This window comes from Triturus cristatus, chromosome 12, assembly GCF_964204655.1.
Source record: "Triturus cristatus chromosome 12, aTriCri1.1, whole genome shotgun sequence".
NCBI classification, from domain to species: Eukaryota; Metazoa; Chordata; class Amphibia; order Caudata; family Salamandridae; genus Triturus; species Triturus cristatus.
The window spans coordinates 211,924,734-211,996,822 of NC_140595.1; the positions used below are offsets into that span (position 1 = coordinate 211,924,734).

A 72,089-nucleotide genomic window follows, 5' to 3' on the forward strand; every position below is an offset into this window, starting at 1 on the left:
GATAAGGTGAGGTCCAGCATTAAGGCTGAAGTGTCCAAAATGCTGGAGTTGGTGGTGATAGAACCCTTCAGTAGTCCCTGGTCCAGTTTTGTGGTTATGGTACCAAAAGCTGCCCCATCGGGTACCACACTTGAGCTGAAGTTCTGTGTGGATTACAGAGGGATACATTCTGTGACTAAGATGGATGCTCACTCCTCCCAGGCTGATGAGCAGATTGATCGGTTAGGGGCTGCCCAGTATCTCAGTACCTTTGATCTCACATCAGGGTACTGGCCAATCGCCCTAACAGAAGAAGCTAAGGAGAGGTCTGCTTTCTCCACTCCAGAGGTCACTGCCAGTTTAGAGGGATGCCCTTTGGATTAAAGAACGCCCCTGCCTCCTTCCAAAGTCTGGTGAACCAGGTCTTTGCTGATATGGAGGCCTTCTCTGCTGCTTACATGGATGACATAGCTGTCATCAGTAGCAGCTGGAAGGACCACCTCTTTAACCTCCAGTAAGTGCTGCAGGCTCTGAATATCAAGGCAAGTTAGTGCCAGATAGGGCAGGGGTCTGTGGAGTACTTGGGACATCTGGTGGGCAGGGGGAAGGTACAACCCCTTCAGGCCAAGATAGAAACCATCATGGCCAGGCTGCCATGCTGTGTTACTGAGTGTTGCACAAATGCTTTACACATTTCCTTTTTAGATAAGCCTGACTGCTCTGTGCCAAGCTACCAGAGGGTGAGCACAGGTTATCTTTCAGTGTTTATCAAGCTTACCCTGACTAGAGAGGTGGTTCCATCCTGGCCTGGGTGCATACCTCAGCCAACCAGAAATCCCATTTCTAACACCTGGTCTAGAAACTTCCTCACATTCAACAAAGAAGCTAGAGACCCACCACAGTTCTAAATATCAACCAAATGGCAGTTCACATAGGTAACTAATCAGCAGCCCATTGCTAACATAGCCACTATGCAATTTCTAAAAAAGAGCCCTGTCTCAGTTCTCCTCATGTCATTGTCTGTGTCTTAAACCTCCCGCCACAGGATTTCAGGCAACACACTTTCACTATCTGGGAAGCTGTCCTCATCCTCCATCGTATGCCATGGTAAACTAAGGGCATCCAAAATAAATTCTAGTTTGCCCATATAATAATAATATAAGCCAACCTCTGAAGGACGACATTAGAAGACATCCATTCCAGCATTAGCAAAATCTCCTTTTCAATGTTTGCATTATTTACCCCTGTATATTTGCTCTCATTGCTATGATCACTAAGTTACTGTTTCCTTTGAGTGCAGCTTAAAGCTCCTGCATGCCAGTATATCCTCTGGAAAAGAAGCTACATTTAAGTAAGAGACAACATGAACTGTGTGAATGGTCTTCACAGCACCATATGAATTTTCCTATTGTATGTTGTTCACAGTGCCCATTTCACACCATTTCAAAATGTCAATAAAAAAGAACCACAAATATTTTCATGATCATTATTTGATTTCGAAGACTTAATGATTTTATTGGTACACTGGTGTAGCATAATATTTCATTATAAGGAGTTAAGAAGTGATCTTAGGCGCATGACTTTCTGGATTCTTCAGGGGTCCTTTGCTTCAGTTGGATGCAACAGTCTCATCAATCCAGTTACGGGCATAGGTAACACGGGCATACACAGCAGGGTAGTTCACGTTGCAGGAGCTTGAGCCCCAGGAAACAATACCCACCAACATCCAAGCCACCCCAGCCTGGCACACCAGTGGTCCCCCTGAATCACCCTGCAGAAAGAGAGAGAGGTAGAGGTCAGGGCAAGGGAGAATACATTACTTTTTATTATACTTCAGAGTTTTTAGGCATAGTAGGTGACTTGAAGCTATAGCCATTTTGACAATCCCGACGTTTATGTATTTCATGCTATTTAGTCATGATACATGGATAATACATGGATACTGACCAGGCAGCTGTGACTTGAGTGATTGCCAAAAGGATGTGACTAGGAGCTAAAATCAATCCTGGAAAATATTTTAATAATAGATCTATATTGCATGGAGCGAGAAAATATTGATAACGAATCAAGCCCTTTCAGCCATGGTTTTGGTTGCTTATTCCACCTCACACAAAATTGTTGTTTGCAGGTCATGTCCCAAATATATTGGCTATAAAGCTATACATTCTAGATACAGTTACAATAACAAACTGATTGCATACCTAATGGTGTGGCAAAGTACTCACGAGCAATATTTGTCTGGAGCAGATTTTGTCTAGAAGATGATGGCGGGCTGCTCTGTTAGAGCTGCTTTCAGGGCTAAGAAGGCTGAGGATTCTTTACGACTTCCAACAGTGGCATGGAGCTCTGCCTCCCAGCCTACTAGGACTTTTCCTCAGTACCTTGTGGCCAGTGTCACCCTCTTTAATCTACTTCCACTGAGTTCTTTTGAGATAAAGAGCATGATCACAATTGCATGGTGGTCTAGCCCACCTCTTCTATTTATGGGTGGTGGAGAAAGTTACTTCACTCACCTTTGGTTCACCAGCTCCATTAGATAAAAATGTCAACAACTTCTTTCTCTTCAATTCATTAGCTCTCTTGTGCAGGAGACTTTACTGCTCATACTATTATGCTCTGGAATGAGAGGTGAGAATTCAGGACTGTCCAACATGGCCCAATGTGCTTTGGAAATTTGAGGTAGTTAACCTGTGAAGACCATGAGGCAGATTTCTGTGCGTATATATGATGCACTGAGACATCTATTCGGAATGTCCTCTCTTCTGAAGAGGGGACCCTTAGCTCCCCTGCAGTTCCTTTCTACTTGCTCCATGTGGAACACACATGCACAAACAGAGGAGACCTCCCTTGCTGCCACTTGACATGGTGGAGAGAATTGCTGTACTCTCCTGTGACATTCCAGTTACATTGCATGGAAGAATGCACCTTTCCCCCATCTAGGGTAGTGGACTGGGTGAGTAACCCAGATTATGGGAAGGCCCCACTTTAAGAGACATGGATAGACAAAATGGGACAAGGTGTGAAATCCTGATTGAAGTCAAGTGTCACCCATCATGGCGGACACTCTACCTAGTAAGCTTGGAAGCTTATTTGATCGAGCTGCCCTCTGACTCTTGAGATTAGTTGATGAACCTGGCAGTCACCACTGGGACACCAAGGTATATAGAGCCTGAGCTGTGAGCACATTCAGGGATCCTGTCAGAATGTGAGGCTTTTACTTCTGTAATTTTGGAGGTCTATAATGAGCTTCTACGTAAGGTTGACTAAGGAGGATGAGACGTCCCTGGGCCTGGGAGTGTGGTGGGCTTTCTGCCAAAATATATTTTTGGGAGGCCAATGATTACTCGATTTTGCTTCCAGCCTATACAGCCAGTGGTTGTTGCCTTGCCCATCAAGTTTGCACCCTATTGAAACTTTTCAGAAAGACTAGATCTCTCATTATCTAAACAAAAATATGGACCCAGAGAAACTATATTGCTCAACCACAGTGCGGCAGACCAACCACCATGCGCGTTGCCCATACCCCAGAAAATGTTTTGAACTGTGCTATTGTAACATAGATTTTTCAGACGATTGTTGCATTCTGACTGTCCTTGCTGTTTCTCATCTTTAGCACTGGTTACCAGCCATGCCAGGGTTCCAAAACACTGTGTCTCAGAAGAAACACTGTGGCTGCCAGCTGCCTCTTACCCCCATTCCTGTCCAATCACCATCCTAATTTGCAAGTTCACCCATGGTTGCCGTCTTAAGCTGCTGTACCACAAACGCCACAGTTTGCTTGTTCAGTGCAGGGGCATCAAGCCCTATGGCCCTTCCCACTGCACTCACCAACTACCTAGGAAAAACATCTCACCTACTGGGGCTCAAACTTTGCACATGCATGGGCCTTACTATAAAGGAATGGTGCAGACCTGGATTGGATTGAAACAGGGGATTGTCTTTACTCGGCCCCCCATAATGACATTACATATAGTTGTTGACTGCTCTTTAATGGGTTTTTGCCCAGTTGTCTGTAATAAAGCAGTGTTTATATTATATGCTCATATTAAGAGCAAGCCAGCCAGTATATTGTCCCATATACATCATGATGTACACTCACCTGCTTGATCCCGGTTGTGGTGGAGAACTCTGTACCATCTCTCTATTACTCAAGAGCTGGGAAGTGGGCACAACATCCTGCGATTCTGGGCAAATCACTTAGTCTCCCTGTGCCCATGGACAGTGCCTGGATACCCTCACAGGTGATAAGCTACGCCATATAAATCGACAAAACTAAAACTAAACTATCTATGCAGAAGAGGCAGCTTTTCGTCAAGTCTGAATAATTTATGCTATTTCAAATCCATCCTTCACGCATCCAGCCTCTATAGACCACCAACATTGATCACTGTTTCTTTAGCATCTGGACTAATACTGCTGATTATGAAAGTACTTCTCTAAACCTCAGAAGCTCATTGAGTGTCCACAAGATGTGGACACTTCCCTGATCACCTACAAAGTGTAAATATTCATGTAGCCGCCACTTACTTATCTTAGCTCTTGTCATGCTATAATCGATCCTCAACAATGACCTGTCTAGGATTGAACCTGAGATCCAATGTTCTCTTTTGGCAATCCTTGTCCTGAAAAGGCACTCAATTATGTTTTTACAACTAATGAAAATCAGACTGTTTTGAGCTATGCTTGACCTGATGAAGACCCCAAAAAAACAGCTAATTAGCAGAAACACATCTTGAAAAATGTAAGCTCTGAAAAGACCCCACTTCCACAAAATTGTTAGTATGTTCTCTTTCTCTTGATGTGCTCTTGAGGCATTCGTTTATGTGTAATTTATTATATTTTGCATTTGTATGAACTGCCAGTGTATTCTTTAAAACAAACCTCATTGTCTTTTGGCACACCATGCAGGAAAATAGCATACATTTTGGAATACTTGCTGGAATATTATTGTTTCATTTAAGATTATATGCTAATACATTATTCTGCATTTGAGTGGACATTTTATGCACTTGTCCTTTACATCGCTTCTTTTCCATGTGTTCTGGTAGTCTAATGTTTTAAATGATTTAGCGCTGTACAAAATCTCCTACTATGTAAGTGGCAAAATTAAATTGTCCAAAGAAATCAACAATTGTAACTGCTCAATCTCCATTGTACTGAGAAAATAGTTAGTGTTTTCTGAATCCAAAGCAGGACACCTACACTTTACTGTGTCAGTCATCTCTAGCAAGCACTGAAGGGAAGAACACCCTGACTCAACTGGGAAAGTTAACTCATCCTTTCTCTGTTTCACTTTTCCAATGCTGCCGTTCGATTTCCACAAGTGAACCCATTGGTCTGTGAGTCCACTGGAGGTGCTTCATGTTTTAACAATGTTCACCTGCTAAGGATAAGGCTGAGCTGATCAGGGGTACACCCAAAATGTATGTGCTCCATCTTTCTGAGAGAGGGTACAGTCTTGCCATGCCATGCTATGCAGAGCTTGCAGTTGGCAAAAGGCTGGTAGTGCTTGACCTTTGGTTGGACCAGTATTCCCATCCGAGGCCTCAAGCAGGATCAGTAGTGGCCATTGCCAGACAGCAACTGTGCTTCATCTGGAAGTAAGAAAGGAACAAAGTGTACTTGAGATGGACTCTAGTTGTTGCTGTGCCCAATCAAGGCTGGGACGAAACCCAGGTACTGTTGCTACACCTACCCCGGAAGAGGACCACCCCATGTGTGAAGAGTAGCATACCCATGCCCAGGCATAGGGGTTACGAGTAAGGCCTACTTGTACAAAGAGTTCAATGAGATCATCTACAGTGAGTGAGTTACCTATGAGTCAAGTAAACATTGAAGCCCAGTTGGCCAGAATCAACTAAACACATCTTCCCTGATCAGAGAAACTAAGATCTCCAGAAAACATTACAGGGCAATGATTTTGGTGAGCCTGCATCCTCTCACACTTTGCTGTAGTATTACTTACTTAGTGAGAAATCTTATCTCCCTGCTTCCCACCGGTGACCGACAGGGAGTATTTTCCTTTTTAACCTATGTCTCACAATAGCCTCTAATTACCCTCTTGTAGCACCACTGAAATCTGAAATTATCTGTTTACCTCTTATGGTTTTACAGATATCATTGTTTTCAAGTCATGGTTGGACCAAAACTATAAACCCTGTACCACAGTCCTAAATGGCTGATCCAGTGGGTCCAGTGGGCGCATCTGCCGCAATGGGTGTCTCTAGCAACTGAAAACCTTGACCTCAACCACCCAGTTGTGAGATAAGGGCCCTTATAATCTGGTAATTCTAGGATATGTACTTTGGGCATTAACCCAACACTAGCACAAGCAGTTCCTCTTCATTGAACTGTGACTTTGTAAGACCTTTGGATTATCACTGGTCTCGATGACTCCAAGGTCCATGGTTGCCACACTAATTGGGCGCAGACTGTGAATTGACCAGTTGGCATTCTAAAACAATGTTATTGACGCGGGTGATACCCATGTCGATTTTTGGCTGTGGATTCTTTTGTCTTACTCAGGTTTTTGGTATTGATTTGTCTTGAGCCTCATGCGTTCAAACCAACTGATTTGTCTAGTCAAGAACAGGGCTGCAGAACAACTACAGACTAGGGCAGCCTTATCAAAGGTAAAGTGATACATTCCAGCATCCTGTCTGGCTGCTTTACCTCCTAGACTGACCAGATTACACATAGTTCATAGTAAGACCGAGAGTTCACGAAGACTGAGAATTATGTCCAAATGATTCCCTGTAGGATAACATTAGCCAAAGGGCTACTTGCTATTTGTATTTTAGAGCCTTCTGGCATATGCATGACTGGGATTACATCTCAGATACAGAACTTGGTTTCCAATGTGGAGATAAATGAACTTTTATTCATAAAGACAGAGCTCTGGATGCAGTTTCTTTTCGTACGCACTGGTGTTATACTTCATCTAAGCTCACACATCTCCAGGAATGAACCTCGAATACTCACCATCATTGCCCTTGGTGAGTGGAGTGCAAAAAAGAATAACTTGGTTACCCGATTGCTATACAATAAGAGAGTATTTTAAATATATCACTTAATACTACTGTTCTCCCACTTCTAAGTGTTTTGAATAGCACGTGGTACTATTACCTAATGGAATGCCTCAATTTATTGAACTCAGAATGTGTGATTTTAAAATGTGGCCTTCAGATCACTGCAGATGTCAGCAACAAGCACTGAGCCATCTTGCTGTTTCAGGTACAATAATGCGTTAGGCCCTTGATGAGGTGAGGCCATGGTAACTGCCTGGGCCTAGAAATAGAGAAAAGGCGCATAATGTTGGAAAGGAGGACTCTCCTGGTCCTTCCCATATAGTGCCACCCTACTATTGGAATATAATGAGTGGAAGTTAATAGCGATTTCCGATGTTTATTAAACCCAGCCTCCACCTGATGATGAAAAAGGACCATCCCTCTCAGCGGTGTGGAGATCCTATTGCCTGGTTGGGGTCAAGGACAACAGGTCTTTATGTTTATTTGGCCCAATGAACAATTAGGTCCACCCCCCATGACATAAACCCTTTGGCTGCCAATTTACAGTACACCAGCATGGATCTGTGGTCGTGAAATAAGATTACCGGGGAGGAGCACAGGACACAGCTAGGTGATCCTGCGGAGAACGCACCTTGACGAAAGTTTGACTACAGGGGTTCTCTTTTACTTCCCCTCCCATGGAGTACATAGGGTTAAGGCTGTAGGGTACTTTTGACCCATATAAACAGCAGAGAGCGACAAAAGTCTCTCCACCGCTGATTTCCTCTAACCATAGTGTTGGTAAGAGTGGAGCCCTGTATTTGTTTAAGTACGAAGGTCCTGATGAATGCCGAGTACCTCTGTTGACATAAGGCAGAAACATGTCGACCCAATTTCAGACCAATTTTCATACGGCGAGGGGATAATAACTTTCTCAATTTCGCCCTGCACTTGTTTTTATATACCATATAGTCTCCTAGATCATTAAAAGAGGGAATGAGGTTACTATAATGGCTTTTAATTTCACTCACTTACTTTGGGCCCCACTTAGGTAGAAGTGCATCCCTGTCGTCAGGTGTATGCCCGCCCTCTATCAAACCGAGTTTTTAGAGGGCAAGGACTGGCCAATGATGAAGCATGACACCAGGTGGTGTGTGAGGCCAGTCCGTAACTTTTTGTTAGATGTCCACACTCACATTCACATAACACTACTCAGCATTTTTTAGGTCATTCCAATAGGAGCGGCCCTATTTGTGTGTAACAACGTGAAATAAGATTGCCTGCTACTAAGGAAAGATGTGTATTCATAGGTATTAGTTGTTCAAACCTGTATCGATGGATCATGAATACAAAAGCCATCACTGTTAGGAAGAGGCCCTAAGAGACTGCAGTGAGCTCTGAGCGCTGGTTGCAAAGCTGACAGGGTCCAGCAGAAAAACATCTACACTTGTTCTCAAAATGAAACAATTTGAAGCTACTTCTTATGCTCCCAGATTACAACCTAGCTGTATGCAAATATAAGCAGAAGCATGATAGCAAGATTGGTGCTTGTGGTCAAAGTAAAATGTGCACAAAAAAACTACAACTTGAAGACAAGTTTTGCTATCTATTGCAGAACTTTTAAAACATTTATCTAAGGCACAATTTAGTAAAACTTCCTTAATGTGTTTTTTCAAAAGAAGAAAGCTACCTAAATGCACCCGCGGGTACATAATCTTTCAGTGGTGCAGGTTTTCGCCTTTTAGGAATTTACTCTTTAGACTAAAGCTGCACTTACGTGGCAGGATGAGGCTCCAGCGGCGCCAGCGCAGATCATGGAGTCAGTCACCATGCTGCCCCACTGGTTCTTGCAGTCCACTTCACTCACAATGGGGAGCGCCACCTGCTGGAGGATGATTGCTCCTGCATTTGCTATAGAGACAAAACAAGTGACACAAAGTAAATTATTATTGCTGAGCCCAGGGACAAGCATCTTTCCATGAGCCTGATCATACCAGTGGCCTTAGTGTTTGAACAAAAAGCATGGGAGCTGTGATCCTGAGAGCTAGAGGCAGTGATCATTGGGTGTGAGGGCGCGGTCAGAGGCTTGGCTAAATAAAGGAAAGTATCCTGAAATTATTTTTGTGCCCTTTTACCTACAGATAAATTTTAAACAAAATCTCAAAATTAACAACCCAGAGTGGTAACCAGTGTAGTGGACTGTGAGCATAAAAAATACCATAAAGGGACCTGCAGAGCCAATCAGAGCTGCTCAAAGCTGCTAGTTTACTGAAACCATAAACTGTGTGCCTGTCTCAACCAATCTTCATCCATCACACTGCTAAACTCTGTGCAGCATAACACAATAATCGTACCCTGTGGTCATTATCCATGCATGACATGGAAACATTTCCAACATAGTTTCAAAACAAAAACAACACCCTTCTAACAACACACTCTACACAGAGTACCATGCTACCCATGTAGGCAAGCACCTCAGCACACCACACAGAGGGAGTAAGTGCTACATATGTTACAATACAGATAACTACATGTAAAATATTTGTTCCGCACAGGGTTTAATTTGTAAACAATTAGTGTGAGCTTCTTTGGACTAATATGTATTCCATTTACGTTATACCCTTAAAAAAGGACCACGGCGTATCACTCACACTAGAGGGAACGCTTCATCATAAGGGTCCCTTGGGCACCGTGGTGATGGTGGGCTCACTGTGAGCTGTTTTTGAGGTATGTTTATGTGACAGTTATTTCCCTGTAGTATTGACTGTGGTCACAGACTAGGTTTAAGATTGAGTATCGAGAAGGCTAAATATTCTTTATAGTTGTCTCCCATGCACAGGGGTAAAAAAAGAAGATGGCTATTAGAACCCTATGCACCCTGTCGATGTGGTCAACATGTCTCTGCCCCCTTGTTACAGCTCTCGGGTTCAGCGGCATTTGTCAACTCCTTGGTGACTCTTCAGCATTTGTTGTGTTGAATATTAACCTGTTGCTAGTGGTGTATATAGCAGTTAATGGTGCAGAGGGTAAGAAAAGTATAAGATATTTGCCAGTTAGAACAGATTAGATGTCAAACTTTTCTCCAAGTCTAGTCTTATAATGTGGCTTATCAAGACAAAAGCTGGACAGTGAATTGGTGGGAAGGAGACACATACAATTACACATGCAGATCTCAGCTATAGAATCTTTAACCCAATGACTGTTTTCTTTATGACTGAAACCTGTGACCAATATCTTTCACACATATCTCCACAATAGGAGCTTTCTCGCTGGGATAAGAGTCGCTGTCCTGCAGGGTACGTACGCATTTCTGCAATAGGTACAATGTTCCATTGACTTTTCTGACTTGGAGTAGAATCTGTGACCTGCAGTGTTTTATCTCCAGGATTTGAACCATTCACCTGCTGTTTACAGTTGTATGTATCTTAGTCACACAGCTCAGAAAGAGCCAACCCCTGCTCTCTGTTTCAGAGTTGTGCTGTCTGAAAATCAAGCTTTAACTCGGAGAACTCAATGTATACACTAAAGGTGCATAAAAGCAGGAGTTTGGTTCTGCACTGAGCCAGTGCAGCCATACATGATACAGCACCAGACCACTGCATGCGTGAGGAGCCGGAAAGCACAGACTGCGCCACACCCGCCTGTGCGGGGTTACTGGAACCATGCAATGGTCCAGAAGGAACTGCACAACGGAACCGCTTGCAAAGAGAATAGGAAGCCCGAGGTGGGACTCTGAATCCTTCCAGGCGTTTCCATAATGGATCTGCACCTCTCCCTCTTTACACCTGCAGGCAGGGCCACCAGGTACGATTAGAGGTGTGTCTCTGCATTTCTATTCCAGTTTGCACTTTACTATGTTTTGTACTGAGGGTAACTGACACTACTGAGTAATAACCCATCTTTCCCCAGGTCAGCACTCTCCTGTTTTTATCTCGGTGAACAGTGCCCTATTCGGCAGTGTTTAATTTGAGCCGGTGGTTGCTGATGGGGCCCACCAGCACTCGTTTTTGGGACCCGCACTTATTTTTCCTCAACAGACATTGACCGAGAGCAAAAGAGGGAAAAATAAAAAACAGGGGAAAGCGGAGGAAGTGAAAGGCAGAAAAAACGTCATAAAGGAGAGAGCAGGAACCTGCAGGAGAGCGAGATGAAGGGGCAGGGTGTGTCTGGTAGTAGATTAAAGAAGCCTGAAGTGGATTCAAGACTACACATTCCGCATGCCAACAGTTCATAGCACCAGTCGATGGCTTACAAATTAAGCATTGCCTTTGGGTAGGTATTTGACCTGCATGGAAACAACAAGGGGCATATATACAAGCCCCTATCCCCACAGGAACGTCACTTTTTGTGAAGTTTCCGTGGCCATAAGAGCTTGCTTTATGTATAAGGCAGCGTTAAGCCACTTAACGTAGCTTAACGCTGCCCTGTACATAAGACACTCTTTCACGCTATGGTTAGCGTGAAAGGGGCGTACAGTGGGTGTTGCGCTGGGCGTTCCACCGCAACACCCAGTGTATTTGACGCTGCCCCATATGTACAAGGGTGCGTACATAGGAGGCAGCGCCAAAATTAAGACCAGGAAGATCCTGGTCTTAAGTTGGCGAAACGAGGAAAAATGCATTATTTCTCCTTGTTTTTTGTTTTTTCCATGTGTGCTGCCTTGTGCAGCACACATGGAAAAAGCAAAATGCCATGGTTTGTTTATGTACAGGAAGGTATCCCTTCCTGTACAGAAACAAACCTTTAAAAAAATCAATTTTGTAACTGTCATGTGTGCTGCATGAAGCAGCACGCATGAAAGTGACAGAAAGGCATTTTAGGGTTGTTTATGTGCAGGAAGGGGCGCCTCCCTACACATACACAATCCTCCCCTGCACGCAGACAGCCTTGCACTCTGGTGCAAGGGTGTTGGAGAGAGCTAAAACAATCAATGTCCTAAAACACCAGCAGTTCAATCTTCAAAACAATTAGTTCTGAAAACATAATAACATATGACATCAAAAACAAGAAAAAAATATTGAGCAAGTTGTATAGCACAACATTGTATCTCAGGAAGAAAATCTCATGTTATTAAATTTGCAGTTATGTGTCCTAACCACGTCGTTAGGTCAATCACTGAGTGACCCATCTTAGATTATGTGTGGTTCACATTGTGTTTGTAAAATAAAACCTGTTTTGCACTGGAGCCCAGGATCCAGTTTGGATAGGTACACACTGTTAATCTTTGAAATCTTAAAAATAGCCTCAGAAGAATGTGGACACACTTTTAGAGCAACATTCACTTTTGCAAGTATTTCTACTGCCCCGCGCGAGTTTAGTGAAATAAGTAGGTCCTGCTACTGTTCTGTTCAACGTTTAGCAGACCTGGTGAGTTCTAATGCTGTTCCATTCACAGTATCACAGATCTGCTGGGTTCTAATGCTGTTCCATTCACAGTATCACAGATCTGCTGGGTTCTAATGCTATTCCATTCACAGTATCACAGATCTGCTGGGTTCTAATGCTGTTCCATTCACAGTATCACAGATCTGCTGGGTTCTAATGCTGTTCCCTTCACAGAATCACATATCTGCTGGGTTCTGGCTCTGTTCAGAGTATTCTGAGAAGTACACAGGAAGCAGCCTAGGAAGGCAGTTAGGAAATAACACCCTTTGTACGCAGATATCCCTAATCTGAGCATTAAACGATTGCTCTGGAGAAGGTATTCAAAAGGGCCATCATTCTAATCAAATCTGAGTACTCTAACTGATTAATGACACTCTGGGCACTAAAGACATGTTTAAAGTGCTGAAGTAACTAAAGCGATGATGTTTAGTCCGTCGACAGTGACTGAAGGCTCTTTCTTGATAATCTAATGTTCTACCAAGGTTGACCTAACCATCACAGGACACAACTAATGACATGATTGGTGGTCAGCAGTCAGAAGCTCCCGCATGCTGCGTGACTGGTTCTGTTCTAGAAAAGGGGTTTCCTTCATTCAGATTTAGGGGAATAGCTTCTAAATTCAGTGGGCCACGAGCAGAAACCTGCTTCAGCATAATTAAGAAGATGAGTGTAGAACTGACTTCTACCTTAACTAACGTTACCAGTGGGTGGGGAATAACATGCGGATTTTTATGTTTAACGCACCAAACTCTACATGATACGGTAAATACTGTATCATTTTCTTCCAGTAAATTTTGGCAGGTTTGACCTGCCAAAATTTAACCACCATTGAGGTATTTATTGCATCCGACAATTATCTGATGTGTTAAATACATAGCAACTCATAATTGCGACCCGTGCATAAACAGGGCTTCACGCACATGTCGGAATATACTGACCAACTCATAATCAGGGCTTTAGTCAAAATAACCACAACAGCTGCATCTAACAGGAGTTTGATGTTCATGGTAATCTCAGCCTTGAGTTGGAACATACGTTGGTATACCTCTTGAGAACAGCGTGTAGTCAATCATAGAATGTTGGCATCTTTCGTAGATGTTCTAGTATTTTATGTCTTAGAGTGAAATCAGTTTTTTTAATATTGCTCAGCGGATTACATAAAGGCATCTTATGCAGTAGTTGTTTTGCTGTGTGCGGCTCACTGGCACAGTCCACTGGTCTATGACCCTCATAACAAGTTAAGGGCTACATTCGAGTTGTGTGATAATCAAATACATTTGCAGTTTTCCCCTGATAAATTCTGGCAGGTCAAACCTATCAAATTTGAACCGGGGAAAGGCGGGGGGAAAAGACATAGGGCCTTATTTACAAGAAAGTGACGGAGTGCAGCACCACAAGCGATTTGACTGCGCCACGCTGCATCACTTTCAAAGCACAGGGCATATTCACAACAATATGTCGCATCCCAGTGCTTTCCCCTGCGCTGGCGCACAATTGGCTGCCATGCGCCAATGCACGCACCCTTGTGCCATGGCACAAGGGTCTCTGCATTTTTGGGGAGATTGTTTTTGTGGAGGAAGGGACACCTTCCTGCACCAAAACAATCATGTGAGGTGTTTTCCTATTTCCTATTTCTATGTGTGTTGCAGAATGCAGCACGCATAGAAAGAGGAAAACCAAGGACTCCTCGTTGTGCCTCGTTACGCCTCCCCTGGGGAAGCGTAGGATTCTGACGCATTCCCAGGTTTTAAATTTTGGAGTTCGGCACACCCACAGCAACACCCATGGCACGCCCTTTCTCGCAAAGTTCCGCGTGAAAAGGGGCCATATGTACAAGGCCACAAAAAGCCACGCAGGGTGGCTTTACGTGGCCTTGTAAATATGGAGCCCCACACTGCGCCGCCGGTGCGTCAAAAAAAGTGAGCAATGACGGCTCAAGGGGCTTGTAAATATGCCCCATAATATGCGGAATTCGGTGTGCTAAAAATGATCCTGCATGTTATGCTTAAGAACAGAAAGTATTTACCACAAATAATAAATACCTCACATTGGATTAATCCTAATTCTCCATGAAGTTGTGCTCTCTGTTCTATTATATGTCATTTTCTACTATGTCACTGTTTTGAATGATTTGATTTCAGTCTCACTTGTGGACTTTGTACACCATCGATCAATTATTTTTAAAATAATGGAAAAGGCGTATGGATGTGTTGGCTCACCCTTCACTTATTGGGGTTTTATGTTCATGGGGGACTATAAGCATCTTCCATGTCAGGATTTTCTCTTGGACTCTAGAGTACTTCAGAAGACTCTTGGTTTGACCAGGATGCAGGCATCTTATTAGCTCTGATTTCGACCTCTTTCTAATAAAGCTGCCTTTATACACATTCCATTGTTTTTATTTCCTTTGGCAAGTATTAGGGGCTGTGTGTGTGCACCAGTGTATGGTCTCTCATTGATGTCTATCATTTGTTGTTTCTTAATAATAATTATGTATTGCTATTGCCCATCAGGCTTCATGATCTCAGTTCTATTTTACATCATTTTATGCCGTGTCGCTGGTTTTGGATTTAGCCTTAATTGTGGACTTTGCATGCCTGCAGCCGGTTAGTTTCGAAATAATTGAAGAGCTGTTTCAAAGTGTTGCCAGTAAAATAATGTGAGGATTGGACCCCAAGTTCTAGCAACCCCAACTTCTCATACAGCACAGAAAGCTTCCCTCTGTCAGTCCATAGCTTCCCTGCTCCCTCGTGCTCTCTCCATCCTGTTCCTGCCGCAAACAGGCCCTGCTTCAATCTGCCAGGGGCGTATGACATAAAGTGCCCTCTGGGCGCAATGAGTGTTTGCGCCCGCTTTGCACGCTCCTATGGCACTTTGGTATTACAGAAGGGGCCGCAAATGCTTGTGTGGCCCCTTCTGCAATACCAATAGCGCTGGTGCACATAAAATGCCAGCGCTATCGTCAAGGAGGCATTCCCTCATTTGCATGGGAGCGTGCCCAGGCGCGCAACACCCATTGGGCTCACCGGGCTTCAGCCCCCCCGTCGTGTGTGACAGCCCGGCTGAGACAGCCTCGCGGGCTGGCGTCCGTCTAATTGCAGCCGCACCAGAGTACTTCACGGGTCTTTAAAAGACCATTTACTCGTTAATGAGGCTTTTGTTGTGTTTTCACCCCTTCTTACAGCCATTCTGCCTATGGCTGGAAGACATAGCCCCCCCCCCGAAATCTTTTTCAGCCCGCCCCCCGAAATTTGGCTCTAGTTGCCCGCCTGAGCGTGCCCCATGCAAATGATGGAATCCCTTTGTCTCTGCGCCTGCACCGTATTAACGACGTGGGTGCAGAGGGGATCTCTATTCCCTTTAAAAGTGCTGGCGGGTTGCCACCTGCACAGTGAAACACAGAGCAGCTTTAAAGCAGTTGCTCTGTATTTCACGTCAATGCACTGTCCCCAGGGCAGTGCGAGTTCATGACTGCCTTGGGGGCAGCACATTCCCCATAATGCGGCACATTTTCCTTCATTGCGCCGGGCGCCCCTTTTTAAAAGGGCGCTCGGCGCAATGAAGGAAAATGCGCCACACGTGTAGTACAGCCCTAGGTGCTCAGAGCTAGTAGAAAACGGGAGGTGATTTATTCCAAAAGCGGGACTTCGCATGCAGATTTTGCTTGGCAATTATGGGTCCTCATGTTCTTCTTCCATTCCGGGGACAACCATTTGGAGTAGTGTGGGATACCACCTCGAATTGTTACTTCCAGCCACGGTACCCGGGCACCTTAATTCCCCTGCTCATAATGGCGGCCTTACTTGGGATTTTGCAGCTCAGGGATGCCTAATACTGTATGTTGGTTGGGATGCATTAAGCTAATTAACAAGGAAGATAATGATCTAGGTTGATACCAGGATCCTTAGAATGTTCTATTATTTATCGAACAGTTACAAGTCATCCCTTCTGGGACTGGCACACTTAGCAGAATGTCTTGGTGCAGTGATCTGCACCCATACTGCCATGCAGTAGAACTGTCCCAGTAGAAGTTATTCTGTAGCTATATGTGTTGTGCCAAGTGGACAGCAGAATTCAGAAGATTAGTGGTTGAATAGCCATATGTTGATGCATTCACTGCACAGCTGGCATGGTAAGGAGGCCAGCCTCCTCTGATGTTTTTACAATTTATAGGATCAAAAGGGAGGGAAACTTTGAAGACAACCAGGTACGAGAGGGATATATTTGTGGAATTTTCTAAACAAGATGGGTATAGTCCCCGAAGTGTATTGGATACATATTTGTACTATTTTACATTGTATTTTAACTAAAATATTTTGAGCAAAGACTTATCGAATGTTCCTCTGCAGGATCCTTCGGTCCCACTGAAACATTAAGGATGCTGTTCATGTTAAGCCATATGTCCATTTGATCTTTATATATACACAATATTATTTTGTCTGTATGTGGCCTCTGACCTCTGGTCTCCACTGTTTCACCTGTGCCCTTTGGCACCCGATTGCTTTTACAGTATTGTAGGTATGTTACAATTATGTATGATGTGCCTTCATATCATACATACCCAAGTGTAATGTTTCATTAAGGCACATCATTGCTTTGCACATATACAGGAGTGTAATGTAGTGTGAATTCTCACAACAGGGTTCTCACGATATGTCAGCATTACAACCTTCTCACAATCCTGCTGCACAACCACTGAACACTACAATGTGCCAGGTATAACCTGTGAAACTTTCTAAAACTGAAGACCAGCCGGACTGCAGAATTCTGAACACTTTGCAGCCAGCAAATAGATGAACCTGAGGGCCCAGGTAGAAAGCTTTGGCAGACTGAAGTCAATAATTAGTGCCTATTCTAATTAAGTGCTTATATAAATAATTAGTGCCAATAGTAAATAATTGGTCACCTATGTGGTGAATGCACTAATTATCTGGAAATAATTAATGCATTCACAAAACAGGCTCTAAGGTAAGCAGGAAACAAAGGGACGACCGTCTTCATGATCCTCATCTGATGGTAACAAGAAGAGACTACCGATGTGATCTGACGGAGTAGTTTGAGTTCTTTGTCCAACCAAAAACCCAAGCTCATATGATTGCTAAGCGTGACATTGCTCAACTGTGGGGATCCCAGAGGCCCCCGGCGGTGTCGGCCTGGAAAGAACACATGGATTGGTGCATGTTCCGAGAAAAGGTGGTGTATGTGGCGAGGGGTAAGCCTGGGGCATGGGTGAAAGTGTGGGGCCCCTGGAACGCCTACCGCGGGGGTATCTGCGCTCCACCACTGCTGCCTGCTGCCTCACCAACCCCGTCCCCTTAGTTGACTCCTTTCCCCAGCCCCGGGCACAGAGTTCCCCCAGTCCTCGATCTGTTCCCCTTCCCCTCTTTAGACTCCTGTGGATGGCTGGGGTCCCCCATTCGGGGAGCACGTGCTGTTACTTTCGATTGCGGGTTGCCTTGCGGGTGTGATTTTTCGTGTTGTTTGTATAAAATGAAACCGTATTGTGGGGTCAGAGTGATGTGGCCCACGACGTTGATACCTCCTGATTCTGCTTCTCTGCAAGGCCAAGTGTTTTTGAACGTATGTCATATGCTCCTGTCATTCTAGCGGCCGGCCGGCCGGAAGGTTGTAGGCCCATACTTGTATATTCTTGAGATTGCAATAAACGGTTTCAAAAAAAAAAAAAAAAAAAAAAAAACCCAAGCTCTTTACCTTCTGAGAAAGTAATAGATCCCACAAGCAGGAAGGCCGCGGCGAGAAGGTATCAATGTTATACTCCGGGAACTACCTTACGATATATTCAGACAATTTACTTGGTCTTATAGTGGTATTGGTGCCAAGTGAGTGGCCTAAATATGTCTACCTTTCTTGGGAACTTTTCCACCAAAAAGTGTTTTGAAGATCATAACCTATCCATGTCAACGGTGCGGCCATTCCTTTGGAGACAAAGACAGATCGGTTTTATTAGCATTGTGCTAACAACATACTGCTGATATGGCATTTGGTAAAATAAAGAAGTACGGGAAGTTGGAGATTTAACTTAATGAAGTATTTGAGAACAAATACTTATGATGAAGACGAACATAGACCCTCGTTGAAGTGACAATTGCAGGTTGAAATAGATGTTAGACGGGATTATTAATATTGAAAGTTCCAAAGAAATTTGATTCCTTATTTGGGTTATGTGCTATCAATCCTTTAGTTTTGTCATGTGTTGATAAGGCTTTACCCCACGTGGTATTTAGGCCCCACATCAGGGGGAATACAGATGGTTGAGGAAATGCCAAAAAGTTGAACAGAAATGATGAACATTGCATTAGTGGACTAACATAGCAATGCTAAGAGCTGAACTAGGATTCATCTTAATTTACCATTCAGCCAAGACATTTTTCTGAATTCTGTAAGGCAATCACAAACTTACAATTAAGGTTTGGCCGTCCCCAGCCAGATGTGACGCACTTCATGTCTGCTGGAAAATCATCTCCAGAAGCGGGCAAGCATACAGGAGACACATGCGCGTTCAGCTGGGCGGGAGAGGCGAGCTTCAACAAAGCTACATCCGTTGATATGACTTGTGTATACTCCGGATTCATGATCGTCTGTGGAGAAAAGAGCAGATGGCAAACATTTATCATTCATCCAGTGAGCCTAGACCTGCACATCTTATCCACTCCTGCATCATGAGATTGATGCTTCTGCAGACAAACACTGAACAACATCCCAGGAAAGTGGAACATGTACCAGGCAACACGAAGGGGACACAAACGATAGATCACTGGTGCTCATGTGTTAAATAGTCCATGCTCCACACATGATCACCAGTAATGTATCCCTCATGTCCTTGTCACAATGAATGCTTGTTTTATGGACCCAGGGAAGAGCTGGTAACATTTTGTAAAGCTGCTGAGAATGAAGAGTTCACAGTCCTATTATTACCATCCAGAAGGGAGAATAGTGTGTGTGTGTGTGTGTGTGTGTGTGTGTGTGTGAGCAGTGGAGTGGCATGTTCACTTCACTCTTTAGTATGATTTGGACTAGCTGAGTGTTAATGGGGAGGGTCAGCCCATGTGACAGTCACAAGATACAATTATTAATGTATATGTAGTCCATATGAAGCACAAAGGTTGTCTTGCCACTAGTTTGTATGCAGTCTGACTATTGGTATTTTACACAGTTGAAGGTTTAAATTGCCTGATCTAGTTTTGTCAATGTAGCCCTTAGAAAAATGGTATCTTCTTAAAGAAACACATGCGATTCTATTAAGATAAGCCACTCTCATTCTGGTTCATTCAAAGCCTGCATTTCAAAGATGTAGAAGACAATTGACTTGTTTGCAAATATGATGTCATTTATTGCAGTCTGAGGAATGGTGTGTGTTCAGATACATGGTTTATGTAAAGAATTGGAAAATTACATTGTTCCTCTCCAAATACAGCAACTGAAAGCAACATCCCATTGTTGTTCTCTCAGTGATGGATTGGTTCAGTTAAGAGACTGATTTTTACTTTTTCTTGCTCACACTATACCCTGCGATGCGTTGGCTTGTTGTAGGAAATATAAAATATGAACACAGCAGAAAATATAAAACACGCAGAAAATACAAAAACATGCAGAAAATGTAAAATATTAGAAGATAGCGCAACACCAAAGACGAGTAGAAAACACACAACTGTAATTAGTTAAAAAAACAGTTTAGGCCCAGCTCTTGCGCTGACTTGAGTAAGGTGAAAAGTTAACTTGAGTACACAATGGGATAAGTAACTTGAAAGGGTTTCAGGTAAAGTCCAACTTGGGTTTAGCTAGCATGAAAATATTTATGGGTTTAGCAACCGAGATCTCTAGCAGGCACTCCGTGCTTCCAAACAAATTGTAACCTGATCCGACAATCAGTGCAGAAAAATTAAATTAGCTTTGAGCACACATTGGTACACAATGATGAAAGCACACACTCCATTTAAATGACATTTACCACGAACACGCATGCACAAGCAGAAGGATACTTGTTTTTATAAGTATTGTTCAGAGTGCAATAAAGAATGTGTGGAGAATTAGGTCAGAGTGTGGGGTTATGGGGTCACGGGTCTTTGAGTGTTTTTCCGTCTTCAATCTATTACCTGCAAGTCAATTATTACTTAATTTTTGTAATAAAGTATTTGTGAAAGATCTATATAAAAAGAGCTGCTCGTGAAGCAGCAGTTCGAGAGAGAGCTCAGCGGCCTGCCTGTGTGTAAGGACGGTCTTTCTCCCTGTCGCAACAGTTAGTAAAGAACTATCTTTGCATTGCCAAGAGGAGTCCATGTCGTTTTTTTATTTAGACGGTTTCAAGTCACCCTGCAACAGTCTGTATATTTACAGTAATGGCCTCAGGTGGAGGGGTCTTCTCTGCATTGGGTGATTGGAAGAGGGGCTGTTGAGTGACGAGGGCAATAATGCAGCAGCCCTGCGGGTTTTGTGCTGATGTCTTGACGCCAGCCTGTGTGGCAGGATTATTTTTCCCACTGCACATCAGAGGAGAGGATGCCACCCTGAGGCGCGTCATTCATGAGAGATTTGGAAGATGCCCTCGCTGTAATTCATGCGACTGTTGAGAAAATGAAAATGGAGCAGGCTGAAACCAGTAAGGAGAAGTAAGCTGGCCTTGACAGAGTGGTCAGGTTGCCATACATGTGGATTGTGGATTCATTAGTGGACATCTACTAAGAGGACCAAGCAAAAACATGGGAAAATGGATACATAGATATAGTGGCAGAAATTCAAGATGTAAGACGGGGTCTAAGGTTAAGTAGGGAGAGAGGGTGAGACATGCCAGGATGCCGACAAATATAGATACATCGATACTCGCACATTCTAAGTCAATATTACCTGTGAGAAGTCACACAAATCCAGTGTGGCACTTTCTAAATACCTGGATGTGATAAGGATGACCAGAATTAGTTTTGTAGGCTTGACGTGGCTCTGGTACGATGAAGAGTTCAGATCTCCAAGTAGCGAGAATCGTAAGAAATTGTGCGGTGATTTGGAGTAACAAACTGTGGTTGCAGTTTATGGCACCAATGTGACCCATGCCAATGGCATTTACAGTGACTGGCTTACTTTTGCCATATGTGCCTTTTCAGGAGCATCCCGCCCAGGAGGGGTGGCAGGGTCAGGGCGACAGAGCTAAATTAATGCATGGTGGAGTTTCAATAAGAACGGCAGCGGCGGCTCCTCCGTTAAGGCGCAGGAGCATCGCCCCACTGCTCTCTGAGCAGTGCCAAAAGGAAAAATACAATTAGAATAACACAATGTTATTATGATTTTATTCTTCAGTTCTGAGCCAGTCTAGGGCGGGGCAGAGCTGGGCTATTGTGATGGAGCAGAGGGGACGAGGGGTGAGCACCATAAGGGTGCCTGTCAGTTTGGCCGGCTGTCTTAGGACGGCCAAACCGACATGAGCACCAAGCAATTCTCCAGCCCATGCTGTGTTGCACAGCCGGGTGGAAAACAGTCCCAGGCTCCCAGGAACTGCCTGAGCGGCAAACCAGGCTCCTCAGACCCATTGTGGCACTACTCTCATGCTGGTAATACTATTACCAGCATGAGAGCAGCGTCTTGATTGGCTTATGGGAGTCTGGAAGCCTGTGTGCTGCTGTGAGTCGACAGGATCAGAAGGAAGTTCCCCCCCCCCCCCCATGCGGCTCACCACTTCTGTTGCGTAGCAGCCGCCACTGAAGAGCGGGTGTTATCATTACCAATGCAGAGTCTGGTGTGACTGTTATAAGTACTGGGCTAATCACCCTGTCATTCTGGGCTTCAGTGTGCAAGGGACATGGGAGGAGAAGGTAGAGGAGTGTTGAGAAAGGGCATTTAGGCTCATTAAAGTGGAAAGGATGGAGGGGTGGCTGTAAAAGTATCCAGATAGGAAGGGCTTAGGCAAGATTTCAGGGTTCCTTACTGGTGGGCTCCCATGCATGTGAGTATTGAGAGAATTTAAGTTCTTGCAAGAACATATCTGATACTATAGATGAGAAACGTTTGAAGGGGGTACAATGCAGACAAATGGCTGTCTCTTTCAAAAAACCCTCATCAAGGATTTCATCAGTTCTCATCTTGGTTCTGAAGAAAGCTGATTTTTGAATAATACATCTTCTCTCATGGCCAGAAGGCGGAATAGCGAATAACTATATGGAAAAGAGTGAATGTTCAACAGCACATGCAAATTGTTGACAGAGCAATCATACTGGTGAGGAAATATGGAAAGGGAGCAGAAATGGGAAAATCAGACATCAAATCACCTTTTCTGGTTACTGCATTTAGATGACTCTCAACTGGTGGGCCCTCAGTTTCAAAGTGAACAAAGCCATTCCGATGGTGTGCTGTGTGGCGGGCTGCATTCTTTAGATCAGCATATTTTCTGAATGGGGGATGAGGCAGGGGCCAAGGTCTGAGCAAATGCTGCAGTACCTTGACTATTTTTGATGGTCACCATGGGAAAGAATATGAGAGTTTTGTGCACATTTGAGGGGCCAGCCCATGACATTTATACAATGTTCGAACTGAAGCCCTGGTACTTGCCAGGCATTTCTAGTGACTGAAGTGGGCGCGGCGACTACGGTTTCAGGTTTGTCAGCAGTCAAATTGGCAAAACGAGGCGCACCAATCAGTGCTGAGCAAGAAGTGGGAACTCACATCGTAGGACACCTATATTTTGCCTAAAACTTGATGTGATAAGGTATGAGATCGGCAGGCAATTGGTGTTTACAATGAAGGGGTATCCTGGCCCTACTACCGGTTTATCATCACATATTGAGAGAGGGAAGACATGCAAATGTGGCTGGGATTTCTGGAGCATTACAGTGGTGTGACTTTATGTTTCAAGACAATACGGTGATGTGGGTGGTTGAGATTTCCTATGACGCGTCTGGTGCGTACCGTTTTAGAGTGTATCAAAACAAGTCAGTGGTGTGTGGAACAGTGGGTGGCTGTGTGTAAGGAAAGGTGTCATAGTACTGCCTTTTTGGAATTCTGTCCAGTAGTTCTGGCAGTGTGGCTGTGGAGAGAGGAACTGAGAGACAGGAAGTGACATTTGTATACTAGGGAACACAAAGCTGTGCTGCAAGGGATTAACACTATGCCGACAAAGAACTGAGAAAGAATTGGTATTACTGTGCTTGCATTGGAACATTATGACCTAGGTTTACTAAGTCTTTGCGTCGCCTTGAGTTGCACAAGGCGATGCAGGGCAACACAAAGACTTATTTGGAATTTGCAAAGCCACGGAAGGCTAGATTGCGTGGATTTGTAAAGAAATGTAACCCAACACAGCAGCTTGCACCGTGTTGCACTATGTTGCATTTCTTAGTGGTAAACATTCCATGGGTGGAGCATGGGTGTTCCTGTGTACCCACTTTATGGATTTCATGTGATTCCAGATTTACTAAGGTTTGTAAAACTGGTATTGTGTGAAATTGGTATGCCTACCACAAAGAGGCATAATGGAGAGAAAGCTTTTGTGACCTCGTTATTTCCTCTTTTATGTGTGATGCATGCTGCATCATGCTTAGAAAGAGGGAAATGTCTCTTTGGGTTGTTTTTGTGCAGGGAGGTAGCCCTTTCTGCAAGAAATCAATCCTGCCCACCCTTAAAACACACACCCTTGCAGCATGGTGAAAAGGTGTCTATGTTGGCACGAGGCAGCCTCCAGTGTGCCAGAGCAGGGAGAGAGCTGAAGAGTGCTGTGTCTTAGTAGATATGGTGCTTTTAAACCCTCTCCCACTCACGCAACGCAGCGCAGTGCAGCAACTTTGCTTGCTGCCCTGCGTTGCGTGAACGCTTGATAAATATGTCCCTACATTTCTAGAAAGACATTCCTGAACTTGCAAAGAAGAGGCTAAATCATGATATCATTCCCAGTGGATGAAGTTCTGTGGTTTTGCTCCAGGGGGGACTCACTGGTGACACTAGGGCAGCAGGACATGTGGAAGATCAGATTGCAAGGACTATGCAACTGGCCGAGAAGTCCCTAGCTGCATCAACAAGAAAGGCTTATCATCGGGCTTGGAAAGTTAGTGTAATTGTGTATTAAGTGGCAGAACAGACTGGGGCAGGGGCAGGAAGAATGGAGACATGGCCTGCTTAACTTTCTAATGGGGCAAATAGAGAGGGTTCTTGCACAGGTCACCGTGTCAAGAAAAACTGTTAGGGATTGCTTCCTATGAGAAAGTTTTTCTGCAAGTATGTGTCTTGAGGGGAGAGAGGAGAATTCTAGAGAACCGGACCAGGAACAAAGGGAAGCGGGTGGATTTTGTGAGGCCAATTGTTGTGGACTTTTTTTAAAAAGGAATCACTGAAGAATATTTCCTCTTGTGGAGCACAAGTGCTAACCTAAAAGGGTATCCTGGTGCAGGAAATTATCATTGGCCAAGCGAGATTTGCATGCATTTCTGGTTGTAGGTCTTCTTGTTTAGTACGATTTTGTAAGTCTTGTTTTTCTGGGCCTTTTTGATGCCTGAGGTGATAGGGCTGAAACTCAGGGGGCTTTGCTATGATAGGACATGGTGGTCCAGGGTGACGGGAGAGTGCATGAGTAGTTTAGTCTCTGAGGTGTAGCTGAAGGATGTAAATGTGATCGCGACCTGCTCCAGATAAAGCAGCCTTATACACATGAGACGACAAGCGTGCAGGTGTTTATTCCTCTCACAGTAGTTAGATACGACCTAACTCCCAGATAAAATGCCCTTCAGCTTCTCAGACATGCTTTTGATCTGCAAGTGCACCATGTACACAAGTTTTTTTTATTGTGCGTAAGAAAATAAGGTTTAAGGGAACTTTGTATCGTGTCCGTCGTCACCTGCTGAAGGAGTCTGCTTTGTAGCATCATTGAAAGTTATTTTTAGTTCTAATAAAAGGTATAAAACCCTGAACTATTGAAATAACCAGTGCATAGAGGGTACTGGTGCTAGAACTTCAGAATCACACAAGATGGACAATGGTAGCCTGTGGTCACTAATAATGTTAATAATGGTATCTTCTGGCACACGGGTGACATATCGCCTACTTTCGTGTTATTTACCATCAGGAACACCTACATCTGCGAACAAAAATGGCTGAAATAGCATGTATGTGCTTTTTCCATCGTCTTTACGTTGTTGCCTTTTTATGTGTGTTTTACAAGTTCGCTGTGTATCCAACCGATAGTGTTTTGTTTTTAGTATTTTTCTCAGGCTAACATGAAGGGAGCTGTGTCTTCTATAGACTCCAGAGGTCAGGTCGTGCAGCTCACGGTCTGTTGAGTATACAAACAATGGCACGGGTATGCCCAGACGTGGGTCCCGTGCTTTCCATGCCTCTGGAATCAAGCTATCCTGGCTGAAGAGGGGTGAAACCCCGAAACCGGTCCTAGGATGCTTGTTTCCGGTCCAGGGAGGACCTGGCCTGGCAGTTTGGGCTGGACTGATCCCATTGGGCACAGGGTCAAGACTGATTTGCATATGGCTGGGTCCAAACTGGAATGGCATGGTGAGCAAAAAAACGATGGATTTAGGCCCAGATTTCTGTACTGGGGTGAATGTATGACATTGTTCTGCATTCAGTCCATCAACTGTTGTTTTTGCAAACATCAAAGGGGAAGCAGAGAATACCCTGGAGAGAGTGCAAGGAGTAGGCTTTCCCTTCTTACCTTACTGATACCGATGACCTGGACGTTCTCAGCGTTGGAGTTGCGGTCTTGCTCTCCAAGGACAGCGACATCAAGTCCGGGTCTGAAAGTCAGAGAGCAGAAAGTGAGGTTACCCCGAGTGAATTGACTTATCTGAGCAGAGCTCTCTCTGCGTTTCCAGCTCTGACCCCCTCTACCCTGTTAATCTTGAGTGTAAATGAAGCACCTTCTTCTCAAGACTCATTCTTTTGTTCATAACTTGGAGCCTTGTGCTCCTGCTAACAGGGACTTGCATGGTCCGCTGGTGGTGGGTGGGCGTCAACAGCAAGGGAGGAGACGCGAGGAAAGCTGCCTTTGAAAATACAAGTGAGGATGTTTCCACCATACCAATCGCAGCAGTGACATTGATGTCCAGGTATTTTAAGTCTAATTAAATGCAAAGGAATTATAACTCTTTAGAAGGCAATTGTAACACTGGTGCACCAAGGGCACCAAAGACTTAAATAGAGTATCACATCCAGGAAATTTGTTTTTTTTCTTATTATCTTCACTTGTGTCCAACCTAATCCAATGATCAATGACCCATGTCGGCAATCTAGAGCTTGGATAGCTGGAGTTGACTGCAACGCTTCAACTTGGCCATTCTTGGGCATTTCTCGTCCAGAAAAAAAACATAAACCCTACAATAATATGAGCTAAAAAGTCAAAGATTTGCATATAGTCATAGTGTGTTGTGTTTAAATTATGACTTACTGATGTGACGCCTCTGGGTGTTTGACTGAACTTTCAGGCTTCCAGAATGAGACCATGTAAATCAGGAGGTGACACTAGAGAAATGTTTAGGATGCAAAGGGGTTTTGTATGAAGGACAATCGTTGAATTTTACTTTCAGCTAGTCAAGAAAAAGGCTTCAAATTCTGAAGTCTTTGGACTTTTAGACTAGGCTAAAACAGGGCTTAACCTTTCTCTGCACTTGGATTCCTTGAATAAGAATGTTTCCCTTGCTCATTTTCCATGAGGTCTTGTTTGTTGCTGTGGAAATGTTGCTAAGCCTTTGTATCTCCTTGAGTACTCTAGATTTATCCTCACTGATCATTTTTTAGGTATTTTCAAAACGTACGTCCTGATGTTCTGCATAAAGGCTGAGAACACAAGAGATGCACCTCTGCTTTACTGAATATTTACATATAATTGTTAGAGTGGTATCTTGGCAAAGCAGGAGACAGACTTAAATCATGTCTTTCAGCAAGAGATGGGTATGCTTCATAGAAATGTAATTTCCTGGGAACAAAACTTTGGGGCATATGTACGAGCCCCTATCGCCACCACAACGTCACTTATATCGACGTTGTGGTGGCGATAGGGGCTGCGCCTTAATTACAAGGCAGCCTTAAGCCACTTAACGTGGCCTAACGCTGCCTTGTACACAAGGCCCCCTTTCACGCTTCGGTTAGCGTGAAAGGGGTGGGCAGTGGGTGTTCCTCCGCAACACCCATTGTTTTTGACGCTGCCCCCTATGTACAAGGGTGGCGTACATAGGAGGCAGCGCCAAAATTAAGACCATGAAAAACCTGGTCTTAAGTTGGCAAAATGAGGAGAAATGCATTATTTCTCCTCGTTTTTGCTTTTTCAATGTGTGCTGCCTTGTGCAGCACACATGGAAAAAGCAAAATGCCATGGATTGTTTATGTGCAGGAAGGTGTCCCTCCCTGCACATAAACAATCTTTAAAAACAAATGCCAGTTTGTCACTTTCATGCGTGCTGCATGAAGCAGCACGCATGAAAGTGACAGGGTGGCATTTCTAGGATTGTTTATGTGCAGGAAGGGACAACTTCCTACACATAAACAATCCTCCCCTGCACCCAGACACCCTTGCACTCTGGTGCAAGGGTGCTTGCGTTGGCATTAAGTTGCTAAACTTAGCAGCATGGCAAGGGGAAACGCAAGGCTGCACCACAAATATGGTGCAGCCCTGCGTTTCTGAAGCTAACGCCTCTCTCCGCCACTTCCTTGTACATACCCCCCTTTGTTTCTTCTGTTAATTGTATATATCAGTCTATGAGGTAGGTACACATTTTACAGGGGACACTGCGGCCCACATTTACAAAGTGCTAGTGCAAGGGCAAAGACACGCAAGGTTTTAGAAGGTATTTACTTTCCACCACAAAAGGTATTTTGGGCTGAAAAGGTGCCTTTTTCTCAGTGTAAATAGTGATTCCACGGCTCTGCTACACAGCATGCATATGCCATTGGTGCTGCGAGGCGCTAGGCAGGCTTTGCAGTGCGTCAGTGCAGGGGATGAGAGCAGCAGGCCATTTTAAATAAATATGGCCCTGCTCTGCTTTCTCTCTTGCGTAAAGCCACACATCAACTTTGGGTGCTGTGCTGTGCTGCACTGCGCTGCACTGCGCTGCACTGCGCTGCACTAAAAAATAACAAATCTGCCCCCATGTGATTTGCACACAAAGCACAGATTGTGAGTGCAAAATGCTTTAACAGCAAGTGCAAAATAGTGCTTGCGGGGAAGTTCAACGTGTTTATATTGTGCACAAAATGTATTCACATCAACTCTCTACCCATCCTGGAATCTGGGGGGTTGTCATAATTTGCCCTTGTTCTTCTGTATCCTGTATGGAGGTAAGAGGTCCTTACCTGTTATAGGGAGGAATTAAAAGCGGTAATGACATCCTTGGGGGCTGGTAGCATACCCTGGCTATCATTTGTAAGGCACTCTTTTCGTGCTATTGGAAGGGAGAACCTTTGGACCAACCCAGAAGAATTTTGCTCAGACATTCCTAAAAAAATGTTGGCATCTGCATTGAAAGAGTATAATCTGACAAAAATGTTGCAGTCAGCCGATTCTACAAGTTTAACCTATGGGTTTCTGGATTGTAAGTGCCACTATGAATTTGAGCGGGTGATGGATTCTATACAACCTCTGATAGCTAAGAAACTGCTCCTGCAATTTAGGTATGGGTCACTACCACTACATGCGATAACAAACAAGTGGACAGGAGTGTCCCGTCGCCTATGCCCTGGATGCCACGTGGAGAAGGAACAAAGGTCCATGTTATGCTCTTCTGTGTGGCATATAAACAGATTAGGCTGAAATGGATCATCCAGCTCTGTAGAAATCTGGGCATCAGGAACTATTGTGAATTTTTTAGAATCGTAAAATCCGACACTGACCCGGTCCATGTGGTTGCAATCTCGAAATTCTTATTTTCCATGTGGTCAACACGTAGGAACCTGCTAAAACTAGATCAGCCCACAAGTAACCTTGACCCTTCTCCCTCTTTGCACTTGCCACTTTAATTAATCTTCCGCTTTCAGTGATTTTCATGGTCTCACGGTTTTTATCCATTGCATTGGTATTTTATTCAAATATGTTTATATTTTAATCTATTTTGAGATTCTATATTGGTCATGAATTTTATATGATGTATGTTTTTAAATGTGCTTTTTTGGCTGTAATAGCCGCAATAAAGCTTCCATGAATGAATGAGTGCAAAATGCTTTAACAGCAAGTGCAAAATAGTGCTTGCGGGAAGTTCAACGTGTTTATATTATGCACAAAATGTATTCACATCAACTCTCTACCCATCCTGGAATCTGGGGGGTTGTCATAATTTGCCCTTGTTCTTCTGTATCCTGTATGGAGGTAAGAGGTCCTAGTGCCATCATGAGCAGTCACATTTCAAGTTGTTGACTGATTCACTCTGCACTGCTTACTCAGACATAGACTATCCAGCAGCTTCAGGATGCCAAGAACAGTTGCTTGCAGGCTAAGTGTCTAAGTAGTTTAATGAAATCTTAGGGACATCTTAATGAGGATAAAATGAATACTGAAATACTGACATTTACAGCCAATCTATAGCTTCAACCCATCTGGCCACATTCCGTATTCTGGGGTTCAGCTCACTCATTATAAGGACCAGCCATTTGGAGCAAATTTTGATTTATTTATGAAACATGTTAACAATCCTTTTCAAGAAATGGGTGTCATTCCAAAGATTCATGGTTGGAAATTAAAAAATGACAAAGACAACAATACTATCAGGCATTCTGTTTTTGGTTCAATGTGCATTGGGATTTAGTTTTCAAAGTCAATTTTGGGACTAGACCACAATATACCTAATAAGCAGCCAGGTGTGCAACGCCCATAGGGCTCAAAGGGCTTCAGCCGCCTTCCCTCCCCCGTCATGTGTGTCAGCCCGGGCGGAGACAGCTTCCTGTGCACACACAGACAATTTATGAACTGCTGTGGGTTGGCTCGTCTGGTGTCCGTCTTATTGCAGCCGCACCCGACTACTTCACAGGTCATTAAAAGACCATGTACTTGTTAACAAGGCTTTGTTGTTTTTTCACCCCTTCTGAAACCCCTGCATCTCCACTCTACCTAATGCTAGAAGAATTAGACCCCCCCCAAAATTTTCTAGTAGCCCCCCCCCCGAAATTTGGCTCTAGTTGCGCCTCTGTAAGCAGCTTAAATGTTTTTTTAAATAAAATATAAGTAAGCAGATTTTCCAATAACAGTGCAACAAATGTGAATTTGCCACCAATCTGTTTAAGCACATATTCTTGTTTGTCTGCAGCAGAGCAGATGGAGCTATTTCGGAACCGTGGTGTGTCAGGGAACACCACTGCGCCAGCCCAGTGGCGTAGGAAGGGGGGTGCGGTGGGTGCGGGCCGCCCCAAGTGTCATCACTGAGGGGAGTGACAAAATGGCAAAAATATGTGTTTTTAAAATAAAAGGGTTTTTGGGGGCTCACAACACTTTAAAAAAAAAATATATATATTATTTCAAACGAGTTTAATAACTTCGTCTGACAATTAATTAACCTCAACAGGTCAACATAATACGTATTGAAACTTTTTAGTTCAGTCAACAATCGCAGCGAAATGCCGCTGAACTCGACGCTGTGCAGTGGAGAGCGTATGGATAAGGAAGGGGAGGGGGTGTTTCTTTCTGCCGAAGTCTGTCTCTGCAGTTTGTACTCGAGAAAGACGTAAACAACTGGTGACTCATCATCACTCAACCCGCAACCAATCCTATCCGCTGCCGTGCCGGTCAGTCACCCCACGTCATTTTGTTGAGTTAGTTGTGCATTATTACTGAAGCTTATAAGTGCCGTGCTGAATTTATTTTTGTTAAATTTTTTAGTTCATTGATTCATTGTGATCATCCTCTTCTCTATGATATTGAGTTTGGTAAGTAACGTAAACGTTTTGATGCATGCTATTTGTTTGTATTTGTACATTAAGCCGGGGGTGACAAGAAATTTTTTGCACTGGGTACCACCTTACCTTGCTACGCCACTGCCCCGGCCGCCTCCCTCCTCTGCCTAGTAGGTGCGGCAACTCAGTCAGAGTTCCACAGTGATTGTGGTACTCGGCTCCCACAGGGCTGAGGTCAGCCGCATCTGCGACTCCTGCCGCGGTGAATACTCCACGGGCGGCAAGTCCAGCCTCGGCCCACTGGCAAGGGAACAGCAGCCGGCCCAGCACCACATGTGGCAGGGGGGCAAAGATCGGATGGGCACCAGATGCCGGAAAAGTGGGTGGATTATAGGCAACCGAACGGAGTTGCTTCAAGTTGTGACCGCTATCTTGTGGGCAATGTCTTCTTGATGCTCCTGTGCTTCTATTGTCCCTGCAGAGTGTCATTGCCTGCCACTCTGCAGGTCACTACAGAGAACGTCTTCATTGGTAGTAAAGTCTAGTGACCTTATGAGAGGATTTATCATCCACGTCAGAGTCTAATCTGGCAGGATGAAATCATTTTAGTGATGCTCAGGTGGGAGACCAGGTGATATTTTTCAAGTGAATGTTAGCTGTCATATTTTATTAAAATATTATTATTATTATTTTATTAAAGTCACAAATGCTGCTTTAAGGAAAGATGGCCATATTAGATTTTGAACAGCTTTTGCTATTTCCATTTTGATCTTTATATTGCAGGGCAGGTGGTTCTGCTGGACTTTACCTGACTTATGGCGGGGGACAATGATACTTCACATACATAGTGCTTTGGTCTTTAGTGGGTATGAGGGTGCTCACTTTTACTTTCTTTTGAGTCTACAATACCCATAGTAGAGCTACTTTTTGACTGTGCTATGGAGTGTGCCCTTATCACTGCCAAGATTTCATTGTGCTAATGTGTGACCTTTCCATGTTTCCATGAACTTACGTGTGACATTTCAATTCCTAATGTGTGACACTTGACCATGAGTAGGGCATGTACCTATGTTCATGTAACAAAATAAATCACACAAATTAGCTCTTTTTGTGCATTCTAATGCTATTGCTGAAAAGGCCATAAAAAAACCTCAAGTTTGACATCCTTATGTAAGTTCACTGATTTATTTCCATCATTTTTTTTACAGAATTGTCCTTAATTTTCACACGGGGCTTCTGATTCAAGACGAACGGTGGCATTGAGAGATCAAACTTTTAGTGCGTTCATCCTCCCTACCGCTTTGATCATTTTCAATGCTTTATGCTGGTGATAACATAAGCTCAAAGGTTGTGATCTCACGCACACTATGCAGGCCCTTAGGCTCTTGCACTAGAGACAATAGTTGTCCACGAGACACAAATCATACAGGCTCACGCATCACAAAATACAGACATGCCTCAGGTCACATAGATAGACCCAGATCTCACAAGGCTCACAGGTTTCACATATTATACTTGCATTACTGTGAGACAGCAGAGCTATCCTCCAGGTTACATACATTTGGAGGTCTTATCTTTGAAACAGACTAGGAGCGCTAACCTAAAACTGTGAAAATCATTAGCGCGGACAGAACTGGGAGTGGTCAATAGCATTGCTACCTGCTACTGTCGCCACTTTTATATGTCACTCAGAAAGAGCAAAACACACTGGACAGAATATTGTAGACATCTATCCATGACACAACATTGGGTGACCAACAGCGTTATCCACTTAGGAGACATTCACATGAAAACCACAAAGAGCACAGCAGACACCCTTCCAATCACAGATCCGATGTGCCGTTACGACAGGAGCACCATCTAACTGGTGAGCATGCTAGCGACCTAAGTACAGTAAAGCATTACATAGTCATGGGGTTTAAACCAATATCATACACACACAGCTCTTCCAATATGAGATTACCCCCTAAAAATTCTATGAGCCCGCATATATTTTGTTACACTTGAATTCAGTGTCCCGCCTCACTCCAATCAAGTTACACCGCATCCTATAGATGGGCCAGATGGTGGACCACCACAAACAGATCATCACAGACAGAGTCAAATCCTGTCAGTGATGAAAACCTTGAAATTGTATAGAAGGGCAACCCGGGCAGACAGTAGGCAATAATAATGGCAGACTGTGAACCAGAGAAATGGCAATACCATGTCAATTACAGAATGTATGTGGTAGTTTGGACTTATCATGGTGGTCGTGGGACAATACCATGCTGATGGAGGGCCACTTCGCAATTATTTAAGGGCATTTCTCCCAATCCATTGAAATTGGATGGATAATAAGCAATGGAGTTGGCAACTCTGAAAAATGTACGTATCTGAGGTTGGGGTGAGGCGTGGATTGGATAAATTCATAGGTTCTGTGTCAGAAACGCCTATGAATTCTATAATTTTGTTGTCAGATAAAAGATTCACATGTCCGTCAGAATGATCCATTTTGGGCCTTCAAATTCTTGACCCGTCTGAATGGTTTGGGTTCAAAGTGACCTGCTCACAGGGACTGTTTGCAAAGCATGTGGCCCTGGGTTGACTGCATGCCCCTTTAGGGGAACAGATTGGTGCCACGTCTTAGACAAGTTAGGTTACCGCTCTGGCATTATGCACTGTGATGCTTTAAACTCACAACAGAAGTGTTGCCTGCCATAGATTCCTGATTTTGGTTCACCTTGACACAATCATGCTTGCTCCAGAATTTGTGATACATGTGAAATAGAGATATGAGGCATGCTTTAAAGTCCCCAAATGGAGTCTGCTCTAGAAGTGCAATGTGTGTTCGTGAGGAAGTGCGAGCATTGTAAATCAAAAGTGCTGGGCGTCCATATTAGAAAGCAGAGGAGATTGCCTCAGCTGTAAAGGGAAGTGACCTGTATGATTGGCTTAACTGTAAAGGGAAGTGACCTGTATGATTGGCAGGAAGTGGTTCTGTGTAGGTCACAGGTCATATTTTGTTAACAGGAGCTCTACAGTATTGATTTTAAATAAAGTAAAAACAGCTCAAAGCATTGGTGGCAGCAAGTGCCATCCACCTTTTGCAAGCATTGTCTAGCAGAGAGTAAATGGTGCTCCAGCCTTACATGACGTCACAGTGGGCGGCTGTAATGACCCAGTTCTCATTGATGAGGGATCCTCCGCAGAAGTGAAAGTTGTTATACTGGTTGGGAAAATAGAAACAATGAGATTATTTTCCATGAGTTCCTATGTGTGAGAGTAAGAGGCAGTACATGAGAGAAACACAAAATCACATTAACACACTGCAATGGGTTAGGTTTACATTTCCAAAAGGGCCCCTTGCTTTTACTTATTTGTAATACAGACATTTTACAGTGGTATAAGCTATTAGAAGAAGAATTCACTACAGCTGGCATTTGGAACATGAATTATTCCATTATCTGGCCAGAGTTAGTTAGAAATTGAACCTAATTTTCTACCTCCGCACATGCAAACTGAGGCAAGTGGCACACTCAGATCTGAATCAACATCTATATGATCTAATCTGATAACATGCAGGGGCCAATGTTCGTATTGATATAGTCTCCCAAATAAAAATGGGTCTTAGAACACACAACAAGGCACACCCTCAGTGTATGGTGGCTATAACATTTATGCAATCGCTTTTTTTAATCACAAACTACGGACGGATCATTTTTGAGTACACCGTTTGGAAAAAAAAACAATTTCAGATTTCGAAGACTAAGGGCCTGATTTCGAGTTTGAGAGAACTTGGACTTCCTCCTACAAGCAGCGAATGTCATTTTCACCATATTCAGAGTGTAAAAGCATCCCTTCACTTTAAATGTGGCACAAGGCGCACACACTGCTTTTTGACAGGTGCTGCCTTCCACAAAACTCACAATAGGCTCTAAAACTCCAAAATATGGGAAGGTGAAATTGCTGTGGTAATTGGGCCGAAACATGTTATCGCCTGAATTTGGAGACGAGCCTCATAAAGCAACCTTTGCTAATTGCCTACATTTTGAAAAACAGAATTCTGCTTGCGTAAAAACTTGCCGAAAAATGGAGCAAAACCAATCATGAATTGTCTCACCAAACCTGTCTTAGAAAACAACTTAAATCACCAAGAATCGAATTTTGTTGAAAAAACACTATTTCCTTATCTTACGAATCTTTTCATTCAGGGGCTGTTCATTGCGTGAATGTCAGAGAAAATATACAACACCACACTCTGGTTTATTAATCTCAGAAGAAAGACATGTTTTATTTCACACATCTTTGTTAACAAAAATCTGTTTGCATATTTACTAGGGTAACTTAGTATTTCTGAGGTGTGAAGTAAGTACACTTCCTGTACACAACTTCCGGTTTTGGGTTAATTTTATTTCCAGTTATTTTCAAGAGTTTACAAAACATAATTCTAACAGTAAAGCGTGTTCATATTACAGTCCAAATAATTTTCATCACCTTAGTCTTACAAAACATAAAAGTATAATTACCTTTTATTATTTCAGCAGAATAATAAAGCAGAATTTTGAGCATGTATAAATGTGTAATTATTTGTCATTAGACATATTTAGTTAGTACAAGAACATGAGCCATCTCAAAATCTTATATGTATTGTCAATTGAAATAAGCATTGGCCAAACCTATAGGTCGCACCTTTTCTATCAGGTGTCTACCTACCCCTTTGGCTTTGCAATTTTGTAGGTCTCGCCTACGTAGCGCACATGCGCTGCTTAGGAGGGCCTTTAGCCGTCGCTCTGCTCATTTTCAAACACTGCACTCGTGCTTGTGGCGGTATCCACCTTGCGGGAGCCCGCAGTGGCGCGCCACAAGCACGAGTGCAGTGCTTGAAAATTAGCAGACTGCGCGCTCACGCACGCACCACTCCCGGGCTTGTTTTCCTTCCCTGGAATCTGTGATCCCCCACCTTTCACACAGATTTATGCAGCCTACACTCAACCTATGAGTTCTCAACTATACTATCAAGTGGCCATCCTGCCCTGTTATTCCGACTCCAGGCTTCAAACTCTGCTCGCACTCTGGGCTGTCCCGGCTCGACCCAGTGCCCCGTATCTGAACCGAAAGCTTCTACTACAGCTCTGTCCAGGATAAGACACCCTGGAAGCAGAGCCCGTCTGAGCATGTTTCCGGGTTGACACACCTATATCAGAGCCACGGTGAAGAAAAAATCAATACGTGGCAGACAGATGTGTGCTGAACTCAAGAGCAGTCTGCGATACTGGAAACAAAGTCTTGTGCGCTGTTAGTTGAGTCACGCACAGGAGCTCTCACGTTTCACGCTTGGCCACTCGGGGCAAGGGATACTGTTGTTTTTTTGGTGCATGGGGTTGATTTGGCCCATCTCCTAGAGAAACATTTTGCTCGAAGAAGGTAAGAAAAAAAAAATTAAAAGGCAAGACTCTAAATTAGAAATGGGGCATTCGCTTTTTAGAATAACTGTTACGAAGGAAATTGCGAGCAGAGGATGACTTTCAACATGCCAGGTCTGAGGAAGAGAAAATCCGGAAGCAGATGAGGCAAATTTCTGTTTGAACAGAGAGATTTTGTATGACAGTGGCATATGGATGTAAAGCATTTTACTACTAAAAATGGAGTTGAACTTTCATAGGATTCTTAGGTTGGTATACTAATCTGCTAATTTTCAATAGGACCTGTAGGTTCTTAAATCTTCAATGCATGCAAATACTTTCCTTTGATAGACTGTAACTAAATGGGTCTTTGGGTACACTCTAGTGTGAGTTTAGTGCAATCTTGTTTGTTTTCTGGCAATGGCATAAAAGCCGGGCATGGAAACGTAGCGCAAAAACAATGCATCCATAAAGGTATAAAAGCCTTTACAGGGAATAATGCCGCACACCAAATAAATGAGTTGCTTAATGCAGAATGAAACCAGTGCTTTGATGAAGGTAAAAGGAATAGTGCATTTCAATGTAATAAAAGCAATCCGTTGTCATGATAATGGAGCATGGCAGAGATATATATATATATATATATATACTCATGTTGCGCTTACAAATTTGGAAAAACTGTTTCAGAATATGTTACTGCCTTTAGCTCTGATCCTGTCAAAATACAAGGACATTATACTTGCAGAACGGATCATGCCATATACATTTTAGAGTGCACCTGCCATTTATTATATGTGAGTAGCACAAAACTGCAAGTTTTTAACAGGATTCTGCAACATCTTAGAGCGGTGGTTAATTCAGATCCTAATTATCCTGTGGCACGGCATCTCAAACTAGTACATAACAACAATCTTAATGACCTCAGATATTATGTTATCAGCTCAGTACCCAAAAACATCAGAGGGGGTAATAAGAGAAAAGAGATTGAGACAAGTGGAATCAGAATTCATTATGTTACTTGACACTAAAATGACGAATGGCCTCAACAATAGTGATGATCTGCACAATTTTTTATGAATGTTGTTGTTGGGGACGGTAACAATGGATGTAATGATGAATCTCAGGTTTGCTTTTGAATTGGTTCTTATTCTTGCTCCAGCCGGGTTTTAGTCTGGGTTTTCCTAGGTTTTATCTGGTTTTAGTGGAGGATATTAGCGTTTTTTGAGCTCTGGGATTTTATCTATTTAAACATCAATATTTTATGAAACTGTATGCACTTTATTTCAATGACTGCTATATTTATGTTTTTTTTACTGTGGTTTAACAATATATATGAACTGGTGTGGTGATGTTTTTATCTGGTGGGGTTTGGGTTTTACTTGGTTTTATCTGGGGTTTCCCTCGGTTTTTCTAGGTTTTACGGGGCTCTTGCCGGTTTTTAACATTATAATACCAATTCTGCATACAAATTTGGGACACTGGTCCACCATGAAAATTCTGAATTGTAAATACATGATAACTCAAGTTTTTGCTGCTAAATGTAAAATCAATGGGTTGCCAATATTAAAAACACTTATTTATCTCAATAGATGCTACAAACAGTAAAGTCTGGAGATAGGGACTTGTTTGTATACAACTACTAAGCATGTCAAGAGATCGGAATATGAGACGATACAGGGGACGTCTGCTAGAAGCTGCTATGTATTTAATTGTATATATTTACTATGTAACCAAGCACTTTCATGCTAGCACTTTTTTGCACATTTTGCACATTTTCGTATATCAGTTAGTGATGTAACAGACAAATTCTAGGAGTGCAAAACTAATCTTGTCAATAGGCCTGAATTTTATACATCTCAATTAGTATAACTCGAAAATTAGCACTATGCTATAAGTTTTATTTTCGAGATATTTTAATTCAAACTATACAAATTTGAATGATTTCAGTCTGTGATTTATAAGCCTAGAAGCACTAAGCTTTCATTCTGTAGTTAGTAGCACAAACAAGAAAACGTGATTAGTGATACAAAATATGTATTACGATTGGTTCGATCTTTATTTTAAAAAAACAGGCCTCTTTCTATGTTTGCACTCCGTTTTAAACTAATTTGAATATTTGTATCATGTGCTTTAATTTTGACACTATATATATATGCACTGATAGGTCCAGCGCGTCATGTGATCAAGACTGCCGTTGGGCAGTCGAAACGCGTCAGGCTGGGCACTTGCTTACAATGGACTATGCACTTGCACGTTTGAATCTGCAAAAATAAAAAAGATTTTTCTCCACGCTGTGGTCTGTACCTGCTTTGGATTGGGAAAAGGATTGTTTCAGGACTGTGGCTACTATATATATATATATATATATATATATATATATATATATATATATATATATATATATATATATATATATATATCTATCTATCTTGGGAAGTGAAGCAGTGCATAACTATGGAACTTTAAACCTTGTTAGACGTGTTAGGTGTACAGGAAAAACGAGAAGTCAATTCATGCAGTGTAACTTGGTGGTTCTACAAAGCAGGGATTTCAAATATTTGTACTGCTACAGAGAATAGAGGCTGTTCATAGACAACTTTCAGAAAGTACAATGAATATAAGCTATAGGGAAACCTAGGGAAAGGTGATGCACACTTTTCAAAGGACTGAGGAATAAACGCTTTGCACAGGTACAGCAAGTTAAAGCAGTGCTTTCATACATGGAATAATTGCACTGCATAGCCAATAAGACTCGCCTTTGGGACCTTATAAGTGTTTAGGCATGCAACAGTTGATGTTGTTGCACGAAGGATATTGTGCTGGATAACTAAACACTTATAAGGTCCCCAAGGCGAGACCTATTGGCTATGCCAATGCTTGTTTCTTTTTTTTCGGTTCTAAAGCCACTCATCGTTTTGACTTTTTCAGTGCTTATTGAATTGCACCTCAAGCAGTGGCAAAGCCAAACCATTCCAAAAAGTTAAAAATACATATGTGTGCAAGCACAATGGCCATCTTATAATAGAGTTTGTTATATTGTTGAAACATCCATTACAAGAGGGCCATCGTGCGTGCTGACTCGCACCTCATTAATTAAACCGCAGCTAAAACTATTTAGGTAAATCAATTATCTTTTAATTTAGCTTAACACATACTGGTGCTTTTTCATGTTTTTTGCAGTTCAAATTTGTTCTTTCCAAATTGATGATTATTTCCGCCTGTCCCAGCCTTTTCCCCCTGTTAAATTTCCAGCAAAACTTTAATAGAAACTGTAAAGTTTATTGCACCGGCTAATGACCTGGTGCGAATCGTGCGATAAACATCGCACAACTTAAAATTGCAATCGGTACTCAAACCGGTGTTTGTGCAGGGATCGCATTTTGAGGAGCGCCTGTCATCAGGCCCCCAGGGGCATATCAACAAGGGCTTTATCTCTGCTTTTTTGGCTTTAAAAACCAAAAAAGCAGAGATAAAACTAGCACCCTATCAACAACAGGGTGCTAACATGCAAATTCGCATGTTGGCGCCCTTTTACTCTACGCTTCCCCTTGCATCTCTAATGAGATGCAAAGGGGGCGTTCCAGAGTAAAATAATAGGAGAAATGTCGCTAAGCGACATTTCTCCTATTATCAAGAATATCGCTAACCCTGTTAGAGACAAAAAAAGCAGCGCTAACTGCGGTTAGCGCTGCTTTTTTACGTCTGGTATTTTTCTGACTTAGCCATGATATCCTATGGAAGGAGGATATCATGGTTAAGTTTGTCTGTCCCTATCAACAAGCTAACGTGAGATTATCGCTGGGTTTCCAGCGATAATCTCACGTTAGCCACTTAGCGTGAGGATTTTTATCGCTATTGAGATAAACGTTGCTAATAGCACGCTATCTCAGCGATAAAAATCAACGCTAGCCGGCGATAATTATCCTAGCGCTAAGTGCGCTTAGCGATAATTATCGCCGGTTGTTGTTGATATGCCCCTCAGTTCCTTGCAAAATGTATGTTGCAGTGTCCATTTTTAGGTCTCGTCTGAGACAGCCCAGGCTGTCTCTTCGAGACATTTTGTAAGTGGCTTTTAAAAGTGCCACCAGAGGCTTTTCCTAGCATGAAGCTTGAGTGCATGAGCACGTGTACGCGCGCAGCAGTCATCTGGCTGTCATGGCTCATAAAGCACAGCACTCTCCCAAGTCCTCGCTCTGCCCCTCCACCACCTCCTCGTCAGCTTCAAAGGGTTTCATTAACAATCCATTTTTTTTTTTTAGAGCTTTATGTTGGTTGCAGCTCGGAGCCAGTCCGTCCATAAAACACAGAATAAATAAGAACATTTATTTATAGTTAGAAAGTGCTCCACTGTTAATTCTTTGTTGGAAAAAACCCGTGAAAAATAGGTAACAAACCCTAATCTTATTTGGAGGTGGGTGTTGCATGCATTCTCTTCTCTGTCAGTTAATGTAGAGCAATATCGACAAAAGTTGCGGAAATGGACGTTGCATTTTTAAAAATGTATTTTGCTTGCAGTATTGTTGTTCAGTTCATTTCCTAAACATCTATGTAGACTGGCTGAATAGGGTGTCACTTTAGTATCCGACTCAGCAAGGAGCAGGGTGTAGGCAACGTTTATGATTGAGAAAGTGCTACATTTTTTATTATGGTGATTAGTTTATTTGCATTGAAAAATATTACAGTATTTTCATTATTTTAAGTCACCCTCTGTCAATCGTTTCAAAATTAAATGTGCACTAGTTATTTGCCATACATTTTTTTAAAGTCTATATCATGCTCTGAGATTATTTTTTTTAAATATATCTCGTTTTGTAAATGGCCATTTTTCAACATAAGGCGTCAGGCCCTCTTGAATGCTGTTCTGCTGTTTAGGTACAGCCCTATGCTGGATACTAGGTGCGGTTCAAGCCTGCCCGCCCCCCCTCTTAAGGAAATTATGTAAGAATCATTTCTGCTTGCTGTCTTCACCCAATTTTTGCACTTCATGTGTGCGATTTGTAATCCTATGTAAAGTCACCCCTATTTATGTTTGTATACAGTCGCCATTAAGAGCAGTCTACTATTTTAAATATCACGTTGATGGATTGCTTATGTCGGCCCTCCGTCTATTGCAGTGGCTACTACTCCTGTAGCTAAACTTGTATACTGGCGGTGTGCTGGAGAGCCTTGGGGCAGTATCTGAGAATCTGCTTTTGGCAGCTAAATAATGACAATGGGTGAGCTTTAAGCCGAATAGATTGAAAACTAACATCTTCTCCTTTGCCCATGTGACTTATTAAAAATTCATATTACTGCGGGTTGTATTGGTTTCAGAAAAACAAAGCCGGTTTCTGCTGGTCCTTTAATGTAAAGTCTGCACGGGTTTTCACGTGGGAAGCAGATCAAGTTTAAATTGTGGTGTTTGACTTTTAAGTGTGCGACTGATAAGGCACTTCTGTGTTTGGGACAGATCTGTCCGGATAGGCTGTGTTCAGTGGTCCACCTCGCGTTTTCTGTGCCAATGTCCAGGCAAAAGAACAGATATTCTCCGTTTATGTGCTTTAACTTTGGAACTTTGTACCACTTACTGTAATAATGTTTAATATTAAATAATCTTTAAAGAAAGTTCACAGAACACCATTGCCCAATCTACACTGCTTAAGCCAATTCTTCCACACGCATTGCATTGCAATAGAACCTCCGAGAAAGAAATACACACATCTCAAGAAACAAAGGGGATGGTGGGGAGAAGGGAGATATATATTCTGTAACAATAAACACACATGCTTTTAGAATTGCAGTCTCAAAGACGTTGAAAATACAAAGTCACCATGAACAACATTATACACTTTAAGCCTCCCAACTACCTTTTAAGGCTGTACCTGTCAAGCCAACCATCTTGAACACTTAGTAAACCATCTCTATGATAAAGGGGCTCAAAGTGGTGTCAAGTGTTGTCAGTAGGCGCTTCCTGGTGTTCCAAATAATCATGGGCAGCATTTACCTGAGAAAAGATGTGTGTTTTTCCAACATGCAGATCTCAGCTTTGCTGGATATAAAAATGGAAGCCTAAAACCTGCTTGTTTAATTTAGCAGGCGCTTCAGCTGCAGTAAATGAACATGGAAAGCAATACATTGTGTTGCCTACCAGGGGCTTCCCCAAAGGGGTGTTTGTCCTGCAGAAGCCACTACTTTCTCCAGGACCGTGGTGGGCATCCAGCAGTGCATTTGGCATGAGTCGGGCACAGGTTGCATGAGAGTCTGTTATGCTTTAGGAGCACCCTTGCAGAGCGCGCAGGTTAACTGGGAATAGAGAGCAGAAGTGGAGGATTCACAGTGCAAGGTCTCTCTGCCGTGAGAAACCGACAGCTGTGTGTGTGCTTGGAGAGTGCGGGAGGGCTCAGAGCGAGAGGAGGGAGGGTAAAGACACATACAAACAGGCAGACAGAAGGTGCATCCGTGAAGCCCTGCTGATGAGCAGAAGGGAAAGGAAAAGAGAGTGCGCAGGAACAAACATAAATAACAAGCATTGGCATAGCCAATAGGTCTCGCCTTTGGGGCCTTATAAGTATTTAGTTATGCAGCACAATATCCTTGGTGCAACAACACCAACGGTTGCACGGCTAAACACTTATAAGGTCCCAAAGGCGAGACCTCTTGGCTGTGCCAATGCTTGTTAAATATTACAGATACATAAATTGTCGGTGAACCACAGCGACCTGAGTGACGATGAAAGACGGGGAACATAGTGCGCGAGGTGCGGGAGAAGTAGGGTGCAGGCATTGTGCAGTCAGGCAGTGGGGCAGAAGAAGTGGGCCGTAGGTGTTTACTCCCAAATCCTTCATTTTTTAAGGAGGGCTGATGAACAGTAGCTCAAGGCGCCATTTATCAAACGATCAGGAGTGTGCGTGGTATCACACTGCTTGTTGGCCAATCTGACTGTCAATCAGCGACAGCTCTGATGTCTCTGGCTAACAGCTGCCAGCGCGGCTGCTGCCCGACTGTCTACAAATGTAACGCTCCCGGTAGAGACCTCTTTGTGTCACAATTGAAACCCCCCGGGTCAGTGCAGGGAGGGGGCTTCTGTGGTGAATCAAGGACTGTGAGCAGTGTGTGGTGCCTGCCACTAGAGGGGGCTCTTCAGCTCACTTTCTCTTCTCGCATGGGGAGCTCTCTCAGGTTTTCCCTCCAGTGCACCACAAGGCTCCAGTACAGTCCTAGCAACAACCTCCGATGTGGTGAACTGTTAACAAAGATGCAACAATGTAGTCAAAGTAGGACATGGCACATAACAATGACTCGTTTAGTGGGCATCACCAATAGATAGGAAACCCTGTGAAGCCCCCGACCTTTAACAACAACATATATTTAATGCTAATTTACAGTTTTTGGTCACTGCAGAGTAACAGTCTCAGCTCCTCCTCAGATATGTTTTTGTTATGTATGCCTACTCCCATCCCAAGAAAGTAGCGGTTGCCATGGGTTACCTGAAGAGACACCTGCCAAGGCCAGGAATGCGGCACTGCGTTCTGTCCATTGATGATCCGGTTATAATCTTTCACCACAGGCGGTACGGCTGGGATCCCACATTCTGCAACGAGAAGCATACCATGGGCGATTCACAAAGGCATGTATGAGTCCGCGAAGTGGTACCACAGGAGCGCTTTTGTCCTTGCTCCCACGGGCCTTTGTGAGTCTGTCCTGAGTCACCCAACTCCCTATTAGTGGAAGTACCAAGAGGGTGCTGTCCTTTCTATTTGTACTAATTGCAGTGCTATAAATGGGCCGGTACTGTCCGGTAGGGAGTACCGCACTTTTTTATTTTGAGAGGGAGAGTACCAGCACTTCTCAAGAGATACCTAATACTTTTAATTGGAGAGTACCAGCACTTCTCAGAAACTAACAGGTACTCTAGTACAGAGGACCTGCACTTCTGTTTTTCCATTTCAAGCACTGACAAATTTTACATGAATACTCCATGAATATTCCCATTTTAGAAGTTTTGGGACCAATTGATGGTAGAGTAAGTAAAAGTATTCCATTGGAGTGCTGCTTTACGTATTCCAAAGTGCATTTGTGAATAGGCTTTTGATACTTTTGATAAAGGGAGAGGCTATAACACAGATGCTGTATCCGTATAGCGGGGACTGCGCTCTTGATGTAGATTATTAGGGGATGAGATTAGTGTAATGACCTTTTTTGGGGGGGTTCACATTGAGGTAGAGCACCTCAAAACTGAGGTATGTTCAGACTGAATGGCTACTCTTTCAATGTGTGAGGAGAAAGATGGAAGGGTGCTGTGTCTAACACAGAGAGTGGCAGGCTGAAAGAGTCACCGCATCTCTAATACAAGACATAGTAAGCCTACTGCACTGGACACACTTACAAAGCAGACTTCCCATTAACTTTTCTGCTTCAATGTTTGGTGCAAGCATGGAGCCTGAAACTAGAAACATGGTATTAGATCCACCACACTCACCTTCTGCATATGCACTGCCAATAAAGGCCAGGCAAGAAAGAACCCACAGGAAAGCCATGACTGCCTAGAGATATCTCCCGGCTGGCCGTTCCTGCTCTTTTATAGAGCTGAGCCCATGGCCTTGACGCGTGGGCGAATGAGTGATGTGTGTGCAGACAGAATGTGGCAAAACCTAATTCCAGGCCACCTGCCGACCTTCCTTATCCGTGGTCGGGCATGGTCTCTTTATCTTCAACATACTGGAACAGGTTTACCTGGAATCAATCATTCTCACCCTGAAGGTCAAAGGACTGGTCTGCGAAAAGGCAGACCTTTGCTGGTAGCCTGCCACGTGACTTGGGGAAGTGAATGCAAGAGGTTACACCCTCCCCCTGGGCTGCCCTGCAGGAGGCATTTCATTGTTGAGAAGTGATCTGACTGCAGAGTAAGGAGGCCAATGTTCTGTTACCAGAAGTCAAGGTGTATGTCTGTGTGTCTGTGTGTCACTGTTGGATTCACCAGCACATGCTGCTTAGCAGCGGCAACCACATGAATTTCCTATAGTTTAAAAGCAAGCTGCGCTCTTCCTTAAGTATTCGATACAGCAATGGTTTTAGCAGTAGCATTCCACATTTTCAGGCCCTGCACTCAGACACCAGTACTCAACTTAATTAACCAACCAATCCTACAAACGAGTATCACTAGTTCTCCTGTCACAGGCTTAAAACTCACACTCTCCAGGATTGTGGCTTATTCACCAGCATTAGCCGCTCAGACTCTAGTACAACCCCACTCACACGTATATCACTTCAGTGGAGGCTCACGTGAGGCTGGCCTTATACACTTTAATATTCTAGGTTGTCTTGACAGAAGAATGGAAACAACTAACAATATGGTTGGAATGTGGCACAGTAATGAGTCAAAAGGTAAGCAATGGGAATCTATCTTGAGCCCCTTTCTTGTGTCATTCTATATCCTTACATCCTTTCTACCTTGTACCTGATCTCTATTCCTCTTCATCCATCACGATCTGAGTTTTCTGCCCCACCCAATGCCGAGACTGCTCTGTAGTACAGTTTTCTTCTTCTGTTCCACATCATCCTCCTCTGTCCAGTCCCTCTTGCCCCATCAGTCCACAATCCTTCTCTGACCCTGCTATAATCGACTATGCTTATTGTATCTTCTCTCTTCCTCATGCCCAATCATTGCTGGCAGGATACATGCATTGGGTTGAATGTGTCGTGTGTAATTGATTCAGACCCATCCCATCCAGTCCAAGCGGCACTGCTGTGCATTGTTGAAGCATATTGGTCTAACCAGAGAAATCATAAAATCATGCAGGAAAGGCAGGAAGTGGAATTTGTTGACTTACATTGTGAACAGTTATGGACAGATGTCTTGGGGAAGAGCTGCACTGATGTGGGCCCGTCATACAGTACAATACATCAAAATCTATGTAAGCCTTTCCCTCCATTGTTTCCGTGGAGATGAAGACTCCACATTGCCACCCTAGTAACCCGGTGCATGACTGTCCCTCTGCTTCTCAGCTATCTGCCATTTCTCACCGATCAAGCGGCCTCCTGCATGAACCTGTGAGACTCCAGAACTGCGGTCGACTGCATCCTCTAAATCTTCTCTGTGCATGTTCATCACCAAGTTGGGTGGGACATTGACAGGCACACCTGCCTAGATGCCAGTTCACCACACTGTGATTTCCCATTGGTTTCCCGGAAACTGTGGCACCTGCTTCTCTTCTGTAACTGCTAAGTCCGAGCGAACATATTCTTAGCGCGAGTCACCAGGTATTTTCTCAGTTCTCCTTTGTGAATCATATCCTTGTACCCAGTAAACCATGATGCAGAGTGAAACAACACCACCTCCTTTCATTGGGAACTCCTTTGACAAAATGTAAAGAGCAGTCCAGGTCTCCAACACATCCACGATAGCTGCCGGCATAGCAGTAGATGATGTTCTACAATGGAAGAAGATATTGTTAGTTCATTCGTTGACGATAGCGGGCCACAATGCATTCAATCCGTTTACCAAAGCTGAAGAAGACAGGAATGGTTTAGATGATAAATTAATAGTATTTAGAGGTTAGGCATTCATTACAGTACTTTCCAGCATGGTGTTTCAGTGTCACAAATTCTATACTAGGTTTTAGCGTGACCAATGAATCCACCCATGCTTATGCATCAGCCCCTCATGTCCTAGCAGCCTCAATAATGCTTGTTTGCTTTACCAAGTAACTCATTAGAAACTAGAACATTGCTGAATGCTAAGCTGACAAGCACAATATAATAATAATTGACAGGAAGATATGGCCAAAGGCACTGTGCAGTGACTGAAAAATATTAAAGTGCTGCTGTAATGGAATTATGTTTATTATTTATTTTCCATAAATAAATGCCAGGAAGACCAGCTTCAGGGCACAACAAATACACACAATAAAACATATAATGATTACATCGCTACTGTTAGACCTGGCATCCTTGGCGTGGTTTCCACTGACTTTTTGCCTTCTGACCTCCTGTTTTGCCTACTTCATTTTTGCTGACTTTATGATTCTGGGCACTTTACCACTCCAAACCAGTGTTAAAGTGCATGTGCTCTAGACTCTAAGGGCCTCATGTAGGTAGCATACCAGTTACCACTTCTAAAATACCGAACGATACCGAATCGGTATTTTAGAAGTGGTAACTCGTATGTAGGTAATGAGTCGGTATTTTTTACCGATTCGTTACAATTCGGTAATTACCGAATCGGTATTTACCGATTCGGTAATGAGGCATACCTTCCCATTGAGGGGAAGGTATGCCTCATTACCGAATCGGTAAATACCGATTCGGTAATGGTGGAGAAAATGCAAGGGTGGCAGGGTGTCACATTGACACCCTGTTGCACCCCTGATTCGGCCATGTGTGCACATGTGGCACACATACATGCCCTAAGGGCATGTATGTATGCCACATTGCACACTGCTACGCGCTTCACAATGCATACACACATACATTAATTATTTACCACCAACTATAAGTTGGTGGTAAATACCGACTCCTAAACACACACACACACTCCCCCTACATATCATTTCTGAAATCGGAATTTACCGATTCGGTAAAATTACCGAATCGGTAAAATTACCACATCGGTAACGTTACCGATTCGGTAATTTTACCGATTCGGTAGTTTTACCGATTCGGTAAATTCCGATTTCAGAAATTGACCCCCTACATACCAAAAGCCAAAATACCGGTCGGTAACGGTATAATTACCGAAAATCGGCCGTTACCGACCGGTATTTGGCTACCTACATGAGGCCCTAAACATGGTAACATTGGCTTATCCACAATTGACATATTTAATGTACTTATAAATCCCTAATAAGGTGCACTATATGTGCCCAGGGCTTGTAATTTAAATGCTACCAGTGGGCCTGCAGCACTGATTGTGCCACCCACTTCAGTAACCCTTTAAATTAGGCCTGGGCAGAGCTCGCAGAGTTAAACTCTGCAGAATTTGAAGAGTCAACGAAAAACTCAGTGGAATTCCACAGAGTTCCGCAGGAGGAGGTGTTTTGCAGAGTTTTATATAGCGCGAACTTGACCCGAATCCAATCAGGTATCAGAGCGCTTTACATAGCACCAGTTACGTTACATGAGGACACACATTCATTTTTTGTTAGGCACGGGGAGATTAAGTGATTTGCCCAGAATCACAGGATGTTTAGCGTCATTACCGAGACTTGAACCCAGGTCTGAGGTCGAGCGCCCTAGCCGTTAGGCCAACTCCTCCCCCCTGAGTTCCCTCTATTACGGACATGTAGGACCATCTTTGTAGTTTTGTGAAAGAGGGTGAGAATTCAGGTCTCTTTCTGAACCCTTTGCGTGCCTTGAATGCATTGCAATCACACCGGTAATCATTCTGGTGGGGCAATGTCTAGGGAATACTACAGGCAGCATATGGAGACTGGGAAGAACCGCAGAGGAGCCAACGGGGAATCACACGGCTGCGGGACTGGAAAGGTATGATGCAGCCGATGCTTTGTAAACAAGCGAAGAAGCAGCTTCCTGGGGAGAGATGATGTGCAATCCTGCATGCACTCCATTACTAAGAGCTTGGCTCTGCTACTGGAGTACTGTGATTGAATTAGCCCTGTTGCTAGAGCTGCACGTTGCTTTGCTGTTTTTGTGGGCCTTTGCATGAGTGTACTTTGAATATTGTTTACTGTTATCTACCTACACTTATTTCAGGCTCTCAGGATCTCTTTAGGTGCAGCATTAACAAATCATGACCAAATGTATGAACCTCTTATTTTGTGTGTATCTCGAACGCTCATTTCCATGCAGTTGAAGCCATCATAAGTGTAGATATGCCATGAGTATTAGCAGGTGTGCCATTGTAACTATTGTGCACCAGGCACTCATTTCAGGACAAAGAGAAATGTTCTGGGTAAACCAGGAATTTCCTACTCCTTGTCAAAGCAGCACACTTGCGCTGCTGTGCAAGAGTGCTCTAGCTATCAAAGGTCAATCGATGGACAACCACCCTAGACGTGGACTTTAGGGTCCTAGCACCGCCCTATTTGAATTATTTTTGGCTTAGTGGGATACACAACATTTTCATTTATTTACCAACACACGGAGGTCCCTAAAATCATGGCAAAACAAATAGCGGCTTGTTATTGCACAGTTACATTTATAATATCCGTGTGATCGCCTGTTTCAGGTTCCTTATTTATCCAAATGTTATTCACAGCAACACCTTTGCTCAAAGTGTGGTCTTGAACTGCCCAAAACCTGCCGCCACCCTTGGCTTCTCTGACCCTAAGGAAGACACCACTCCCCTCTCAAGCCTAAATCTCTTAACTTAAAACTGTTACCCCTCCCCTGAGCCTCACCCTCTCTACTTCAGACAGCCAGACTGTCACACCTTCCCTTCCTTCCTGACTACCAGACTCCCTGATAAGGAATGTGTTTTAAACTGCGTCCTCCTGCTCCCGGAGGACTCATTTAAGGAGGACATAAAGAACCTGCCCCTATGAAGCCAGTCCCTTCAGAACCCGAATTAGGCTTATGTCACAACTGGAAGTCGGTCTTTGGACTACGCTGCAATTGAATTTGTTCAACTCTGGCTTCCGTATCGCCGCAAGTCCCGTCTATATTTCTGTCTATTCTCTCCAGCCTGTGCTGAAGCCAGAACACTAAAATACCTTTACAGCCATTTTAAATGAAATATGTGAAGGGATATTATTACAGCTAAGTAACTGGAGAATAATTTTTTAGGGCTCTGATACCATGTACTGTCACTATTCATCTGCCAACTCGTGTTCAAATAACGGAATAAAAGCTAAAACATCGCTCAATGACACATTACTTAGAAGGGGTGAGCGCGTACCAGTAAAATCCTCTCTGCGGACAGAGTTTTTTTGCCGAACTCAGTGAAATTCACAGGCGGAGCGGAGTTCACTGCCCACTCCTACTTTAAACATGTCTCGGGCTTGCCACTTCAGCACCTGTGTGTGCAGTTTTAAACTGCCATTTCGACCTGGCAAGTTAACCTAGTTGCCAGGCAGAAACCTTCCCTTTTATTACATATAAATCACCCCAAAGGAGCGCCTTAGACAGCCCTATAGGCAGGTAGCAGTGTATTGAAAAGGTAGGACATGTACTTTTGAGTTTACATGTCCTGGTTGTGAAAAACAGTTACAATCGTTTTTCACTACTGCAAGGCCCATCTCTCCCATAGGTTAACATTGGGATTACCTTATTACATTTTATAAGTGTATTTTCTAATTGGAAAAAGATGGACATTTGGAGTTTGGTGTCTCTGGACTCACAATTTAAAATCCCCTTTCATGGTAAAATTGGATTTTAAGTTGCAAATCTGAAAATGCCACATTTGGAAAGTTGGCATTTTCTTACTTTAACCATTCTGTGCCTCTGCCTCTCTTTGAAAAAACTTCTGTGGTGGGTGACAGTTGGGCTTTGTGCATCCCCTCTAGACAGTTACACTCAAAGGGAGCTGAAGTGTACCTGATGGGTCATTCACATCCTGATGGGCCATTCCCATCTGGATGGGGTCATCCTGGGCATTACTGAAGGGAGGAGCTGACACCTCCACCTGAACAGGGCTGTGCCTGTCTCCACACAAAGAGCTGCATACACCCCTGTAGTGAGTCAGGAGCCACAGCAGGAGGGGCAGGGACCTTGTGAACTCGAAAGGCATCTCTTTGAAGTATCCCCCACTTTAAATGCACAACTGGGTATAAGTACTGGACATTTGACACCATGACATCAGTACACTTCTGGTCCTGAGGACATTCTTCCAGGAAAAAGGACTGTGGTGCTGCCAAGAGGGACTCCCGCTCTACTGCACTGCCTTGATGTGTTGGCCTGTTGCCTATTGCCTGGGAGGAGTGCCTCTGGAAAAGTACTGTTTATAGTGGGACCTGGGTGGCTCCTGTATTTGACGCGCGCTCTATTGTTGTCTGCCTGAACTTTTGAATTTGCCTCAGTCAAGCGCGACCAGATGTCCCTGCTTGATGCTTTATGCTTTTATGCAGTATATTGCTGTTTAATCTTTAAAAAAATCATATCTCAAGTTCTACTTATTAGATTATTGTCGGTTTGGTCTTGTTTTACTCATAAAATATTTTTTCTTTTTCTAAACTGGTCCGGAATCTTTTTTGAGGTGTTTTCACTGTATTGCTGTAATTTAAGTATTGCACAAATACTTCACACATTGCCTTTTAAGTTAAGCCTAATAGCTCTGTGCCAAGGTACTAGAGGGTGAGCACAGGTTAATTTAGGTTGTGTATCTCACTTGTCCTGACTAGGATTGTAGTCCCTACTTGGACAGGGAGCAAACCTCTGCTATCTAGAGACCCAATTTCTAATAACTACTATTTAGAAAATAAAACAAAACAGAAGAAAAGAAAATCCAAGTTACTGAAACAATAAATATTCTCCAAAAAGAATATGAACATGTTGAATCTACATAACTGACAATCAATAAAAGTACAGATATAACTTGTTTAATCTGTGACAATATCATAAAACAATGACAGTTGACTCTGTGGTGCAGAAGGATGGTCACAAGAGCAGGTGGATAGAATAGTGTTTCACAAGACAGAGAACACCTTTGATGCTAACAGATCATGTGGACAGGCTAACATTAATGGGGGTATGTAGCCAACAATAAGAACGGATCTCCTCTAATTGCATAGCATACGCCATATGAAATTATGAGCATTCTACCAGAGTCTGCAAAAGTGGAAAGTAATGTGATTGAATGTCCTATGAAAAGAAGCTGCACTCTTTAAATGATTATGGCATGCCATATTATAATGTATTTGAGAATAGAAAGGGTATGAGGCTTTGGATTGACACTTCCTGGGTTACTGATTGCTATAACTACAAGATACTCCAGGAGGATCAAGTCTAATTTTACCCAGATGTATCACCTGAGGTATATGTACATTCTTAAATAGAAGTGATTTGGTATTCTAGACTATTCAGTGTAATAAGAACTTCTGAATTGAAGCAATATGTGGGTGGCCAAAACAGACTTCCAAATTTTGTGATTAAACATGAAGGAGAAATTTAAATGAGATTAAGTCTAAGGGCTAAGTATCATATTACGTCAGTGGTGGATAAATAATATTTACAGACTATTTTGGAAAAGGATGAAGGCATACTTCTAGGTAGACTAGGTAAGAACAGGCTTTTCATACACCAGATTAAGGATAATTAATGCTTTCTAGTCACACATTGCTTCAGAAATCCTCTATTTAGTATGACAGATGAGCTGTTAAAGATCCAAAAAGGCACATTTGATAAAGGAGTTACAGAACTTAGAGAGCTCTTTTTATTTTGTTACTACTACAATTAAAAATGAACAATTGAGCTTGTGCAGGCCTCCGTCATTCAAATTATGCTACAAATGCAACTCATCCCTAGAATCTTTTATCTGATAACAACTGTGAGAGGAACGCGTTGGCTTTTTTTCTTTTCTTAAAAATCTTTATAATATGGCCCTGAATCATTGATACATTAAATAAATAAAGTTTCTGAAGTATTACAAAGAGAAGATTGAAAGTTCACAGGGAGCAATTTGTGTCTCAACATTTGATATCAGAGAAGTCTATAATCACAAGAGGTTAATTAAGGTATCGCAAGTGCTGACAACCTTTGTCATTCCTGAAACGACATATCAGCCATGCAAAAGGATGAATTCATGCTCATGAGACATGTTGTGTAATATTTAGGTCATGTAGTTTCTATTCAAAATGTTTTACTGAATTTTAATAACCAGTGGCACATACAGAAAAAAAGAGGTTAACAATGCTCATCATGGTGAAATTGAAATAAATAAAAAGTTGCAAACAAATTCGATCATTGTTAAAAAAAAAGAAAATTAATCAAATAAAAGATAACTAGTTTGCTACATGTATAGAATCAATCACAAAAAGATAAGCAACTTTATAATTAAGATTTATAACTAGGATAATAAATATTATATGATATAACTAATGACCAACAACATATTCATAAGAGATTTACAAAATAAGTGATGGCATAATTTCATTACCAATAAAAAGAGAAATGCAAATATTTTTGTTTGAGAAACAGAAAGCCAAAAAGAAAGTACATTTGACTTACAAATAATTACCGTACAGGAAGGGGTCGCAGATATTAGGAATTATAGTAATTACTTCCCAACATTAATCCAGAAATCACTAATTACAAGACAGTCTAATAATATATGTCCAATGGACATATCCTCATCTTTACAGTGCTACCATATTGAATCATCTAAAATGTTGGCTTCAAATAATTTGTTAGGAGCCAAAAAACAAAGCTATAAAAATAAATGAACTCTATATAGAGGTGCCGGTAAACATCCCAAAATATTATGCATCCATATTTTTTTTTCAAAGCTGACTGTTCCAAAATGTTACTGTGAGAAGGTGGCTTAGTATATGCTGTCCACTAATTAAAGTGGGCAACTTGTACCAATCCACACGACCCTTATGATGTATGACGTCAAAGATAACCTTTATGAAAGCTATCCTAGTGGTAGCTATGGAGAGCAGCCTTCAGGCTTAATCTTGAAGGAATGTAAAGCAGCTTGTTTTACCAGAATATCACCCCCTGAATGACTAAATGAAGGAGAACCACTCAGTAATTATATAAAAATATGTATTTATTAATATAACACTTTCTACTATCCTCTACACGAGGTTAAGGCACACAGCACACACTACTGGATCAATAGAACAGTTGTAAGTAGCACAATACACAGCGGGCTCCAGGGGGATACCGGACCATATACTAAACTAGTGGTATAACAATCACGACTTGACTAGACACAGTGCCTAGAGCACTGAGAATCGCTGGGACTACAAGGAACCACCCAAGGTGATGACACAGGAGACCCACGGAAGACGGGTGCAGTGAGGAAACACGACCGCATGCTCCGTACAACTCTATGGGAAAGTCTCGGTTGCAAAGTTAAAGTTTAAGGACCCTTCTAGGAGGACTTCGAGCAAACCCTTTGGAACTTAGGAGTTTAAAGAGCCACCCCACCCGTGGATACCGTAGTATCTGAGTTACCTAACCCAGGGAAGCCGGTTGCATAGGTCTGAAGTGGCGTCGGAAACTCTCATCGTTCTCTATGGAAGGAAGTGAAGAAGTACTGCTGCCGGGAAGGTGAAAAGGGTCCGGTGGAATCCAAGCCTGTATTCTGGATGGAAGGAACCTAAATGCAGAGGGGACAGAGTCTGGGTCACTTCAGAGTGACCAGGGGCTCAGTAGACGAATGCCCACCGATGTCGGGTGCTTGAGGTACAAAGAAGGGATACTTGACTCTGCAGCCACAAGGTCCCAGAGGCGTCGAGGATGACCAGGAGCCAGAGGTGAGCTGTCCAATGAAGGATGTCGAGTGCTTAGGGGTCCCCTTCAGGCGGGGGCACCAACAAGCCTTAGCCACAGCAACCCACGCAAGAAGGACAAGCAAGTTACGGAGTGGACCAGCATGGTCCAGGGGACTCTCCAAGCAATGGGGAGTCAGGGCATGTCTGAAGCAATCAGGAAAGCCCAAGATGACCCTCAGGGGGACCCACAGGCCAACGGACCAGGAGTCGCGAGGGGACCTCAAGCAAGTTTGCAAAGCACCAGCCCATGGAGCACACAGTGTGAGGAGGGGAGTTTTTTGGTGCAAATACTGCTCAGGACCACACGGGGTCCAATGCACAAGCTCAGGAATCACCAACAAGCATATGCACTTGCAAATGGACGCGGTGCACAGGGTTTCGGGTTACGCAGCCCCCACAAGGGATACTTGCCTCAAACTCAGTGAGAGGGCAGATCGACCTCAGGGACCTTCAGGAACTCACCTCCTGTGTTGCTGAAATCTTCGGAGTCCGCAGGAGCTCAGGAGCAGCTACCGGTCAGTTGTTCTTTAGGTACCTGCAAAGCAGGGGAGTGACTCCTTCACTCAAAGGGAGTTTCTTCTGTTGTCTTAAGTGCCCCACAGGTCCTGCATGGAGCCTGTATGGAGTCACGGCACCATCTAACCTTCGGACGGAAAGGGGGACAAATTCAAGCCCAGTCGAGGTCCAGCGAAGTCCAGGTGTCTAGACGGTCGAAGGTAAGTGGTTTCTTCTTTGTAGAATCTTGCCCACGTAAAATCCCATATCCTATAGCCAGGTAACCCATTTTATACCCACAGGAGAGGGTTGGACAGATTCAGGGGACCTTCCTAGGAGAGGGGCTGGACAGAGGGGTGGCTACACCCATGTCCTTTGTCCAGTTTTGCGCCAGAGCAGGTGCCAATGGCTCCCAGAACTGGTTTGAGCTGGACTATGCACAGGGACACCAAATGTGGCCCAAGTGCAGACTTTCAGGCACTCTCAGAGTGCACACACCCAGCCCCAATACACTAAATCCTGTCTCGGAGGTGGTCACACCTCCCTGTGACAGGATGCCTATTGTGCTGCCTTCCTCTGCTCAAGCAGCAGGAGGGCAGAAAAGTGTCTCTGATCAGCAGCATCCATTTTGTGCTGTCCGGGTCAAGAAGGCTGGCACCGGTAAGACCAGTGACCCCACGAAGCTCGCTTCAGAAGAGTGGAATCATACCTCCCACACCAGTTACTGGTGTGGAGGTATGATTCCAAGGTGTTTGACACCAAACTCGATATGTTTCTATGCAGCCGTTTTTGAGATAGCATTTACCGCGAGGTTATAATGCACCTCTACCTATATGTCCGGCTGAGTCACAGACAACCCAGGAGAATGGTCTCCGAAGGCTGCAGAGAGGCTCTGCTTATGCAGGTGCACCCTCTCACATAAAACCAGCACCCTGCCTTCAGGATTGTTAAGGCCTGCTATAGGAGTGACTTATAAGTTTTACGTATAGTGAGCATTAGATATAGTGAAACTATATCTGAAGTAAGTGGCACAAGCACCAGCTTACATAGGCTGCAGTAGCAGACCTAGAGTTCCATTTTGCATGGCCTCTCATGGGTGGCATAATACATGCTTCAGCCCATGGGAGGCCTCTGGGGTACCTATGCCCTGGGTACATGGTGTACCATATACTAGGGACTGATAAGGGTACCCCAGTATCCAATCTGGAGTGTACCAAAGTACATGTATGTCAATTTAAGGTAGAAAGCAGATAGACTGTAGTCCTGATTAGCAGGATCCCAGTCAGACTAGTCAAAAACCAGCAAAACACCAGAAAGTGGGGGTAACCATGCATTCAGATCCTACCTTCCTACAGTTACTAACAGTCAAATTCCTGGCTTACGCGAGGGATCGGCATGCGAAAGGTGTGCTCACGCTGTGATGGATTTCATGCATTTGGCATGGCACTGGCCTGGAGTTGCTAAGTTTTGGGAAGCAGTATTTTGTCAGGTCGGTGAGATAGCTGAGTTAGACTTAGTGATTGACCCCGCGGTCGCCTTGCTAGGATACACGAGAGGCCTCCCAAGGGCGGTGCGTCGGCTGGTGAATATGGGCATGTTAATAGCCAAGCGCAGAGTAGCTTTGTGTTGGATGCGGGGCCTGCTTCCCACGATAGCACACTGGAAGAGAGACGTGCTGTACTGCTTTACGCAATCGGAGACATTTAGTGAGCTCCTGCCTCCGAGCAGCAGGCCAAAGAATTTTTGGACTGTATGCGGAATATCTCAAAAACGGGGGAACAAGTGCAGGTCTTGATGCAGGGGAGGTGGAGAGGTCCGCACCGGCTCAGCTGGCGGGTGAAGGGAGATTTACGACAGGGGGTGGAGATGAGGCAAGTGGCGAGTGAGTGAGTATGTGTACATGGCGGCGCGGGGTGTGAGCTGGAGGGTGCGCTGGATAGCACGCTGAGATTGGCCTTTATGCGCACCAGTTCAGTGAATTAGTGTAACAGATCTATGTGAGGAGCATGCCGGCACAGACGTTGGGTACGAGGGGGAGCCCCTAGGAGCTGCTGACAGGTTAGTTTAACGGTTACGGAAGGGGTGGTGGGAGGGAGTGGATAATGGGTTGGGTGAGTGCCGAAGACGAAGACTTTGGGCTCTTTATAGGGCATAGATTGCGTGTATAGACATGGTTGGTGGCATTTATGTTGAGAGATGTTGAATTATCGCACATATACGACAGCGATACCCGGCCTCCGGGATGTGGGAAACGCTAGACATGCACTGACTGCAAGATACTACGTAGCCGGCCCTCTGGGTTGTAGGCGAGTGGATGTATACGCACTATGTTTTCTTATTCTTAATTTTCTCAATTCAAAAATAAATTAATATAAAAAAAAACAGTAAAATTCCTGTTATTAATAATTTTGTATGCATTCTGGAAGAAACATGGCTTGATGTATTTACAATACTTAGATACATTTCTAAGATAGAAATGTTTGCTACTAAAAAAAAAATTAGGAAATGCTTTTAATCACATAATACCTCATATTTCTAATATTTAGAGGAATATAAATTATACATGATTTGTAAAAGTGATAAAAACATATAACTTTAGCTTGTGTCCTGTAAATAAAAAATGCCTCATCAATTCCAGCTTTCCAAAATGTATATTATTGTTTCATTTTAAAAAAAAGATATGTCAATGAGATTTTTATATTAAGACGAAGCAGTAAATCAAGTTCTAAAAATAAGAATTTAGTTGATTTAATAACATGAGAGATTGTATTAAGTTGACTGTTGTAAACAGTTTAAAAAAAACATTTTTATTAGTTTATTTTTCTTTGTCGACATGAACAATGTAATAACATTTGTTATTGTAAGCAGTTAAATAGCTGATAATAGAAGCAGTTAAGAAGCCTATAGTGGAAGCAGCTTAATAATGTTGTGTTCACTAAAAATCCCTTTGACAAAAGATGAATGTACATATCTTGGAGGGGGCGTGGCTTGAGTCGCCAATAAGATGGCCGCGTCCGGCTGAGGCTTCGTGCTTCAGTCGGGATCTTTCCTGTTGTCAGAGCTGTTTTCCGAGTCCCGGAGAGGCATGCACTGAGGCAGTCACGCAGCGGACGCGGGGGCACAGGTAGCGGTTCTTTTATCTGCTTTTGAACTTGCCTTTTACCTGTTTTTCCCCGCGGCGCTTTTACTTCAAGAGCTGTGGGTGGCGCCCACCATTTTGTCTCAGCGGAGCGCTCCGTTTCCTCAAGGTGCTGCTTGCGACGCGGTTCTACATTTGCCGTGGCAGCTAGCACTGGCGGTTGGCAGCAAACACCTGGTTATTTTGTTCTACAAATGCTTTCCAGGTACATCGTGCTTCACTGAACTCAGGCAATGTGTTTCCTCTTCATGACGACTTTCTTCTCAAATGTAATGGCTTCAGAAGGTGGTTTTATCACAACTCCATGTTTTTTCACCTCATATTAAATGGACTGTGGTATTTTTTGACTTTTTCTTCTCTCACCTGCTTCTTATTGGAGGGCGATTTTCTACTTTTGGATGTTTTATGAGACTTTATTTTGCTACTTAGTTTGGTTTTCTTAGCTGGAGCAATCTAAATAATGCTTTCTAGCTCATATTAGTTGCCTCCCTGGTAAATGTATTGGGACGTGCTAAGCCAAGCTGTTACTCTCTATGTGCTTTATATTTTCGTCTGTGGATGCCTTTCATTGTATGGACAATTTTTGAGGATAAAACGCAATTGTTCAACCAAGAAAGAATATATGTTCCATGCGAGCAACCTTTTGGAAAAACTTAAATCACGTGGTTACCCAAAAAAGCTCCTCAAACAGGACCTAAAACGTGCATAGTGGACACCGAGGGAGACATTGTTAGAAAAAAAGAAAAAACAAGCCACGGACCGAATGGTATGTGTTTCAACATTCTGCTCTCGGACAAACCTCCTCAAAAAGGTGATTAATCAAAATTGGCATCTAGTACAAAAGATACACACAACATGGAGTAAACCATTGTTTGCCCTAAAAAAAGATAAAAGTGTAGGTAATTTAATTGTCCGTGCAGCACCACAGAAGCCACTAAACACAAATGTTTTGAGAGCTCAGTTAAGTTTACCTCCTATTACGGGGCATCATAAGTGTGGCACTTGTTCTTGTTGCCCACACACTTTGGAAGGTGCCCTTTTTGAATGTAATAACGTCAACTGGAAGCATGATCAGTTCACTAATTGTAAAAGCAAAAATGTAGTGTATGGAATTGTATGCCCATGTCCAAAACTTTATATTGGAAAAACAAACCAAGAAGTACGTCAGCGAATTACTCAACATATGTCCAGAATTCGGAAAACAGTGGCTAATGCACCATTAGTAAATCATTGGGTGTCTAAAAATCATGACATAAAAGATCTAAAATGGACCATTTTGTCAAAAATTGAGATTAATCCTCGTGGAGGAGACATCGAGAGAACACTGTTACAGAGGGAGGCTATGTTGATTGTAAGATATAACACTGCTCTAAATGGACTAAATGAATTATCTGAGATCTACAACTTATAACTATTCATGCTGCCAGTTAAGTGATACCTTTTGGAGCAGTTACTGAGAATTTGAAATATATTATAATCAGTTATCCGATTTTTTACCATCTTTCAAGTATCCCTTCTCCCAACCAAGTTTTTTATACAACATAATGATTTTTTTCTGCTGGCCTTTTTTGGTTGGATATGTTTTAAACGGCACGTCATTCTACAGTTATCCACTTTTACTGTAACAGTGACTTTGATCTACACTTCTAAGTATATGGGAAACATGTTCCAGGTATTTGTATACGTTCCCCAGGCTTTTTTCTATACGTTCCCCAGACGGTCGCGATTTTAGCTTGTTTGGAAATGATGGTGGTTGTGTTTATCTGGTATATAAAAGTTATGACTGATTAGTCATCAGTTTTCAGTCATATATTGCCAGAAGGCATTGTCTAATAGGTATGATTTACTGCATACACCATCTACTTCTAAATGAATTTATTTGAAAACAATGCGATTATAGATAAAAGCGGAACGATTAAAATCCTTTTTGTGAATGATATACGATGCGAGCAATTATATGAGCGGATCAACTAATAGGTCCTGGTTTTCTTGAATAATAAAGTTCTGCATGGTTGAATCTGACGACTCTTCCTAAGTTGAGGCGGTTATTGATGACGTCAGTAGGCGCGGACAAAATTGCGTTAAAAAACGCGCCTTTACGATGTGAAAACCACCGACTTTTGGCGAGTGAGGAAGGCGATCATAAAAAGACGTCCATATGAAAGTAGAAGGTATGATTTACCAGACTACCTCCTCCTTTCGTTTATAAATATTGCCACCATTCCGTTAACCTAATAATTGAAACCGCACTTCGCATGTTTATTTGCAGACTGTGCCGGGTACATTTAAAGTGTTGCACATTGAACAGCACGTTCACCAGCCACCATTCAGGTATGTTACACGCGGCTAACAGCGTGTTTGAGATCAACATGGAAATCGCTTGAGCATTTTTATTTACTTGGCTCCTTTTTGTTGTAGTGGTGTGCCGGACTCCGTCGGTCTGTTTTGAGACTTTACAATAGGATTGTGCCAGCAAGCGAATTTTTGGTGATTATGTAAAGGTATGTTAGAATCCTTGTTGAGATGTTTTAGTGTTTTGAAAAAACGACATTCTCGGAATTGTGTCTATGAGCTCAAAGTATGATTAATTTTGTTTTTTCAGAAATACAACTTGAAAAAACAGTTGCGAAGCATTATGAATGCTGTTGTTTTGAAAATAAAGGTAGATATGTTTTTTGACTTTAAAAGAGGCACACAGGAATGTTTGAAAGGTTATGTGAGTAACACGTGCATTCTTGTGTTGTGTCTGAATAAGTATATTAATAAATTAGAGGTGTCTGAACTTAAAAAGAAAGCATTATTCAGCAGCTCTATAGGCAAAAAATCCCGAACACTATACTGTTTGACCAACATTTTCTGGGAAAGCTTTATATCCTTTCTTTACTGTTTGATATTTTTTTACTTTCCTTCAGACTTTTCTAATTTTCTCTTTGTTTCTTTTCAATTTCTTTGGGTTTTGGGTTGGTTAACATTGGTTTTATTTTGTATTGTTGTAATTTAAAATTAGTTTTTTGTCAATTGTGTAATTGTATTGTTGCTGTTTGGTCCAATCAAATGTTTGGATTATGAATTAATTTTTAATGATTTATTAAATGTTTCAAATTTGAAAAAGGAAATTGAAAAATTATGAAAAAATAAAATAATAAATTTCTAATTAATTTAGTTTTCATCACTACGAATGCATGTGTGATTGTGGAAAGTGAAATGGTGAATAATTTCAGTATTGGCATTTTTCTTGTGATTATTATTTCATTGTATGGAGGCTGCTACTAAATCTGGTTAGTGGACACTAACTCTGTTCCTAGTTTGGACATTACTAGATTCTGCTGTCCTACTCCTGGTGTGGCGAGGCGAAATCCAGAAGAACTTTTCACTGTTGCTTTTTGCTGCCTCCTCCAGGTGTCTGATACCATCTATAATTGCTGCTTATTTTCCATGTAATTTAGTACATCTTCAAATCCACCTATATGGATCCTTCTTTCTCCGTGTGTCAGAAAATCACCTCATCAAGTATGTCTTCTCTTCGTAAAGATTCCAATCTAACTGCTCCTCCTAAACGTCATAATGAAGGAACCTAATTCACCTATTAAATCTCCACTACCCATCACTCTGGAAGATCTCATGGAAGAGATAAAATTGATTAAGCCTTTTGTCATTGAAACCAACGCCACCCTCCAGAGGCTGGATGAGAAATGGTCAAACTTAGACTCAAGAGTATAGGCGATGGAACAGAGAATTAGCGATACTCAAGATGTGATCCCTCAGGTTGCCACCTTGTCTAAGGAGATCTCTCTTCTCAAGATGCAAACGGAGGACTTAGAAAATCGCAATAGACGTAATAATCTTCAAATTTATGGCATTCCTGAGGGTGAGGAAAGGTCTGACATGCTCGCCTTCTTAAAAACGCATCTTCCCAAGGTTGTTGGTCTTAAAGATGGTACCAATCTTAATCTACAGTGTGCTCATCGCATCGGTCCTAAAACTGGAAGTTCATCTTCTTTATCGTCAGTTAACCGTCCTAGAGGAATAATCGTTATATTTCTGGAATATACTGAGTTGACAATGATCCTTACTGCGGCAAAACAAAGAAAACAGATGTTATGGTCTGGTCAAAAAGGTCTTCTTTTCTCAGGATGTGGCCCGCGCTACTGCAGCTTGTCGCAAGGAATTCCTCTCTCTTCGTCCGGCGCTTCGCTCCATGAATGCTAGATACGGCCTGGTGCATCCTTGCTTCTTTAAAGTCACATACAAGGAGAGGTCCTACTCTTTTGATCGTCCTGATGATTTAAGACAATTCATTTCTCACCATAAAGGAGAAGAGATGGACTTTGGAGGGACCTGATCAACCTTGTTGTTACCATTTTCCCTTATGTTCTCTGAGTTTATCTTTTCTATTATATTGTTCTGAAGATGTTAGTCTTTTTTCATTGTTGTTGGTTCTGGTTTGTTGCTGCTATTTTTTTTAGATTATCGTGGCTTGTTTGTTATTTTGAATTGCCAATTCATGTTACTGTTTTCTCTTTGTCTCTTCCACAGATGTGCTTTCCTTTTGTACAGACTCCGATGTTTCCCTCTTCCCTGCCTCTTTGCCTCAATCCTATTGTTTACAGTTGTCCTCATGTACGGTAAGTGTTGAGTATTCCTTCACACATCCTTGTTTTTGTCGAATGCCTGTTTTTAGATTATCGATTTAGATTTGATTGTAGTTAGTCTCTCACGTTGTGTTTGTCTTCTTGGCTCCCTGTTTTATTTATATTTATTTCTCTATTATTGATTCCGGTTGTCCTTGGTTGTCTTGGCTGGTTCGGCCGTCATTCTTCCCCTTGCGGCTTCCCGCTTCCTCATGTCATTTTCTTTATTCTGGGTTCTTATCCTGTCTCTCTTGACTGAAGTCCCTTGGCTTCCTGTCAACTTTTCTTTGTCTATCACTTACTACTTCTGCTTTTTCTCTCTTCTTTTTTCTTTTCTCTCTTTTCTTTTTCTTTTTTGCCCTTTCTTCTTTGTTCTCAGAATTCTCATTTCCTTTTCTCCTCAGCGCATTTTTCGTACCTATTTTTATCTCCTGTAATTTTCTTTTCTGTATCATTTTATTATTCTTTTTCCTTATGGCTTTTCACTATTTATTCCCTGGTACTATATATTACAAGCTCTCATTTGTTTATCTTATAGTTATATAAACTATAAGTTGCCTCAGATGTCGCTAAAAATTATCACTTGCTTACCTTGTTGCTTAAAAGTTGTTTCTCACTAGTTATCATGACAGATAATGTTCACGTTGTTTCCTGGTACGTTACAGGACTATGCAACCTTTTTAAGAAACAGAGTGTTCTCACTCATTTGTTTAGTTACTTCCTCTACTTTTTATCTCTCTCCTTTCTTTTCCTTATGATTTTCTTTTTTATACTTTCTCCATTGTTCTCTTACTCTGAATTTACATTTCCCTTCTGCGCATCATTTTTATTTATTTCCATCCCACAATATCTTTTACTTTGTCATAATTTTACTACCCATTTCTTTTATTGCTCTTCACTATTTATTTTTTGGCTCTCTATATTACAAGTTTTCATGTGTTTATTTCACAGTGATATAAATTATACGTTGTCTCAGTTGTTGCTAAAAGTTAACTTTTGCTAATACTGTTACTTAATGTTGTTTCTTTCTGTTTATTATGACTGATAATGTTTGTATTGTTTCATGGAACGTTAAGGGATTACGCAACTCTGTTAAGAAACAGAGGGTTCTCACTTATATGTCTAGGCTGCAATGTAAAATAGCAATGCTCCAAGAGACTCATCTTACTGAACCTGAAATTAATTCTCTTAAAAGACAATGGGTGGGCCATGTTTTTTGCAGCCCGTATAAAGATAGAAAGAATGGAGTGATTACTTTATTTCATAAATCTCTTTCTCTAGTTGTGGAGAGGGAGGAGAGGGATGTTGATGGCTGATGGCTCCTTTTACATCTTAATTTAAATGGTTCCCCTGCTTCCCTTCTTAACATTTATGACCCTACTGGCGTTGATGTACAATTTTGGAAAGATATGTCACACACCCTTCACTCATGTCCTGACACCAATTTAATAGTGGGTGGGGATTGTAATCAGGTCATGGACCCTTTCACGGATCGGAAATCCAATGCTAGGTACACTCCCAACAAAATGCAAAAAACCTTTATGTCTATAATTAATTTGAGGGGTTTGGATGATTCTTGGAGCATATCTCACCCGGACACGTTAGAATACACTTTCTATTCCCCTACTCACAAATCTTCCTCTAGAATAGATAACATTTTTTGGAGTCCTCATCTCCTTCCTAATTTAACTCACACTGATATTGGGTCCATTCTTTTTTTCCGATCATGCTCCAGTTTTGATTAGTTTGGATCTCCCCTCTGAATCCTCCAAATCGCACAGATGGCGCTTTAATAATTATTTACTCAAAGATCATACGCTTCTAGAGCGTTTTAAAGAGTTCATGCCAGATTTCTTCATCAGGAAAGCTTCCCCGGATATTCCTTCTCGCAGTATATGGGATGCCTTTAAGGCAACAGCTAGAGGATTTATTATAGACTATGCTGCAGCAAAAAAGAAACAGCGTAGAACCGATTCAGCTTCTTTGTTAGCCTCTATGAAACATCTCGAACACTCCTACTTTACTTCCAATAATGAGGATACCTTAAAAAAGTTAATCCAAGCTAAGATGTCTTTTAACAGGAAATCAACTGAGGAGGCTTCAGGCACTTTACTCAAAGTTAACTCGGAATTTTATGGGGGTCATAACAGAGCTGGCAAATTATTGGCAAATTATTTAAAGGTGAAATCCCAACGTTCTAAGGTAGTTGAAATTACTAATAATGGTGGTGTTGAACATTTCAAAGACGATTAAATATTAAATTGATTCACAGCTTTTTACAAGACATTATATACTCCGGAATCCTCTCCTTCCGAAGAAGCATTAGATTCCTTTTTTGATGCACTCCCTCCACGTTACTCCTCGCTTCCTGATTGCTCCGTCTTAGAAGGGGATCTTTCTCTCTCTGAACTTAAGTCCGCCCTAGCCCAATTACCAAAGGATAAATCCCCTGGCCCGGATGGTTTCACTGCCGAATTTTATTCTTGTTTCTCCCAATTTTTACTTCCTCAACTTTTATCTTTATTTCTTTCAACATTTTTTGTCTTGTAATAAGGCTCGTGGTTCTTTTCTTAAAGCTATGATGTGTCTAATTGCTAAGAAAGGCAAAGACCCTTCTTTTTGTGCTAATTATCGTCCTATTTCTGTAATTAATTTAGACTGTAAGTTTGTCACTAAGGTCCTTGCTCTTCGTATTAATAACGTTATTCCCAACTTAATAGGCTATGAACAAACAGGTTTTGTTAAGGGCAGAACGATTGCCGATAATTCTAGAACCTTTTTGAACATTATACATCTTGCTTCTAAAAGTTCTACTCCGTTTGCAGCTATCACCCTAGAATGCTTTTGACTGTGTTCATTGGATTTTTATGATTCGTGCTCTTAAGTGGCATGGATTTGGCCCTGTTATTTTATCCCTTATTAGTTTGCTGTATTCCTCCCCTACCACTTCGGTCTTTGTAAATGGTTTTCAATCTAATTATTTTACTCTCCATGAGGTACTCGTCAAGGCTGTCCCCTGTCCCCTTTGCTTTTCATTTTGTCTCTTGAGCCTTTTCTTCATTCCCTTAGGAACTCTCCTGCTTTTCGAGGTTTTACACATAAATCTCTCAAAGTTAAGTTCACTGCTTATGCCAATGATATTTTGTGATATGTGTCTGATCCTTCTACATCTTTACCCGCCTTTATTGATCTTTTGTCTTCGTATGCCGCTGTTTCTGGATACAAGTAAAATTTTTCCAAGTCTGAAATTATTCCGCTAAATAAACATTGTATTAGAAGTATGTTTGAAAGGATGGACTTTAAATGGAATACTAACTGCATTACTTGTTTAGGGATTAAATATTCCTCTTCTGTTGCTAAGATTGTTCAACTTAACTTGGATGATGTTATATAAAAATTTCTGATATGGCCGATAAATGGTCCCCTTTATTTTTGTCCTGGTGGGGTAGGTTAGATACCTCCAAAATGATGATGCTTCCTGTGGTTAATATTTACCTTTCCATTTTCCCGGAACGACTCCCTTCAAAGTTTTTTAAGAATCTTAATAGTATCCTTAGTAGATTCCTCTGGAATAATCGGAAAGCTCGTATCTCTCTTTCTGCTTTGTCTGCTCCCAAAGACAGAGGTGGGGTTAATATTCCCAATTTTCGCCAATATCATTCCTCATTCCTAATTCGACAAGTTTTGCCCTATCTTTCCTCTTCAGATGACCCACCCTTATCAGTATGGTTTAAATTGGAGGAATCTGTTATTCATCCATTCCCCTTCTCCTCGTTAGCTAACCTTTTTCACCCTCCACACTCGTTTAAATCTCCTACCATCCCATGTTTTATATCTACTTTGTATGCGATTCTTATTAAATCACGTTCTCCACTTCAGCTATTTCTGGATTCCTCTATCTGGCATAACAAAATCATTAAAATCTCTAATCGTACTATCTTCTGGAAAGACTGGATTATCAGAGGGATTATACTGGTTAAACATTTAATGCATAATGAACAGCTTTTATCTTTCCATGAACTCCAATCTAAATATGAGTTACATGTCACATCTTTTGATTCTTTGAGACTGATCGTCTCTCAGCAGCTTTCTCTTCTCTCTGATACCTTTTCCTCTTCACTTGGCCCTTCTATTCAATCGTTACCTACTTCCCCTTCTGTTCGGGCCTCTCATATTGATAAATACCTTTTTTTTCCTATATCTACTCGTCCCAAAAGCAAGATCGAACTTTTATGGGAAACGGACTTGCAACATAATTTTTCCATACATACATGGAACCCATTTGGGCTCGCATTCATCACACTTCATGTAACGCTAGTACCACTCAAACACTTTATTATTTTTTATCAGAGACTATATTTCACCCCTTTAGCTCTTTCCAAATTCAGCCCTGGCCTATCCCCTAATTGTTGCTCTTGTAGAAATACTCCTGGCACATATCTTCATTCCTTTTTTCTCTGCCCCAACATTTCCATTTTTTGGACAAAAGTCTGCAGGTCACTCGCCTCTATTTGCTCCACTAATTTCCCCTTTGATATTCATTCCATATTTTTGGGTAGTAATTCTATATGCTGGTTGAATGCTCGTAAAATTGGCTCATTTATAGATGTATCTATTGCCATTGCCTTTCAGGTTATAACTTCGAATTGGAAGGATGCCTCCAAAGTCTCTTTTTCTGCCTGGTGGAATCTTTTATGTCACTATCACAGGCTGGATAGAGCTTTGGTAACCACCTCTCAGCAGCTTATCTATAAGGAGGCCTTTGGTCTCCTCTCACTAATTATATCTCTTTCTCTGCATTGCATGCCAAGGACAATAACTTTGTTTTTCAGCCGCCGTGAGTGCTGCGCTCACTCCTTTCTGTATCTCTTATATTGTTCATTCTCTATAACTGTTTTTTATGCTAATTACATTTTTTATGATATTAGTAATTGGAACGTTTTACCAGTTTCTCTGATAAGAATGCTGATACCTCTCTCTTTCATCCCCCTTCCTCTTTTCCTTTTTCTCTCCCTTTTCTCTCTCCTCTCCTCCTTCCTTCTCCTTTTCTTTCCTCCTTTTTCTCTCTTTCCTTCTTTTTGTATTTTTGAAACTTAAAAGCAAAAATGCTTATTTTATTATGGTACTATATGATTTTACCTTCCTCTTATATTGGTTTTTACTCTCAAAGTTGTATGATGTATTATGTTTTTTACCATTTGATTCTCAATGTTTATTCCTTGTTATTCTAATGATTTTTACTTCATGTTCCTTTTTATATTTCTGTACCATGTTTTCTCTATTTCTTTTAATAAAGGTCTCTAAATAAAAAAATTAAAAAAATTAAAAAGTACATTTCTTAAAACCAGAAATAACCTTAGGTACATTTCGAGAATGAAATTACAACATATTTAATTGTAGTGAGGCACCAAGTTATAGCTGTACCGTTTATCATGTTAGGTGTACAGTTGAACTTAAGTGGAAAGAATTCAATTTTACTGATGTTACGGGCTTTAAGGGTATACCCAGAAAAAGATGAATAAAGTTTATTATGTATTGAACTTGTTTCTACCATACCAAGTGTTCTCCAAATTATTAAAGCATCTCCGGCAAAAGCAAATGTTTTCTAACGTATATCTTCAATAATACCATAACAGATAAAGCAAATATGCACTGGCCTATAAAAAAAGAAATGGGGAGAGCTAACACCCTTGTTTAATTCCTCAAAAAAGAAGAAAAGAATCAGACATACTTCTATTCACTTACAGATGTGCAATGGGATTTATATGTACTTCTTTAATAATATTAAAACAATTGGAGCCAAATTGATAAAGGTGTAAAGCATTGAATAAAAAATGTCAAATAACTTTGCCAAAAGCCTTCTCAGCATCTAATACTACGGGGATAGTGAAAGACAGTGAAAGATAAAACATGATATACCAATCTAATACGACGTGATCAAAATCTATCTTTCATAAAGCCAGACTTATTGGGATGAATGATAGCATAAACTTCTCTGAATAACCTATTTGCTTACAATTTTTGAATCCATGTTACAGTCTTGGATTATTAGTGATGAAGGTCTATAATTAGCGAACAGTGATTAATCAATATATGGCTTAGGTATACGAACAAAACTTCAGTGAAAGAACCAGCATTATCCTGAAGTTGAGTTAATCTTTTCAGTAAGGAAAGAACATGTTAAGAAATAATTTTTAAAATTCTACACATATGCCATCTGGATCAGGATTTTACCTGTGTATATATAGTTAATAACCTTAAAATTGTAATCTACAGATATGGGGGGAGGCCCTGATTCCCTATCAGACTGTGAAAGAGCAGATAATTTACAAGACTGTAATTTTTTTCTGACTGGTCAGGAGACTGCCTTTTATCTCCTGCCTAATTTTCCGATACCTTTGACTCATTTTTCTTATTTATTTCAGTGGGCGATTAAGCCTGGTATCTCCGTTGCTCCAGACAATGCTCTGAGACAGATATGCACTGGTTACCTCAACTGTCTGTCAGCACCAGCACATGCACATGCACAGAAGCTTCGTCTTACTTCCCTCGTATGGCATAATTCTACCTCCAGCAGGGCAGCAACATGACAGAGAGATTTTGAGCTTACAGACGTTTTCATCCATATGCAGAAGCTGCAAAACCTCGAAGTGCAGAGTACATGTTTCTGGGATGTGTATCCTAGCCTGAAAGAAACAATTCTCTCGTGTGACTTCTGCAGGCGATATGTTTGTTATCACTGTAGACGTCTGACATGCCTCTACACTCTCCTGTCTTCTCACGTGGATGTAGCTGAGACAGAATATCGAGTTGGAAATGTCGACTTACACAAATATCGAATTGAAAATATTGTGATTCATAAATATCAACAGCAAAAATATCGTGGTCAAGAACATTGAATTTCAGGTAAGAAATATCGTTCTTAAAAATTTAAAAGTCATTAATATTGTTTGCAAAAATATAGATGTTTAAAATATTGACTTTTTTAATTAGTGTTATGTATTTTAGTTTATATTTTAAATGTATGCAATGTATGTTTTCTTGTATGAGCATTGTTTATGTTTTTTAATACATGTGTTCGATTTTTTGTAGTTATGAATTTTATTTTAATTATATTTTGCCTTTTTTTGTTCCGAAGCGGGTTGTAGGTTTGAAGGGGAATAGGGTGGAAAGTAATTTAATTATAATAAATTAATGATTATTTTTTATTTATATACTTTAGATTTTATAGCATTAATTGTGGGAAGTAATTTATTTGTAATTAATTATTAATTGGCTGTTAATTAAAATTAATTAATTAATTGATAATAAATTATGGTAATTGTGTGATTTATTTTAGGTGTGGGTTGTGGGGTTTATCGGGGTAAAGGGTGGGAAGTAATTTATTTTTGATTAATTAATAATTAGTTGTTAATTTATATTAATTATTTTATTGAACATTAATTATTGAAATTGTGTCATTAATATTAGGTGCTGGTTGTGGGGTTTATAGGGGTAACGGGTGGGAAGTAATTCATGTTTAATTAATTAATAATTAGTTGTTAATTTATATGAACTAATTAATTGATAATTATGGTAATTGTGTGATTTTCTTTAGGTGGGGGTTGTGGGGTTTATGGGGTAAAGGGTGGGATGTAATTCATATTTAATTAATTAATAATTAGTAGTTAATATTAATCAACTAATTGAAAATTAAATATGAAATTTATGTGTATTTGGGAGGCATGGCTATTTTTCTGTGTGCACTTTTTGGCCTTCTTTTTTTTTTTTTTTTTTTTTAAATCTGTTTTTATTAGTTTAAACAAGAACATTCTTTGGCATTTGACATGACAGGCAAGCAGATATTCATAGGCATGTGCAGGGGATCTCCCCGTATCAGGGTCAATAACTACAATCCCGATATGTATTCAAGTCAAATTATGATCGCTGCCCACTTCGGAGCCAGCTGCAGTCTCATGGGCAGTTCCAGGGATTCACATCAAAAGCGACAGCAGTAACTGTGAATAAGCCTACTTTTTGGCCTTCTTGTGGGGTTTTGGCTTCGTCCACCATATTTTTGACGGTTCGTACGCCGCGGTGGCTGTGCTTCAGCTCTGGCGGTCGGAGACGGCGGTAGGTACCGCGGGACCGTCGGGGATATACTAATTTCCGCTGCGGTGTCTCCGCTATACTTGCGGCGGGTTGTTGTTTTTCCGCCGTGATTCCGACCGCCGCGGACGGATTTTAGCCATCTCCGCCCGCTACGGGCGGTTTGTCTTGGCCTTGTACCACTGCCGTCGGATTTTTTCGGCGGTTAATCCTAATTTGGCCGCCGGTTTTCCCACGGTGCCGACGGGCGGTTGTTTTCCGCTTCCATGGCGGTCGGGGTGCTTTTCCGCCCGCCATCCTAATGGGCCTCTAGGAGTCAAGCTATATATTTAGGGGAATATTTACCATTATTTCACGTAAAAATGTGGTGCAGCAGAGGAACTTGCTGATGATTAGTAATACTGCAATGTGCCTTCATTTTGTATCTTGTTTTAACTTAGCTTGACGTTAGGCCTTAGCTGAGCATAGTTTATTTAATGTTTGTCACTATACTGTTTTCTTTGCAGGTGCTTTATCGTGTTCCTCGTTAGTAAGAGAAAGGTTTTTTGTTATGTGTTAGACTGATAATGAGGCCTGCAAAGTGGAAGGCAGCAGCGGATGTGGAGAGATGACGTTGAAAGGAGTCTCCTAAACCCAGCATACTAGGATGATGCCAATTTCAAGGACAAGCAAATGTGTACCTAATTGTGTGGAAATAGGAATGTAGAGGATTTATGAACTCTCTGCAAATACCCTCATGTGACTGGCTCCTGATGGTGGGGGCAAGATATCGATGTTCCGGAACTTTCAAT

General features: G+C 42.2%; 1 protein-coding gene across 1 annotated transcript; it reads right to left on the reverse strand.

Moving 5' to 3' along the window:
• Positions 1-1,465: 1,465 nt before the first annotated feature.
• On the reverse strand, positions 1,466-45,176 carry LOC146773093 (chymotrypsinogen B-like). The gene is made up of 7 exons (XM_085640002.1): positions 45,030-45,176; positions 44,038-44,141; positions 34,319-34,395; positions 26,029-26,110; positions 18,793-18,970; positions 8,764-8,897; positions 1,466-1,750 (listed from the first exon to the last, which is right to left on the reverse strand). The coding sequence occupies exons 1-7, from the start codon at positions 45,085-45,087 to the stop codon at positions 1,589-1,591; spliced, it is 795 nt and encodes a 264-aa protein (XP_085496128.1). The 5' UTR covers positions 45,088-45,176; the 3' UTR covers positions 1,466-1,588.
• Positions 45,177-72,089: the final 26,913 nt, after the last annotated feature.

What these genes read in the sequence shown, in the direction of transcription:
- LOC146773093 (XM_085640002.1), bottom strand. Translation starts at nt 45,087, where the DNA reads ATGGCTTTCCTGTGGGTTCTTTCTTGCCTGGCCTTTATTGGCAGTGCA. An exon ending in TGGCAGTGCATATGCAGAAG is followed by an intron (nt 44,142 to 45,029) that starts GTGAGTGTGGTG and finishes TTCTCGTTGCAG; the next exon opens with AATGTGGGATCCCAGCCGTA. An exon ending in GGGACGGCCAAACCTTAATT is followed by an intron (nt 8,898 to 18,792) that starts GTAAGTTTGTGA and finishes TTGTCTCTATAG; the next exon opens with CAAATGCAGGAGCAATCATC.